This window comes from Cricetulus griseus, chromosome 3, assembly GCF_003668045.3.
Source record: "Cricetulus griseus strain 17A/GY chromosome 3, alternate assembly CriGri-PICRH-1.0, whole genome shotgun sequence".
Classification (NCBI taxonomy): Eukaryota; Metazoa; Chordata; class Mammalia; order Rodentia; family Cricetidae; genus Cricetulus; species Cricetulus griseus.
The window spans coordinates 258,615,348-258,687,436 of NC_048596.1; the positions used below are offsets into that span (position 1 = coordinate 258,615,348).

The window sequence follows — 72,089 nt, forward strand, 5'->3', positions numbered from 1 at the left end:
CTCTCTCTTCTTTTATTTTATTTATGTATTTTTATATTTATTTATTATTTTGAGCTAGGGTCTGTCTATGTAGTCCAGACTGTCCTGGAACTTGCTGTGAAAACCAGGCTGGCCTCCAGCCCATAAAACTCTGCCTGCCTCTGCCTCCTGAGTACTGGGATTAAAGGTGTGCAACACCATGACTGGCTCATACCAATTCTCAGTATTAGTTACCTTCATCATTACTGCGACCAAAACAACTTAAGGGAGAAGAGTTTATTTTGGCTCACAGTTCAGGGGAAACTTCACTGTGGTGGAGAAGGAGTGTGAAGCGGCTGGGCCTAGCCCATCTGCACTCAGGGAGGAGAGACAAGACTTCTGCCACTCAGCTTCTTTTAAATCAACACAAGGTTCTAGTCCACTGGATGGTGCCACTCACATTCAGGGTGTGTTTTCTTTCCGTAGCACGAATAATAAAAACCCAGAGACAGACACTGGCGTTCAAGATCAGGGAAGCAAAACAGCCAAGCTGCCAGGGAGCTCTAACCTCTACCAAGGCTGGGGAAATCCTGTTCTCAACATGGCTGGCGACTAATTGCCCAAGACTGAATGCCAGGTCTGAGACCCTGCTCCTGTCCTATAACCCTCTCTAGTGTTGGGATTAAAGGCATGAGCTCTGCTTCTCTTTTAGATTGATTCCCTGGCCTTGAAATCACAGTGATCCATTTGCCTCTGTCTCTTGAGTCCTGGGATAAAAGGTGTGTGCCACCACTGCCCAGCTTCTCTGGCTAACTAGTATGGCTGCTTTGCATTCTGATTTTCAGGCAAGCTTTGTTAGTTCATAAACAATATACCACCACATCTTTCTCCAGTCAAAACATTCTGGAACTACTGTCATAGATACACCCAAGGGTAGTTCTAAATCTAGTCAAGTCAGCAATGAAGATTGAAGATTGGCCACCACAATTGCCTACTTAATGATAGTTAAGCCAATCTAAGCTTACAAGAGAGCTTCTTGGATACTTGGACATTCCTGTGACTTCTAAGGCCATCAGGAATGATGGGTAGGGTCTCATTTAGGGCAATTCCTGACTAAGAAGGAACAGGAAAGAAAGGAAGGAAACAAGAATTAGCCATGTAGACAGAAGGGTCACAGGACACGCGCTGCCTATTCTCCCCAAGGCTTTTTTTTTTTTTTTTTTCTGATCCCTTGGGAAGCAAGTTTGAAATTCCTGGACTTGGATTCTTCTTTAGAAATCACAGTGTTATGGCAATAAATCTGTCCATCACCTCTCAAAGCCACGTAAAGCTACTTCAATGTGACTTTGGCACCACAATTCCTTTATCTGTATATTTCAGCTCAGCCAACCATTCTAGAATTTAGCCAATTTAAACATTTTAGTTGTTTTTGCTTTTTTTTTCAGCCCTCATCCCTTCATCTGCTCCCTGTCCAAAGCAAGTCTGTATAATTCACTCAAATAATTAGCAATGTGTGCTAATCTGGCTGAGTCTGCTATAGATTGAACTTTAATGAATGTCTAATCTCAGCAAATGAGCTGGCTTGATTTCCAACATGTGTGCCTGGTTAAAAAACGAAGAGCTGGTTCAGAACATGCATTTCACTGCAAATCCATCACCAGAAATCTAATTAAAATGCTGAGTGAGTACAGGCTAGTCATGTCTGTGGAGGGAGTGAATCTGTTATTTGTCACATCTGGTGAATAATTTATACCCACAAATGCCTAACCATGATTCCCAAACCTCACTGAGGACCAGGGAGGCTTCGTAAACACAGATTCCTAGGCCTATCCCAGAGCTGTACGGGATGAGGTCTGAATTTCTGAAAATAATTCTTCAGGTGATGCTGAAATCAGCTTTGAAGACCATTATTTCAGAATACATATAATACCCAGTGGAAATTTCATAATGGAAAATAGGAGTCTAACCAGTATAGGAAAAATTGTATTTCTATATACCAACAGTGCACACTGAGAAACTCAGGTTGGGAGGAAGCATAAGTTACAATAGCATCCAGAGTCCTAGTTGGGTATAAATCTAATGACATATACTGTGCATACATGATGTTAGGTGACTATTTTCCTTAAAATTTCCACTCAGTCCCAATAAAAATCATAGCAACATTTTTTTTAGGATGGAAATTGAAGAGACAATTCTATAATATACATTGAAAAACTCAAATACCCTGAGAACCTCAGGAGAAGCAGAGTGAATATACAGGATCTTCCAGATTATTTTAAGATTTACAAAGCTACACATCAGCATTGACTTACACATAGATTCATGGATGGAATAGAAACAGCACAGAGGTAGATCCATGCATAGTTGATTGGGGAGTTTAATAGAGAAAAGCGTATCTTTCTAGCAAAGGATGCTGGAACAGTTGAATATGTGTGTGAACGTCCATGATGCTTGAGGAATTATTAACTGCCCAGATATAATAGAACTAACCCTGAATCCTAAAACTAGCATAACATTCTAAATTTCACAGGAGAAATTTTGGTGACCAAAAGTGAGGCCAGTATATTTTACAACTCACCAAACCAAGTTCCACAAAAGAAAAAGAGGGTAAATTGGACTTCATAAAAATGAAGGCTGCTGTTCTTTGAAAGGCACTAAGAAAATGAAATCAGTGGCCAGATATATAACTCAATGGTGGTAGATCCCTTGCCTGGAATTTACAACACACACACACACACACACACACACACACACACACACACACACACACACACAGAGAGAGAGAGAGAGAGAGAGAGAGAGAGGAGAGAGAGAGAGAGAGAGAGAGAGAGAATATTGGCAAAATAAATATACATCTGGTAAAGAAGGAAACTACTCGATAAAACCTTAGCAAAAGATTTGAATATAGGCTGGAGAGATGGCTTAGTAGTTAAAAGAAGTAGTTGCTCTTACAGAGGGCCTGGGTTTGATTCCTGGCACCAACATGTTGGCTCACAGCCACCCTTAACTCCAGTTCCAGGGGATTTAATGCCCTCTTCTAACCTCTGCTGACTCCAGGCATGCACATGGTGCATAATATATGCAGGGAAAGCATTCATATGTATAAAAATTAAATAAATAAAAAATTAAACAAAGATTTGAACAAACACTAAGAAGATTTACAGATGGAAAATAACCTCATGAAAAGTTCCCCAATATCACAACTATTAGGGATGTGTGTATTTAAAACTGCAGTGAGATGCCTCACACACTCTTCAGAAAGGCACATTTTATGACTCTTACATTGTCTAGTGTTGGTGAGAATGCAAGGATTCAAAATGCTCACACACTGTGGCTGGAAATGGGACTTTGGAAAGCAGTTGAAAACACTACTGTAAAGTAAAAGTATATAAGAAAACCCACTAAGTATTTCAGAAAAATAAAACATGTTCACATAAAACTGTGTCCAGAGAGTTAGATCCAGAAAATTAGGTTATTAGAATAACCTAATGCATAGTTTTGAATATTAGAAACACCTCTAGTGTTTATCAACATGTGACATGAGATAACAAGCTACGGGACATCAATCTAATGGAAAGTTATGGAGCACAGAAAAGGGGCATTATTGTATACACCACAGGTATGTTAACTTCAAATGCATAGGTATGTTAACTTCAAATGCTCATTGAAAGGGTTTACATACTGTTTCACGCCATTTATATAATAATATTCTTGGAAAGATAAAACTGTAGAATCAAAATAATGTATTGGTTCCTTTGTAGGAGATGACAAGATGAAGGGGCTTAATACAAAGGACGCAGGATAATGCATGCTCCATCCCTTTATAGTTGGCAGGGACCAGCCTGGTCCAGAGTCTTTCCTGGGGTCATGCTAGATGGAGAAGTGTGTGATGAAGCTGTACATTACGCTATTGTTTGCCACAATTTATAGAATTATATACAAAAATGTTTTCCACAAAAATCTTTCTAAAAAGAGAATTACAATGTCTTAGTTACTCTTCTTTTGCTGTGAAGAGGCACCACGACCAAGGCAACTTTTATAAAGAATTTAATTGGTGGCTTGCTTACCGTTATAGAGGGTCAGTTCATGGTTATCATGGAAGGAAGCAGATAGGCATGGCATGGGGGCAGAAGCTGAGAACTTTACATTCTGATCTTCAGGGAACAGGCAGATAGATAGACAGATAGATAGATAGATAGATAGATAGATAGATAGATAGATAGATAAACAGACAGAGACACAGAGAGAGATGGAGAGAGACACACAGAGAAAGAGAGAAAGATACACAGACAGGCAGATAGATACTGAGCCAGGTGTGGGCTTTTGAAACCTGACAGCTGACCCCCAGTGACACACCCCCTCCAATCATTCCCAAATAGTTCTATTAACTAGAGACCAAATATTGCAATATATGAGCCTAGGGAAGCCATTATCACTCAAACCATCGCAATAAGTATCTCCACATACATATATGCATAAAGAGGTCCAGGATTGGAAAGAGAGATGGGATAGGATATATGGGAGGGCTCTGAGGGAGGAAAGGGAAAGGTAATTATAGTATAACCTCAAGAAATAAAAGGAGTAATAAAAATGATTAGGGAGAGAAAGATAATAATCTTTCTTATCAAACATTGAGAGATACATTTTGCCGATTTCTGGACAATATATAAAATTAGATTATATCATTGCATATGGTATACATGTTTCAAGTCTTTAAATTATTTATACATGCTATAAACTCATATATTTAGTAATAAAGGAGGGGAGATCATAATAACAATTTTACATTTAAATTAAATTTAAGGCCTATAAGCACCTTCTAGAAGTTGTTCTGATTCTCCATGAAAAATATCCAGCATACATTTAAGTCAAGTAAAACTTTAAGTTAATGAAGAAGAAGAAGAAAAATACTACATTGCATTCTAATGACTTCACTTTAAGTGGTGCTGGAAGGCCTTCTGCACATAGCTGTGTGGGGATCTTGATGAGAAAGTCTGTGTGTTGCCTGTCATCAGGTATTGGGGTAAAATATTAGCTAATCTCCTGACTATTAACAAACTTTCAAGTGTGGAGGTATCCAGTGGCTACAACACAAAAATTGAGAGTATTACTGATTTATAAACACTTATATACACTTTTTAATGCATGTTTAATTCCAGAATTTACCATCTCCCTGCAGGATGCCAGAAAAAAAAAAAAAACTAAACAAATTTTCCAAACTGGTTAGCAGCAGGGATTGTACTTAAACTCATAGCTTGTACCTCCAAGAACCTCTGCCTTGCTTAAATAAAAACAAAAACAGAGGTCATTTTCTTACAGAGTGCACTTTGCATTTTCTCTTCCCAGGAAGCCATAGTAAATCCGTCTCTGATCAAGGGATGTGTGGGCTAAAGAATGACCTTGGAAAACACATTCAAGTTCTAATAGAGGCAGAAATGCCCAGGGAAGATAGATGTCTTTTGTCAATCACCAGTTCTAAACTGGACCAATGCTGATAGTGGCTAGTGTTGTTTCCTACTGTTGGACATTATAAAATCTCCGGATGAACAAAGGAGCAGTTGCCAAAACTTTCCATGTTTTGCTGTTAGGAGTTTTCCAGTGTTTTAGACTGCAGACCCGGCATGTATGTCTTACCTTGTTTGTGATGTCACTCCTCTATTTATGTGCAATGTCACCAATACCAAGGAATTAGGTGCATATTTATCACTATTTGTTTGGAACAAATTATTGTAATATTAGTTTAATCAGGTGTCCAAGACCCAGGCAATCACAACTGTTACCATACCACAACTCACAGACCAGGAGCAGTGGCATATTGAGAACAATTGAATGGAAAAATAAACTTAAGGGGACATAGGATCGGAAGTCCATGTGGAGATATATTTAAAGTGAAAAGAGAAATTCCATTTACACTGATGAAAGTGGGATACTTTGATAGGTAACAAAAAAGGCAGGTGCCTGGGTTACAGTAAATGGTGCCAAGGGCTGTGGTCAGGGAGGGTGTGGTCAGACAAAAGCCCTTGGCTTTCTGAGACAAGTAGGCTTCATAGGATGACATTAATGCAGCTGTGTTTTAAGGTGCCGAGAATCTGTTGTTGAGAGCAACAGACCCGAGGGACTGGAAACAATGCCTTGGTGAAGATCAGGATGGCTTCTCGAAGCTTTACTACAGGCAATGATTGGAAGCCCACTCATTTTCTGAGCCACAATGAGTGAAAGGAGGATTTGTAGTTCTGGGACCAGTTCAGTCTCAGGGGAGAGGGCTTTGCACGTGAATTTTCTATAACTAAGGCTGATTCCCATTAGGGAAGAAAATCAAGTGTATGATTCATAATAAGAGACTGCTGCCGTTGAAATCACTTCCTCCCATAATACCGGCCACTTCATTACAATGGTAATTAGAAAGGAAAGAACTAGAAATGGCCATTTGAAGGGAAATTAGTGCTTAATTTCCAAGACTGTTTTGTTTCAATGGATTGCCACTCTGGCAAGATTTTACACTTAAATTGCAAACCTAGGAATGACAGGCCTGGTGCTTCCAATCTGTCTTCTAAATGGACAGCATTTAATGCAGCCTGCAATGATGCTGGAGTGTCTGATGCAGAGCACATGGGTAAAGTCACAGCCTGCAATGATGCTGGAGTATCTTATGTAGTGCATGTCGGGTAAAGCCACATAGACTGTGGAGGAGGGGCTTCTGTGAAGTTTTATAAGCAGTCACTGCTGTCATTAACCAAAGGACAACTGTTTTAGCATACACCATTCACTTCCTAAGGCCTTGCAAATTTTCTACCATGTGCTGACTGCTGCTGTAGTTTAGGTTCCTGGATTGCCAATGTTTCAACTGTCAGTGAAGACAGGACCACTCATCCCAGTGGACTTGTGTCACGGGGCTATAATAAAGCCATTTGACTTTACAGCTACTTCATCTAAATAGTCATACACATTTGAAAGATGACAAACCATAACACTGAAGTTGTTTGCCTAGAAACACAGAGAATCATGTAATTTGAGTTTTGAGTATAATTTTAAATTAATAGCACTATTGTAAGAAAATTTTATGGGAAGATATATACACATATAAAATATTTATAATTTTTAAAAATTGGTGTGTGCACACGCGTGTGTGTGCTGGTGCCACAGAGATCAGAAGGCATCAGATCCCCTGGAGATGGAGTTACAGGTGGTGGTTAAGTTGCTTTGGTGTAGGTACTGGGAACCAAACGCAGGTTTCCTGAAACAGAAGCAAGAGCCCATAACCTCTGAGCCATCTCTCCAGTCCCCGAGTTTTTAGTTTTAATCACCTCTTTTGCAACATGGTAGACACCAAATGTGGCTTGTGAATAACTCCTATTCCATTACTGACAATTCAGACTCATAATTTCCTGTGGTAACAATATTTGCAGCTTTCCGGAGAGTCACGTGATATCACTAAGAATAACTTCAAGTCTGTTTCTTTCACTCCCAATTTTTTCCAACTGTTCTTTTATTCCTGTTCTCTTGGTAGCCTTAGTCTCACTTGGGGTTCATAGCTGAGAAGATATCTTTTGTCTTGGAGCTCTCAGTTTGCAAGCCAGATTCCCTCATCTCTCTCTCCTTTCTGACTGTGGGGCCTCTATTTTCTGTTTGTGATCATGCGTCTGCCTGTTTATTTCCAGTGCTGTCTCCTGTCTTGACATCTACCAAGGTAAAATGCTCAGTGCCTTTGACATAGAGAGATTCAGATATAGACTGGTCCTCTGACTACTCCTTCTTCCAGTATCCTTAAGCACCTCTGCCTGCTTGAGCTGCCAGTATGCTTCTCAAGGTGCCTGTTTGAAACACAGGCCACCCCCTTCTCACACAGGTGGATCTGGCTGTTTGAAGATAGATGGGAGGAAGTTATCCCTCTGTTAGTGCTGTGTCTATCTTACAGTGTGTGCCAAGGAGACCAGTTCTTTTGATTGGGCATTTTCTATAAGTCCCTGGAAAGAGTCTTGCCCAGTTTAAGTTGGCCAGAGAAGACAACCTGAGTTAAGGCCTCTGAGAGAACAAACAACTTGAGAGGTATCAGTCCTACCCTGTGTATAGTGTTGGGAAAGGGCTCCTGAATAGAGGGTTGTCAGATCCAGGCTCAAAACATTCAGGCCTCACATTAGCTACTTTTCTGTTGCTGTGAAAAGTTAGCAGGGCCCAAAGAAACTTTCAGATGAAAACATTTACTTTAGCTTAAGGTTCCAGAGGGAGAAGAGTCCACCCTGGTGAGAGAGAAGGCCTGGCAGAAATGGTAGGAGCAGGAAGTTGAGTGGTCACTTATCTCAACCACAGGCAAGGAGCAATGGGAACCGGAAGTGGAGTGAGACCTTGAACCTTCAATGCTGGCCCCTGAGTGACATACTTCTTTCTGCAAGGCTCCACCTCCTAAAGGTTCCATAGCCTCTCCAAACACCAGCTGGGGACCAAATTTTCAAATCCATGAACCTATGGGAGACATTTTTCACTTAGAATACCTCAGGTCTCTTCTACCATTTACCTTATGTGTGTCTTATGTATTTCTCTGCCTGAGGCCCATTACTAATACCTAAAAAGCGCAAGTGATTTCTCTGCTGCCGGTTTCACTAGACCTTGTTCCAACATTTTACACTAGATGACAGCAGATTTGGGAACTCTCACAAGGTGTATGAATTTTGTCATCTGAAACTATCAGAGCTTTATGATAAAGAAACATTTTCTAAACTCTACCAATTAGGGATCTAGATGAAAACCATCTTCCCTGTGACTATCAACTTCTGTTTGTTAGGAGAGAATAGCTTATATTTCTGTAACTCAATTTTTCTGTTTTGAAATCCTTATTTAAATCAAAAACATTAAAAATCCTGTTTGCGTTAAATTCTACCAAGTTACACTGGCAAATGAAACATCTCTGAAATGAACTGAACCAAGATAGCAGCCAAGTAGCTCTCTTCTTTTTGTGTATCGGAAGGGGAAACCCGAAAATCCTGAGTGTAAATAAATACTTTAGAAGAAGATTCAGGAGAAGTTCTAATTCCAGAAACAACACGGAGAAACAAGACGGAGGGAGAGAGGAGAGAAGGAGGCCCAGCAAGAGGGACAGTGGAAGAGGAGGAGGAGTGTGAGAAATGGAGACAGCAGAAAGGAGCCAGAGTGGTGAGAGGGAAGGGGTTTGAGTTCAATTTCTGTAGCTGTGATAAAGCACTAAGAGCAACTTGAGGTGGACAGCCTTGACCTGGCTTACATGTCCTGATCACAGTCCATCACTGAGGGACACTAAGGAAGGGACTCAAGCAGTGCAGGAAGCTGGAGGCAGGAACTGAAGCCGAGCCCATGGGGCAATTATGCTTCCTGATTTGTTGCTCGTGGCTTGCTCATCTTGCTTTCTTATACAGCCTAGGACCACCTCACCTGCCCAGGGGTGGCAGCACCACTGTGGGCTGGGCATGCTCACATACATCATCCATCAAGAACATGTGCCCCCACCTGCCCACGGGGTAATCTGACGGAGCCACCTCCTCAGTTGATGTGCCCTCACTCAGGTCACTCTACAATTTGTGTCAAGTTGACAAAGATCAACCAGCACAGAGGGAAACAGGGGAAAGGAGAGTGTAGGAGGTAGGCTGGTCATACTCAAAGGAGGACATGTTTGTTTGTTCCAGGACCAATTCACACAATACTGCTGAGAGGTCCCGAAGAGACTGAGGCTGACCTGTGTGATCTGCCAGAGACACGGAGAAGAAAGGTTGGCGGGATGCTGTCAATGGTTAAGGGAAAACGTATAATTACTAGGGAACACAACTAGTTGGGAAAAACAAATCTGTCATTGGAAGCAGAACAATTAGAAAAGCAGACCCAGGAATTTAAAATAACCCTAAACTCAAGGACATAGGTAAAAATGCTGGTGACATGAAACATGTTAAGGCAATCAATTAAAAAGTCCACGTGGAAATATGAGGTCTGAATGTGTAGCAGTGGTGGTGTCAGAAGCACGCGCATGGGGAACACGTGCACAGCGGGCAGCACAGACGAAGGACAAAACAGGCTGACAGAGTAGACTAAAGAAATTTCCCCATATCAGCAATGAGTATCAAGGGCAGGGGGAGCGGACAACAAGAGCAGAGAGATAAAACTGTTAAACACCCTTAGAAACTTTGTAAATAGACAAGTCCTTGGTCTCATAATAAATATACAAAAAACTAACAGCTACGGGCACTTCTGAGTGGCAAGCTACTAAGAAATGGGTGTGTAATTCATGGGCGATGGGAAGGCTAGAAGGCAGAATTTCTGGGTGTGGCTTTTACTGCTCTCCCTCCCTCACTGAAGCAGACCTAGCTGGGTCTCATCTATGCTCACTAGTACAGCACTATTCCCATCATGCTCTTCTTGAACCCATCAATAACTTCTACTACACAAGACAGACATCTCTATGGCACTGGCTTGTCTTCGATGGTTACCTGACAGGGTAACCAAACACTCAAAGAGTGCTGAGACTTTATAGGCTGGCACTACTCAGCACAGATATTGCAGGCCAGTATGATCAGTGAAAATACAATTAGAAGCCAGAGATGATTACTTGCCTTTATGAACGTCTCTCATCCATCACACACAAAAATAAATTTCACACTTAGGATATAGATCAACAGTTTTTCCTGAAAACATGAAAAATTTATTTGCAAAGTGCTCAAGTGAAAGTGTCTAACCACTTAATGTACTTTGAGACTGAAGGCAATGGTCTTGATAGCTGCTAATCTTTCACTGTAACTGTATTAGGACAGGAAGAAGAATCCAGACTGTGATCCATGACAGTCAGAAAGAACTCCAAAGTCTCATGGTTATTATCCACATTTGTTTCTTTGCATCTTAAGTTAAAACTAATTAAAACAACCTATGTTATCATAGACAGGAGGTATTATGGGATTGAGATGTTCAATAAAGCAAATTTTGTGACTGACATTCAGAAGACCTCTTCCCTTGTCCCTGTAACGCACAGTGCACTCTGCAAGAGCAGAGTACCATTGAAATGAGAATTTTCTTCATGTCGCTCCAACAAAAACTTACTTTAACTGCCTGTCACTAAAGTAAAGCAATACACATGCCTGGGAGGGGATTAGGGATTTATCTTCCTCTGATAAAGACTGGAAAACAGTCATCCTTATGGAGATGTAATAAATATTAACCCCTGAAACATCTATCGTGATCAAAGAACCTTTTACCCCCACCAGAAGCTAACTTTTATTTTTACTTTCAACAGATTCTGACAGCACTTGAATAGAATTGGGCCGTGTGGAAGTTTGGAAAGCAAATGGAGAAAGGTCAGGTGAGAATTGTTCAAATAATTTAAGGTATTCAGACACTGGAAACTGTTTGCGGCATGGGCCTGCAACCTCAGGTGGTCTGTGGTCCAGGAGCAACAATGTTGCCTAGTTTGTTGGGGCAGAATCTCAGGCTTAAACCCAAACCTACTGATGCAGGTCCGCAGACAAGGATCTGGGTAAGAAGATCCTCAGGTCAGGCCTGTGCCTCAGGTCAGCAGTCCCAGCTACTGGGGTGGCTAAAGTAAGAGAACCACAAATTAAAATCTTTTTTAGGGCATAAAGTATGTTCATAGTCATTTCTAAACAACTTAGTGAGACTGTCTCAAAATACAAAGTTCCAAAGCAGAGTTGGGGAGACAGCTGAATTAGTAAGATGCTTGTTGGGGAAATATAAGGACCAGTGTGCATCCCTAGCACTCATATAAAAGAATGTGCCCACTGGTAATCCAGCACCAAGGAGATGGAGACGGGATGCCTGGGGCTTCGTGGCCAGACAACCCTAGCCAATTGGTGAGCTCCAGGTTCAGTGAGAGATCCTGTCTCAAAATACAAGATGGAGAGTGGTAGAAAACCAAACCAACCAACCAACCAAACCAACAACTGACACTGACCTCTGGACCACACATACACACACACACACACAAATGTAACACACATACATATATACCACGCATACACAAAAACACAACAAGAAAAAAAAAAAGGTTATAATACAGTTCAATGGTGGAACACTTGCCTAACACACACACAAAACCTTGTCTTCAATCCTCAGGATTGTAAATGAGTAAAAACAAAACAAAGCTGACAAGATCCTCATATTCAGATACATATTTAAGTTTTAGAGAAATAACCATAGTGATGGCAATGCATTATTAAAAGTCAAGACTTAGACAGGCGGTGGTGGCTTTAATCCCAGTCTGGTGTACAGAGTGAGTTTCAGGATAGCTAGGGCTACACAGAGAAACCCTGTCTCAATAACCAAAAGAACAAAACACCACCTACTGCAAAGACAACTGGCAAGACTGGGGTTCTCCAAAATAGGGGTGCTCTCCTGCCACCCCTTTACTCTGAATCTTGAAAATCTAGCAGAACCAACGCCTGGCTCATCTTTTCCCAGTCCAAAAAAAAAAAAAAGGTGAACAAATAATATCATGAAATAAAGCAGTTATGCCAGAGAAATTACAATGGTGTTAACACAGGTGAAGAGATGGCTGGTGCAAGGCTAAGTGTCTTTAATCTAAAAATAAACCGCACAAATTAAAAACATTAGATCACTGCCCAAAGGATGCTAATGGTGTTTCATAGCTGTTAACAAGCATGGAGTCTGCAGCTCAAATCTGAACCTCACTACCCCAAGGCAGTGCAGTGTCATGAGAGCAGTCTCCATGGACCTGGCATGCCTTGGCATTCCCAGGCCCCCTCACACAGTTCAGGAGTTCTCATGTTCAAATCACCAAACAATTCTCAAAACTCCAGAGAGCATGGCACTTCCCATCAATTTTCTTATTAAAGGCACACATTCAGACCAGCCAAAATAAGCCTAGAGGTAGGCTTGGGAGAGGAGGGTTGTGAGACACCCCTATGATTTAGGAAATTTTAAGGATTTAAAGGCTCCCTGCCAGGCACTGAGGATAATGGCCAATCCAATTCCTTAATACACAAGGTCTTAATGAGAATTCTGCCCTGCCTGGCTTACCTACAGGTTAAATCTTACTAACACGATTTACAGTTCTTGGGAAGATTCTGCTGTTATTTTTCTGTATGAAGCCAAAAGGACATAAGAGCGAAAGTTTCAATTTTCCAGTATGTCTTTGGTTACTCTGACACATATTTATTGACTGCCTATTTAAGACAAAGACATAATGTGAACACAGTTAAAGAAATAATCAGCATCCACATCCAGCTTAAAACAAATAGATCTACAAGTAAATGCCAAAATGATCCTGGAATATTTGTTGTATAAATTCTTTACTCAACACATAATCAGTTACTGTCTTTATCAGATTGGGTTTATCAGAAACCTTCCCTGCCAATTCTGGAGGTTGAAGCACAAGTGCTTACCATCGCAGCAGCTCAAGACAGCACAATGAAGTGTAGACTCCCATTAGGGTAAGGGAACTATGAAATAGCCACCGCAGTATGTGATGAATAAGATCCAAGCACAACTCCTTACCGGAAACACTTCCATGATCGAAGGCTCTGCTGGATCCACACAGCAAAGAACAGGTGAAGTATCCATTAGGATATAATAACCACAACAAAATACGACATCACCAAAGGCATAAACCACAGGATTTTAATAATATTGATTATGCTGAAAATGAAGAGAAACAGCTTTTACACACATATGCACTCATGTGTGAATGTGGATCCACACACACACACACAGAGAGAGAGAGACAGACAGAGTGAGTAGATGAATATAGCAATTACAAAAGTCAATGCTGGAAGGCATTAAACCTGACTCAAAACTACCCAAGTAATATGGCTATGATCTGAATGTTTATGTATCCTATATTCACTTGACTTGTAAAGATCTGAAGTCACAAGGGTAGAGACCTCTTGATGGGATTAGAACTGAACACCTCAGGACACAGCAAGCAGATGCCATCTAGAAAGTAGGGGGCAGCTGTTACAGGTTTGCTAGCACCATGAGTGTGGACTTAGTAGTAACCAGAACTACCAGAAAGAAATCTCAGTATATCTAAGCTACCGAGACTATCAAGATTTTATTAGAGTCTGAGAAAAAACCCTGTCCAGGTCTGCCAAATCTACCCAGGCTTTAAGTGCATCTCGTACCCCACTTTCATCTCAAACCTTCAAATCACATTTCACTCTGTTTTTTTTTTTTTTTTTTTTTTTTTTGGTGTTTTTTTGAGACAGGGTTTCTCTGTAGCTTTGGAGGCTGTCCTGGAACTAGCTCTTTTAGACCCAGGCTGGTCTCTTGAACTCACAGAGATCTGACTGCCTCTGCCTCCTAAGTGCTGGGATTAAAGGTGTGTGCCACCACTGCCCGGCTCATTTCATCCTTATATGAAGAGTTAGGATAATTTTATATAACTTAAGATGTTATCTTCTGCCCTTCGTTTAAAATCCAAATTAAAGCCAAACATGGTGGCACACTGTGACCCTAGCACATTTCCTTTAAGCCCTTCACCCTGTGTACACAGACAAGGATGCTTTCAGAATATTTTCACATTATGAGTGAAAAGCCCAGGTTTTAAAGTGCACGTTAAGCCATCCCATCTCCATTTTCTTCAATAACAAATTTTATTAAAACATCATTAAAAAAAATCACAGGATAATTTTATTTATAAATGAATGCTATTTTCTCTAGACTTTAAATCATTGGTCCACTCTTATAACAGAGAAGCAATTTAAATAACACCACCAAAACGGAATGGAAACAAAATAGTGCCCTACTACACAGCCCGAGCTGCATGTTGGAGGGATTCCCAATCAGTCTTGCAACACGGTCATTTCCAGTGAAATGTTCAGGACACTGCTAGGAAGTGCTTTCCTTCATACTGCCTTTATTGAAACATGTCCTGGGTGTGGCTTTCGACTGTTTCGGAGCTGGTCAAGTGTATGTTCTGTAGAGGCTGACATCACAAACAGCTGCTCACACAACAGCAGCCTTCAGATCCTTTGGTTTTCATCACAATCCTTTGGAAAGTCAATTGATGAATGATTATTCCCTTAGAATTCTATTTTAAATAGACTGCCTCAGTGCCTACACAGTCTGTGCCAACGTCCTTGCCTTTTTCACATCCATGGCTTTGTTTATCAGATTGTACACCGATGGCAATCTTATTTTATCCATATTTTTGCTGTAAACATTGAGAAATATGCCAAGCACAACTAACAAACCAGACCATACATACCTAAAAGAAATGAAAAAGTAGGTATTAAAATTAACAAGTTAAAATTTCACTGTTAATTATGACATGTGGTAGTCAGTTCATAATAACTTCAAATAAAAACTTGCTATTAGCTGGGCAGTGGTGGTGCACAGCTTTAATCCTAGCACTTGGGAGGCAGAGGCAGGCAGATCTCTCTGTTTGAGGCCAGTCTGCCCTGTCTCAAAAACAAAACAAAACAACAACAAGAACCAAAAACGAAAACAAAAACCCCAACCAACCAAACCCACAAAACTTGCTATTAGAGATCTAAAATAGTAGTACTAGAATCATGTGTTAAATGGAGCAGACAGTGGCTCACAAAGCTGGTTCCAGTTTGCTTTCCATTACTACTGTACCGACCATGACCAAAAGCAACTTGAGGAAGAATGGTTTTCTTTGGCTTGCACATCCTGAGTCCCATTTCACAGAGGGAAGCCAAGGCAGGAATATTCAAGGCAGGAGCAAAGCAGAGACCATCGGAGACACTGCTTACCTCTTGCTCCTCCTGGCTTGCAGTTTGCTTTATCATATACACCCCACGACCTTCTGTCCAGGGATGGCAATTCCCAGTGAGGTGAACCCTCACACATCAATCATCAGTCAAGAAGATGCCCCCAGGCTTGCCTACAGACTCGGGTGGAGGTATTTTCTCAATTTAAATTCACTCTTATAAGCTGACCCCAGATTGTGTCCAGTTGAAAAAATATATATAAGCAGCCAAATGCCCCACCCCAGCTAAGGTATTGGCAATTAAAGGATGCTGAGGGAGTGTCAATATTCTTCAGGGATGTAGTCCCTGGTAGGTTGCTTATGCTTCCCCATGGATGGCCCCATACTCATGTACATACTAGCAGAACCAAGTAAACTCAGTAGTTAACAAAACAGAGTACGTGAAGTTGGGATAGAAATGGGGGGGTGTGCAGTAGATAGATTTGATCAAAACACATTGTATACATGTATAAAGCCTCACAAACATTTATGCTGAACATATTCAGAAAAAGTTACACAAAGTGAGAGTAATTTAAACTTCAGGGCTACTAGCACATTCAAAGTCTAACCCATACCAAAAGACTTAAGATTATACTTAAAATGCCAGATTCCTATCTATCAAAGGCTATTTCATACATTCAACCCAGCACTCCACCCACCTAGTTGTCCCAGATAAGTAGAACACAGATGATAAGAAAGGACACATTTTTCAGGAAGCAGAGGACCATCATAATTCTATTACTATAATATACAATCACAAGTATAAAGAAATCTATAGACAACAACCTGTAATATAGTGATGGAAATTTACAATTTTATTTAAAATTATGTACCTGTAAACTAGGTTTGAAATTCCAATTCCTGACCTACAATGTTTAAACAAACAGCTTTCAAACACATGACAAACAGCAAAAAGACTGTTGAACACTTTCATAAGAAGCCACAAACTAAGCTGGCGGTGGTGGCGGTGCGTGCCTTTAATCCCAGCACTCAGGAGACAGAGGTTCCAGGCCAGCCTCCAAAGCCAGAGAAAATCTGTCTCAAAACAAAACAAAACAAAAAAACAAAAAAAACAAAGCAAAGCCCCCACAAAAAACCAAAAAACAAACAAAAAAAGAAGCCACAAACTAAATCACTAGGATACATTTACAAAATACTTTAATATTGTTTATCATCATGGAAAGAGGCCATAAAGGTTTTACAAGAAGGAATTTTAAACATAAAATTTATATATTTGAAAGAAAGTAAAATCCTTTACTCAACAAATGCACACCACTTGTACTCACTCCCATCAGAAACATGCACCAACAGTCCTCTATACTGCACTCACCTCCCTCCATCACAGGGCACACACTCCACTAGCAGTCACTCACACTGGCACATACATTTAACTCAGTCAGTGATTCTGCATCACATGTCCTTTCTTATTATTTTTTTTGATTTTATTTATTTATTATATATACAACATTCTGCTTTCATGTATGTCTGCACACCAGAAGAGGGCACCAGATCTTGTAACGGATGGTTGTGAGCCACCATGTGGTTGCTGGAAATTGAACTCAGGATCTCTGGAAGAGCAGTCAGTACTCTTAACCTCTGAGCCATCTCTCCAGCCCCCATATGTTCCTTTCTTACACAATCACATTGCAGTAAGACCACATTTCCACTGGGCTTAACTGGGCAATTTAAGTATACAAAATGACATTCAAAGTAACAAATTATAAAATTCTTAAAATAGCAGAAGACACTTAATAGATAGGATGAAAAGGATCCTGTGTAGAGGACTATAGGTTAACAAACATTAACATATAAGTTAGCACAAAGTAAAAGTTAGAAAATAATTCTGTTTAAGACAAAATATGAAATACAGTATCTAAATTTTGAGAAACTAGAATTAAAAAGTACTTACTGAAATGTGAATGGTTTAGCAAAGAATATAAACGAAAGGACTATGGTCATTGCTTTTCTTCCTGTTGTCACTGCAGGGGGAAAAAGATTTAGATGCACCTTACTATCTTGGCAATATCTGTAAATCATTTATTCTACAAATATGTATATGCCAGAACCTCTGAGGTGCCAGAGACAATGCCACTGACCAACCAACAGCCAACCACATTCATGCTGCTGATGGTTCTGTAGAGAAGGCGCATGGTCCAGCAGCGTGTCTAAGTACAGCTGTAGTAAGTATTCATCAGCGGTCACGGCACGCTGGAGCCACAAAGAAAGGCAGAGCAAGGATTATCCCTTAAAAACAGTGAGAGGTTCACTAGTGTCTGGGATTTCTGTTTGTTTTTGAGACAGGTCTTGCCGTGTCTTTCTCATCCTGCTCCAGCCTCCAATGCACTGAGATTCCAGGCATGCGCCCCACACTGGCTTACAGTGTTTCCTCATGGTGACCTCTGGGAATGGACAGTGAAAGTCCTGCTCTTCAACATCTGTCCTCACACTTCCTCCTCCTCTGGGTATCACACTTGGAACTCTGCTGTAAGGCCCAAGCAGAGGAGCAGCCACACGGCTCCATTCAGGTCTCTCCCCTCACACAGCTTCACTCAGTTCCATCCCTGCTCTCCTGCATCTCACTAGACTACTGCTCCGGGCACTTAACATCAAGTGTGAATGAGTAACTGAGGAACTTGCTCTGGAAACACAAGTCATGGCCTGATCTGCAATGATGGTTTTTAGGATACCTATTTGAGCTGGGCATATGTTCCTGCCTCCCCTGCATTTAGGTGTGGTCATATGTCTCAGGATCTGGCCAGAAAAATGTGTTGTTTTGAATAGTACAGCATCACAGGAGGTTTCCACCAGAGGAGGTCATGTCTTTCCTCTTCCTGGACTCTATCCTGCTGCCCAGCACAGCAGGAGGATGCAATGGTAGGGAGGGTACTGAGGACCATGCAGTCTCTCACCATGCCAACCAAGGAAGCATAGTGAAGACAGCTGGTGTGGACCCAGACAGCTTTGCTGAGAATCCTGATTCTAGCTGCTTGTCACCCAAGCCACTTAACCTTTCCACACTCATGTCTTTCTGAGTGTAACTTAGGAAACCAATGGTGTCAGCTAGTTAGGATTGAGATGAGACTTATATCTGGAAGGGTGACTAGTACACAGGAAGGGCTCTGTGTGAGCTCCTATAATGCCTACCTCTGCCTTTTATTTGACAGTGAAAAAATTTCTGCCTATGTCATGGAGGCAAGCGCGCATTTACAGCTCTGGAAAGCGATGCAGTTCACACAGTCATTGGCTCCCCTCACTCTGCTGTGCATTTCTTCAAACACATCAAATGCAGCCTGCAGTCCTCTACAGTGCCAGGCACAGGCACAGACACACCACCACTGGGCAAGAGAGAAACTGATCTGGGGCTGCTGTTAACAAACATTCAAGTGAAAGGCTTGCAAACTATAAAATGCACCTGCCATATTTTAAGTACAAGGAGACTGGAATTTCAGTAATCAATTAAAAGTATATGAAGGTAGTGTTTTCCCTGAAGGGGTTTCATTCCATCATAGTTTCACAGCAAATTTTTCTAATGTATTTAATGTTTTCAATGAAAATGTATATGTTTGACACAAAAATGAAGCCTTCAGGGCTGGGATGCAGCTCAGTGGTAGAGTGCGTGCCCAGCATGCTGAGGGCCAAGGGTCTATCCTCAGCACTGCACAAAGGGAAAAACAAAAATGAAATCTCCAAAACAAGAAAGTAAGTCCAAACACTGTTTCCTTCAGAACAAAACAAGTTACCAAAGCATAAGATGGAGAGCAGTACTCATTCTAGGGAAGAGGTCAGACTCTTGTGTTTGTGAAACAGCATCAGAAACACAGCTAGTGCTTACTTCCCAATCTTCAGCACTTTTCCTCCTACCTGTTACAGCAAGAAGAGCACCAAAGATTTTAATCAGGGCCAGAACAAATGAGATTCCAAAGTATCCAGTGAGGGAAAAGAGGAAGGCGTAGCCATAGGTTCGAACAGGGTTCTGCAAGAGTGAATGGCCCGTTACAGAGATACAAAGCTACCCCTCTACCCTCCCCAGGAGCCCACCTGTTAGACACAAAGCCAGCCCTGAGGGAGCCCATGGAATCAAGCCACAGATGTGAGTTGGCCTCTTGAGCAATAGTAAGTTATTCCACAATGCTGTCAAGCAGGCAATATTTAGCTTTTTTTTTAATGGGAAAATATTGATGAAATGAAAAACCCTTGATTTGTACATTATAAACTTCTCAAAAATTAACTCATAGGGTAGAGAATGGACAAAAAACTAAATATCAATTATTTCTGAGATCTTTCATTTCTGATATGCAATGTTGTGTTCTGAAAGTTACCAAATTATATCAACAATAGCTTTTTTTTTGAACTAGGCAAAAATAGTACAGAGAAAATTATTAAATGTAAGGTGTTTATTTTTAAAAATGTGATAGTGCTTACCTTTGAACAAAATGCCACTGCAGGGCCTAGTCCACTAGTGCACGACAATCCCAACAAAATGTATACAAAACCGATCGAGTATGAATACAAAACCTATGGGAGGCAGAAGTAAAGCAGAAAAATGACTGTCACACCAAAAGGGGAAACAGAAGGGACTGGATACAAAGAACAATTAATCTACTCAATCAATGCTGCAAAAGGAAACATTTTTAAAGCAACATTATCATTGTCCTACGGCTGAATTTTCTAGAAATAATGGCTGATTCTAGTGACCTATGACCTATGACTTAACACATACATACAGACACACACACACACACACACACACACACACACACACACACACACGCGCGCGCGCGCGAGTATACATACAGCATTATGTAACAAATATTCATGGTCATATGGAACCTTCCATATATGTTTACATTTTACTCATTTCTGGATTAATTGCTAAATTTAAGTAGATTTTAATTTTGTTACTCTAAAAGCATAAATATGAAAAAATCATTAGAGCTACTTATAAGACATAAAAAATGTCCTGAACCCTGGAGTTTGCAGAGGATATGAAAATCTCCACTGCTTAATTTCCCCACTCCCTTTTTACTCCAGTTTATTAGTTCTTCATCCAGGGTTCCTCCAGGTTCTAAGTGAAAAGCCTGCTACAGGTTAGCTACACTGCCCCGTATGTGTAGTCTCACAGATAACCTAATTTTAATCCCATACTTATCACCCAGCTGAAGCCAGAGGTTGTAATTTGTCCTAAAGGAGGACTACAGAGTAACCTAGGATTTGCATCGAGGCTTCAGTTTAAAGCCTGCCACCCTGTGTGCTACCCTGAGTTTCCAGGTGACTTGCATACTCTCAGTTGTGAGGCCACCCTTAACCCAGCCATGAAGAGTAGTGACAACGATCAAGCAAAGATCTGCCAAGGTTCAAGTTTCTGCTACTGAGATGTCACTTAAGATGCCCCATGCTGTGCCCAGACAGCAACAGGAAACACATCCCTTTATGTATTCAATGCAGTGTCTATCTGAACAGCAAAGCAAGTGCATTCTCAATGTCTGTCTGTCTGTATCTCATCTCTCTCTCCTCTCTCTCTCTCTCTCTCTCTCTCTCTCTCTCTCTCTCTCTCTCACACACACACTCACAACTATACAATTAAAAATAAAATTAAAATATTTTAAAGAGACACTTGAATAAAAGACACTTGAATAAAAGGAAAGCCGTATCTTGGTCTTAGACTGAAAGAATCAAGTGTACAGATGCCATGCTCTCAAATGAACATATAATTCAATGCTACATCAGTCACAATCCTGAGGGTGGTTCTAGTTTATGTGAGGGTATGAGCACCCAGTAACTGCTGGTAGTGAAACTCTCTTGAAAAGGAACAAACATGGCTCGTGGCTAGTCCTAACGACGAGGAATGAATGAAGCTGTTCAAGGTCCTATGGGCTGAGGCAGAAATTGATTCTAGAGAACTCAATTCTGACCCCTGTGTGAAGATGTGAGATAAAGAAGGCTTCTAAAATAAGTGGGAAGGGTGGGGTGTTCAGTAAACAGAATTGGGTTGTAGCATGATTTATTTAACAAGAAAAGGGAAATAATAAAACTACTAGGCAACATGGGTGAAAATCTTGAGTTGGAAAAGCCTTTAGACACATAGCCAGAAGCCATCAATAAAAAGAGAAGTTGGACCAATAAGAATTATAAATTTCCACACTGAGAGTAACACAAAGAGAAATACAAACAGAAGGAAAACAATGTCACAAAGAGGTTTCTTTTAACTGATAAAAGATTACAGAAACCAACGAGAAAAACATTGACCAGTTATACAAGCTGTTAGCAGTGACAGGCTCTCTTCCAACTTTCCCCAGTACTGTTAGCATTACATCCTGAAAATGATAGAGTGGACTGAAATGCACATAAAGTCTTGACACTGCAGCTATTTCATAAAATCAGCCATGCATCCTACAGACACACAGGAAACACTGGGGTGCTCACCATCTCAGAGTTGGAAGCACTGTGTAGTTTCATAGCTTTCTCCTGAACGTTCCCAATGACAGCATCTGCACACAGAGCCAGGGAGATGAGCATCACACCTTCAAGGAATAAATAAGAGAATGATCCTCTTTAAGCCAATGAACTGTAAAAGCAAGTCTGACTAGAAGTTTACCTGGGCTAAAAATCAAAAGCAGATTGTCAATCCCATTTGGCTGGAATGCAGAATATTCTGATCTATAACTTGTTTTGTAAGCACGTAGGTGATGATACTAACATAAAAAGACAGACACTAATAAACTAATGCTACCATCAGAATCATACTTCACCATCATGTCAAATCAAGTTCTACTTTTAACTTGGATCATATGATGGAAGGAACACATGCAGAAACTCCAAGAAGATCTATTGGGATTGGTAGCCACACAAAACATTTGAGAGGAAATACAAACATTGAGAGGAAAATCATACACATAAAATGTCTTCTAAGAGATTCAATTTAAAAGGAACACATGGGACATTGCCAAGGTCATTTCTGTGGCATGGCTCCTGACTGGAAAAATACACAGTCTCCTCTATAAACCACACTTTGCAGGTTGTGTCTGTTGAAAAGTGCAGCTTAGGATCTTGGGAAACTGGAATGCCCAACCCTTTTGTAGTTTTACAACCCTTCATTTTCATACTGTCCTAGATGCACCTAAAATAATAGTGCCTTTGTTAGCTTGCCAGCCAAACTGTCTCAGTGACTCTTCACATAAGCAGCCTCCCTTTCATGTCCATGAGGATAGCGTGAACAGTATTACGTTGTCACACACTGCAGTGATAGGTCCAGTGACATAGTCTGAGTGACAGTACTCACTCCTAGGAAGCGGCATGCAGGTGTGCATAAGAACAGGTTGCTTCCGAGTTTCACATACAGAGGAAAAGTTGTCACAGTTCCATCTGTGGGTTTCATGGGGCTCGAAGGCTTTCTTGTCTCAACCTTCTAAATGCTGTAACCTTTCATACAGTTCCTTATGTGGCTACTCCAAACCATTAAACCATTTCCTTACTACTTTATAACTATAATTTTGCTACTGTTATGAATTATATGTAAATATCCAAATGTAGGCTACCTGATATGTGACCCCTGTGGTAGGAAGGGTCGGTAGATACCCTAAGGGGTCATGACCCAGGTTGAGAACTACTGCTCTAAAAACAAAGTGGGGACCAGTGTTCACTAGTTTCTCTCGAGGAGTGTCTGGGTTCTAATTCTTTCAAAATGTGCCCACTGAACTCAGGAAACAAGAAGGTCCAGGTGTCTGTCCTTGGGCACTCCTTCCCTGGCGTGTCCCTGTTGCCCTCCCTGTCTGCATGTTCTCAGCCCTTCTTCCTCAGGTGATGTCACACAAAGTAAGGCAAAAGCGACTAACCCTTGGTTCCCTTTACCCAAGAGTGGGTGGAATTTGTTCTGGAGAATTCTGATCTCTTCTTTCAGACAAAGGCCATCTTTCCTACTTATTAAACAGCATTGCAAAGGAGTGAGGAAGGTCTGTCTTGATCTTTTACAGGAGTTTCACAAGTGGAGAAACTGCTTTTCTGAACCTAATGATTTGGAGCAGCACCCATAGCCACTCTCCGTGTTATCTTTCTACACCTGAGTGCTGCTTTCAACACCTTGCTATTTCCAGAGAATCTTCTTAGGTCTAGCTACATGCAAATATGCACACATACACACTGTTAAGTCAGGGGCATGAATGGGTCACCAAGGAGAAACAGAAACATTGTACATCTGGGACTCTAAAACAGAATGGTTGACTCCATTGTTTTCCTTACAGGTTAATTTTAAACAGGAGGAGGATACAGTGTGTAAACAGAATGAAATACATAGCTGTAAATCATATCAAAGCACACTGCTAGCCTGGCCACAGGTTAGGTAAAGACAAGCTTCAACAGCATGGAAAATTGTTCCCACATCCTCCACCATCTCCTCTCAGCAGCTCTGTATGAGGCAAAGTGTTCTCTCCATCCTCCGGGAGAGCGTACAGGGCCTACAATTCACTCATTCTTAGTTATATTTTTTACCAAATTTAAATTCACTGCAAATCTGTGTCTTCTCTAACTTGGTTTTTATAACTACTTCAAAGAGCCAATGATGTCTGTTTTCAGTATGTCCTTGATGTGAAAGTCTGTGATGTAAAAAAATGAAGATTTCCTGAAAATTCTTGACCCTGATGGCAACAGCTGCTACTATACACATTCTCTGAAATTTAGCAGCCAGGTTTCGGGGAAGCTGAGGCAGCGAGTTCCCTCAGGGCTGTAGCTGTGAGAGGGCTGCCCCAAGAGGCCCATCTGATTCTACTTAAACACACTAGCTCAGGCTGGTTAACTAGGGCCATTAAGACTGACTGAAAACTGGTCTGATTCTTAAGAACAATTGTGAAGCTAATGTCACCAATACGTTCATTATAGAAATGACTATTTTATACATTGTGCTTGCTGGTATTCCAATATTGCCTTTCCCCTGTCCCTCTTAGATATTTTCTTAGTTTTGTTTTCCTGATCTAGAAATTTTAAATGATATTTCAGTCAAGATAAATGATGGGATTACACTGAGTTCTTAGTAAAATTATTTTAGTAAGTCAGGGAAAACATACATACATACATACATACATACATACATACATACATACATATAGTAAATGCCTCAAAACAATTTATCTCAGTGGTTTTCATCCTTCCTAATGCAGTGACTCTTTAAAAATACAGTTCCTCATGTTGTGGTGTCCCCCAAGCATAAAATTATTTTCACTGCTACTATATAACTGTAATTTTGCTACTGTTATGTGTCAGAATGTAAGTTTCTGATATGAGATCTATGTGTAAGGGTCAGAAGACCCCACAAAGTAACCAAAGTAACGAGTTGAGAACCTCTGATTCATCTGCATGATCATGAAAATAAAAACAGGGTTGTAATGTTTATTCTTATTCCTGGACATACTGTGGTACTTCCTTGGCTTTTGAAAAATCTAAATTGAATTGACAAAAGGCACAGAACACGGTGGAGGAAACTGGAAGTCACAGAGTTACAGCTCTATTCATATTACCACTGTGACTTCCCCCCAACCCCTGTGCGCATGGCACCGGTCAGAGCCTACATCCTAACTCTTTTGTCTTTGACAGTTAATGTTTTGACTGGGAGCTTCTTGTCATGCACCACAACAGTGTTACATCTCTACAGCACTGACACTTTTACTACAGTTTGAAAAGTCTGAAAGCCTTGTTAGGTATGAGACTCACCGACATCACAGTACCAGCTAAAATCCTTGTGAAGGCTTACAAATTCTTATTCAAAATAAAATGCTTACGTAAGTTAGGATACATTCCTCACCTGTCAGATTAAAATTTGGTGCAATCGTGCTGTCAGCCAGGGTAAACCAGATCAGGCCAAGGCTCATGCATACTGCAGCAGACACATCTGCAAGGTTGTAACGCTTTCCTATGTAAGACAAAAGGAAGCCTGCCTCATTATGCAAATATTCACCCAGCCTGCTGTCAGATCATAGTGCCTCACCAAGCAGTAGAAGGATATGGTATTCATGTCTAATGCCCCAAACATAAGGGACACTCACATCAAGGCACACCAGCAATGCCAGGAGGGTTAAGATTAAAGCAGGCACCACGTGTTCTTTTAAGATAGAAATGAGATCTTATTTTATCTATTATGACAGGAAAACAAGACAAAAAACAAAACCACACACATGCACCACTTAATGGAGGGGGGGTACACCCTGAAAGTGCACCTGAGGGGGATCTTCTTCTTGTCTGATGTCATCAGGACACCTACTCAGACTGAGATGGCTATGATGTCACTGGGCAATGTGATCTCATGGAAGCATATACATACATAGTCTACTGGTGACCAAGGCTTCCTTATACAGTGCATGACTGCAATTTTGTGAAAGCTGACAAAAGTAAAAGGTATACTCCACAATTTTCACTATTTGTAGAAATGAGTACGTCTTTTATCTAATGTGTAATAAAAGGCTACAGATTTTCCTGTAGTTTGTAAGTTTACCAAGGGAAGAGACTAATGGTTCTGGCTATATTAAATACCATTTCAGTTTATAAATACTGTGTGAAGACTGTTAGGCAGGGGAGAATTCACTCATTTTCCTCTATCTAATGTATTCTAACTTCTGGTAAAAAAAAGTCTAAGGAAATCTATGTGCCTAGTTAGAATTTTTAATAAAGACCTCGTGGTTTTTTTTGTTTTTGTTTTTTTTCCATATGAACAACTATCCTCAAGTGTTCAGTGAGTGGGCTGACACACTGCCACTGTAAAAGGTCAACCCCAGGAAGGCATCTTGATGCACACACTGAGAGCAGGCTGCTCTAGCCCTAGTGACGGGAAGAACCCCAAGACAGAGACCAGGCAACAACTTCCTCCCACGCTTGCTGCTCCAACTGCCTCTTCTTTCTAACCAGCTCTACCCAGATGGAGTCTAAATCATCATAGCTGGAGCAGTCAGAGAAGAAGTGGATGTACTCAGACAGGCTTCACTGTATGGGTGTGGCACTGTGGGATGCATTAGCTTCCAAGATAAGATAATAAAGCAAGACACTGGCTTTTCTCTCTTACGTCCAAATTATGAACCTCAAATACTACAGTATGTTAGAGGAATACAAATGTTGTTTATGACCTCCTATGTTTACCAGATGCTGTATTATCACAATGTCTAGAGTGCTCAATAACAGTATTGTGGACATTTGCTTTTTTTCCTAATGCCAGATGCCACAACACAGCTGCACGCTTCAAACAGTATAAAACATGTCATTACTGTACCTTGAATAAAAACTCCTCCTAGCATAACAGGAATCAGTTTGCAGCACTTGAAGATGACTTGGGTGGGGTAATTCAGGTAGCCCAAGGAAGTGTTTGATAAGCCCATAGTACCCACAGTTAGAAAAGCTATTATCATGTAGGTTTTTCCTGGTATTCTGGAAGAGACAATTTGTAAAACCTTCATTGTGGGACTTGGTTTCATAGAACTTTAGATGGCTTACAACGTGCTTCCCTATTTCTGGTTAATGTTTCTGGAAATATACATTTAAAAAAATCATTCTTTTCAAGTTATAACACCGTTTACTTGTACACTGACAAAAATCACAATATACTTTCACTAAATCATCAACGAGGAATCTCAACTGTATAACAGTAACAGACTTACTGAGATTCTAGCTGATGTATAAATGCTGATCAAAGATTTTCTTACAGTAGCTCTAGGTATAGATAAAATCTATCTTGATTTAATTTGCAAAAAAGAAAGGATTAAAAAACTATGGGCCTCTACAAAGGTAAAAAGGCCCCAATCACTAATTATAAACTAACTTTTACATTGCTTTTGCTTCCTAACTTCTCCATCCAGCATTAGGAAAAAAATGTAACCACCAGAACAAAGAACTTCTCTAGAGAAAGCTACGGCTTCACAACTTCAGGCATGATTGTTAGCACAGTATTTTATAAACCACCTCTTCTTTTTCCATGTTATAATTATCAGCTTCAGGTAAAGTTTCTGATGCTGTCTTTGTAACCTTTAAATTTTTAACTTTGACTCTACCAGGGTTTCCTGAAGGAGATTCTGAATTTGGTATCTTTACAAAGTATGGGCATATACTCACTCTGAGTAGTTACTAATGGCTTATCGTAATAATCTGGCACACTGTCTAATGGACACAAACAGACAAAAGTCATGTAATTTGATTATGCTGTGTACTTAGATGTAACCTACCTACATTTAGGCATTTGTATCAGCATTTAAATCTGGCACAAAGGCACACAATTCCCAATTCCTCCAAGTTTTTTCTTTCTTTCTTTCTTTCTTTCTTTCTTTCTTTCTTTCTTTCTTTCCTTCCTTCCTTCCTTCCTTCCTTCCTTCCTTCCTTCCTTCCCTCCCTCCCTCCCTCCTTCTCTCTCTCCCCTCTTTCTTCTTTTTTTTTTGTGGGACAGGACCTTTAGCTCAGGCTAGCCTCAAATTCCATATATAACTGAGGAAAATCTTGAGCTTTCTGATCTACTACCCAAGTGCTGGGTTGACAAGCATGTGCCACCAAGCCTGGTTATGTGTGATGTTGATAGAACCCATGGCCTTATATATGCTAGGCAAAGACCCTACCAACTGAGCTACATCCCCAACTCTCTACATCTTTTATATGGGTATATATACACTAAAATAACTTGATGGAAAAATTCTATTGAAATGCATTATTTACCCTTTCTTTTTTTTTTTTTTTTTGTTTTTCGAGACAGGGTTTCTCTGTGTAGCTTTGGAGCCTATCCTGGCACTCGTTCTGGAGACCAGGCTGGCCTGGAACTCACAGAGATCCGCCTGCTTCTGCCTCCCAAGTGCTGGGATTAAAGGCATGGGCCACCAAAGCCCGGCGACTTATTACCCTTTCAAGTTTGAGGTTTTTCCTACCTCAGTACTAATGTAGGAGGCAACTCTTAAAATCCACTGCCAATAACTGGCCTGCCCATAGGGTGTCCTTCAATTACTATAACTCAGTGTCCCAGAATCTGACCAATCACTGTCCTTACCAATGAATGGGGAAACATCACTTTCCTAGCCTTGGATAAAAGCTAGTCATCAAATTTCCTCAAAGATAAACTGTAAACAGTGGTAGCCAGAAAGCCAAAATTCCAGTCAGCAAACTTATAAGGAATGGCTATGAAAGCAGGATACAGGCAGAGAGGAGTTGTCCTGACTCTCAGGGCCTCAGGGGGCCAACCCCCAGAGGAACTTGTTACATGACCTTATAAAAATGTCAGTTCTCCCCCAGGTCCTGTTTCCTCATGGGTGATGAGGAAGCTTCATTTCATCAGCCTGTCTCCTGGATTCTGGAGTTTATATTTTATTTAGTTCCTCAATACTTCTTCAAAAAATGGTGGGGAAAAATGCAATTTAAAATAAAGTCCTTCCACTTAAGCTCATATATTTCCTGAATCCCAAACACAGGCAATGGCTAAAAAGGTGTTACTTGGTGAAGGATAGCACATGTTCTGAGCTTTGGAGCTGCCATGTTACTCCCAAATCACACTCTCAAGCAAGCCCAGAGTTCAGAGACTCTCCAGGTCTTGACAGAGCCAATGAGAGGCAGCGCCCAAACCCATGACCTTTAAATTCTAAATCTTGTGCTGATGCTAACATATCACCACTTACACAGACCCAGGCAGAGAAAACAACTAAGCAGAGTGTAGGTCAGAGGCTAAAGGGAGTAACAACAGTCAGGGAAATTTGAAGTCAAGTACATTAAAGACAAGGAACTCGGTGGCTGGATGAAGCTCTAAACACTTCAAGACAATGTACCTTGTAAAGAAATGGCTTCAGTTCACAACTACTGATTTTAAGTCTATAGAGATTCATCTTTCAAAATCTTTCTATGTTTAAATCAAATGCAATTTATTTATTTTTTCAAATATTTTATGGTCACATAGCTAGGAAGCTGAGATAACCTAGCCCCGCAGCACACTTCGTCTGGCTGGCTGATACTGAGATGTTTCCTCCTCAAACTCAACTTCAGGAGCTATACCCTGATATGACTTGCACTCTGAAGCAGCCGTTTCCAAGAAAATGGATCATTGGCCCTCACTATTAGTCTTAGCAATGATATTTACTTACTTTCTAGTCCATCACCCATGTTTTATCTTGTAGTTTTAGAGCACAAAAAAGTAATAGAGATGATATTCTCACACTTGAGTAACTGTAACAGCTGTAAAAATTTACCAACAATAGAATTTGGGAAACAAAATTAAATCTATAAAGAAATTTGTTACATTCTTCTAGTAAGCGGATTTAAATATTTGAAGTTGAATAGTTACCTATGTATATATTTCAAAAACAATTCTGTAGAAAAATAACAAGCTATGATTTTTGAGGCATTAAACGTTTATACAAAAGATGGAGTGTCAGTATTGTCTTTATTATCCTTTAACTGCCCCAGATACATGACTATATGCATCCTACACTCAATGAAAGGATGAACATGCTTCATGTACTCCCAAACTGCAAGCCCACATTCCTAACTACCTTCTGTTTATGGTCACAGTATAACTGTATTTTGTTTTATATGCCATTAAAGATAACCAAAGTATTTTTTCCAAATCTATATGGTTACTAATTTAAAAGATTTTCAAATTAACAAAAAGAAATTCGTTCCTCCAGTACTTAGGAACACAGATCCCCAAACTAAGACAAGAATGTAGTAAATGGACTTGTAGTCTAAAGGGAAGCTGACAGGTTGGGAGAGAGATGAGGGTGGGCAGGGTGAGATTATGTATGCTTGTGGGAAACTGCCAAAGAACAAATTGTATCAATTAAAAGAACAGACACCTTGGACTTTCAGGTAAGGCAGCCGCCTCCACACGACTTAGTGAAGAAACAGCTATATAAAAGATTGTATTTCAAGACAGTGGATACACCAACAGGAGCAGAGCTAAGACTAACAGCTCTGGCTGCTGTCTGGTGGGGGTAGGGTGGGGTGCAAAGGGAAGTCAGTCCTGGTGAAGACACAGTTTTACCCCTGGGACAAGGCACAAAGAGCCTCCAATTCAGTGGTGGGTTTTGGTGAGACTTATGTCTCAGGCAGATGGGTCGGTGCTGGAGAGGAACCTACTCTGAGGGCAGTGCCTGGGCACCAATCTGAGGGAACCCGACTGTTTAAAACTTATCTACTTGGGGTGGCAAAAAACAAACAACAACAACAACAAAAAAAACAAAAACAAAAAAAAAAACAAAAAAACGAGACAAGCCAGAGAGCCTGTGTAGGACCTGAGAACTCTGAAGGCCCAGGAGGCTGCCTGGGGGCCACAGCTGCACCCCTCCATGAGGGTGATGATCACTCAAGTGGTGCTTTGTCCGAATGGGTATCAGTGCTGTTTGTGCCACACTCCCTGAGCCCCCTCCAAACAGAGTTTCCGTGACACCAGGGGTACCTATGTAAGGGGTCACAGGAGGAAAGTGTCTGCCCAGCCCATAATTGCAGAGATTCTGCTATACAGACGAGACTGCAAACTGTACTCTGAGACTTGTTCAATACCACACAAACCACAGCAAAGACAGGGCCACAAGGCCACTAGCCTCTCTGCCAGCAAAAACTGGCAGGACCCACATGGCTGCATCCTTTGTTCCCCAAGCTTCTCTTTCTTGGGTATAATTAGTAGTAGTTTTTACTTTATTGTATTAAAAACAGATCTATGTTTTCACTTTTCTCTTTCATACATTCATCTAATTCTGTCTACCCTTTTTATTTTCTTTGCTAGGCAAGCGTTTTTTTCTTTTTTTTTTTCTCTTTATGCCTCTTACATTTTCCCTCCATTCCTTTTAGTAACACTCTAACCTTAGTTTGTTTGTTTATTTATTTATTTATTTATTTGTGTTCTTGAGACATGGTTTTCTCTAACAGTCCTGGCTGCTCTGAAAGTCGCTTTGTAGATGATGGTGGCCTAGAATTTACAGAGATCCACCTGCCTCTGCGTCTGAGTGCTGGGATTAAAGGTGTGTTGCCACCACACCTGGCTTGACCTTATTTTAGAAAACAAACAAACCCGTTTATTTATTTTTTTTTCTGTTTCCTAAAATAGGTCTAATTTTGTTTTTGAACTTTCTCATTATAGGAAAATTTTGTTTATTGGCTTTTAATTTTTTGTTTTTCTCTTTCCTTTTTTAATACTCATCTATTCTTTTTCCTTCATTTATTTACCTGTTTCTTCTCTATTGTTCCTCCTCCTCATGCCTCTTCCATCGCACTCATTCACTATTTCCAAATGTATTACCATCACTTTTAACATTACAGCACATTCTACATTAGTTTTGGTCATTTTTTGTTTATGTTATTAATATTATTATTATTTTACCTTTTTCAATTGTACTGGGGATTGAGCCTTCAAGAAAAGGAATTGGAAGGGATACCCCAACCAAGAGATGTGTAAACAGCTACAAAGAACACACACACACACACACACACACACACACACATACTCAGAGAGAGAGAGAGGCATGTGACTTCAAAAGATTCTACTCAATTATTGAACTCAGTAATACTACTGAAATGGTGAAATGTTGAAAAGACACCTAGAGTGTATTAGTAAAAAAGATAAGTGACCTTAAAGAACCCACACACAGGCAGCAGGATAAAACCCAGGACTTGAAGTCAGCAATGCAGAAAGAGTTAAAAAAAAAAAAATAAGGGGGGTGGGGGGATGAGAAACTGTAATGTGGATGAAAAGCTGGGCAAAGGGGAAAATTAAGGAAATTGAGATTTTGAAAAAAAAGTTGGAAACAAAAAATTTCAACGAATCAAAAGCACAATTGGAAGCATCACGAAGAGACTTGATCAAGTAGAAAAAAAAGTTTCAGGGATGCTACATTCAAATATTGTTAAAGAAAACAATAAAGGGGTATAACCCCAAAGTCAAAGCACTCTGGAACCTAAGAAAGGGACCAAACAAAGAACCTTGGGTAGAAGCTGAGTTAAGAATGACAGGCAAGAAGCCTGTAAAATCATAGCAGAAAATCTCATAGGTCTAGAGAAAGAAATGGGCATCCAAACACGGAAGGTCAGAGTTCCAAATAGACATGACCAGAGAAGAATGTCTCCATGGCATATAAAAATACAATGAACAAAGAGGAAAACTTTAGTTCACATACAGAAATCCAAACATCGGAGTAACATCAGATCTCTCTCATCAGCAACTTCAGCCCAGGAAACCATGGAATGACACAGTTTAAGCCTGCTGACCAAGTTGCTATATTCGACAGCATTATCATTGCAAACTGATAAAAACTGTAAATATTTGAAGGTCGGCACAAATTAAGGCACTTCATGACCACCAGTTTAGTATTCCAGAAGACACTTAAAGGAGTACTCAACACAGAGGAAGATGAAAAAACAGTCTCAAACAGGAGACAATAATAAAGCATGACTTTCATGAGAGGAACAGACAATAAGGAGAGCTCAGAAGCAATCCACCATGCCCAATGCAGTAAACCTAACCGCAGGGAGAAAGAATAAACAACAATGTAAGCACAGAATTACAGTAATTAGTAAACAATTTCCAAAGATAAATGACCTCAAGTGTAGATGACTTCAACTCAACAATGAAGAGATGCAAACTAGCTGATAATATTAAAATCTAAATCTAGCTGATGTTTCCAAGAAACATCTCTCTGGAAGATACCCAACAGAGAGTCAAAGGATAGAAGTAGACCTACCAAGCAAATGGAAACTGAATATAAGCTGGCGTAGCTTTTTGGTAGTTGATAACTTCAAATCCAATTAAGATATAAGTAATAAAGGGCAGCATATAGTAATAAAACAGTTATAAATATTGTAAATAAGAATGCCCCAAACACTGTGTTTCATGATTTCATATAAATATTAACAGACATGAAAGTCACTTAAGTGTGAATACAATATAGTGGGAGGTTTTATAGCCAATTCTCATCTTTAGAAAAGTCATTCAAACTAAAAATCTACAAGGAAACTTTAAACTATAACATTGGTGAATGGATTTAACAGACATAGTAGCTTCATATCCCAGATGAAGGGCTGGCTCAATATACACAAATCAATGCAATTCATCACATAAATAATCTTAAGGACAGAAATCACAAGATAGTCTCAATATATGGAGAAACCATCACAGACAAAGTTCAATACCCCTTTGTGATTGAAACGCTTAAGAAACTAGGAATAGAAAATGTCTACATCAAGAAATTCAAGTCTCCAGATGGTAAACCTATATACTCAAAGTGCTCAAAATCTTAGCTAAAGGGCCAGCAAGTGGCTGAGTGTGTAAACTGGCCTACTGTAAAGACTGAAAACCAGGACTCAGAGAGCAGTCAAAGAACTGACTCCTGAAAGGTGTCTTCAGACCTATTCTCACACATGCCCACATACATGCAGTGACACTCAAGCTTTCTCTTCCTTCCTCACCCCACAATGTCACATGCACTGCATTTTGAAAAACTAAAACAGCATATTCTTTATGTTAGAAAATAAAGAGAAAAAATAAAAAGTATACAAAGAGGAAAGAAAAAAGCCAAATCATAGTTGTGTACAGCATGATCCTATATTTAAGGAACTTAGAGGCACTACCAGATGATTTTTCTGATTGATTTTACATACTAAAACCAAGTTTACTAAGGAAGAAATGAAGAAAATCCACTTACAATAGTTTAAAACCAAAATAAAAACATGGAAATAACCAAGGAATAAACTTAACCAAGAGTTCATGAAAGACTGCTCTAATGATACTTGCAGACAATAAAGAAACGGAGGACACCAGACTGAGACAATCCTAAAAATCATTCACAAGCACAAAGGACCTCAAAGCACACCTAATAGAAAGTACAATGCACTATAGAGCCATATTGATAAAAAAGTATGATGGTGGACCCCCAGCAGATATAGACCAACAGAATAGAAGATCTACAGAGAAACTCACACAGCTACATACAACATAAAATAGGAAAAGACAGCTGCTATCAACACACAGTGCTGGGAAAGTGGACACTCATGTAGAGCCAGAGCCATTACTCACACTGCATAAAAATGAATTAAAAAACAGGCCAAAGATCTTAATATAAGACTTAATGCCCCGGCTGTGGCGATGCATGCCTTTATAGTCCCAGCACTTGGGAGGCAGAGACAGGTGGATCTCTGTGAGTTTGATTGAGGCCAGCCTGGTCTACTGAGTGAGTTCCAGGACAGACTACAAAGAAACCTTGTCTCAGAAGGAAAAAAGAAAGAAAGAAAAGAAAAGAAAGAAAGAAAGAAAGAAAGAAAGAAAGAAAGAAAGATAGACTAATGCTCTTAAATTATTAGGGGGAAAGCACTTCAAGATACAGGCATGGCCAGAGACATAACTAAAAGTACTCCAGAAGTGAAGGAGAATCCCAAGAACATACCAACTATATCATAGAAAATTGAAAACCTTCTGCTCAGCAAAGAAAACACCAAATGAAGATGCAAAAGTCTTTGCTAACTATACACTAGACAGGTGATTAATATTGAAAATATATTACCCCCTCCCAAATTAAAAACCATAACAAAAATCATGCAGTCAAGAAATGGGCTAAGAGACTGAATACAAAATTTTCAAGAGTAAAGGTCAATGGCCAGGAGATATTTGGAAACATGGGCAACATCCCTAGCCATCAAGGAAATGCAAATTCAATCTGCATTGAGATTCTACTTCAATCCAGTCAGAATGGTTATCACAAAGAAAACACAACACATGGCAATACATTTCTGGAGGGGATGAGGGGAAAGAGGAATGTTTATACCCTGCTGGTGGGAATAAAAACTGGTGCCACCACTATGGAAATTAGGAAGGGGTTTTCTAAAAAACTAAAGAATAGTATCATAGCACATGGCCCAGTTATGCCATTCCTCATGTACTGAACAGATGACACACCACAGACAGATTTGCATATCCAAGGCTACTGCTTTACTATTCTCCACAGCCAGGGGAGCGAGTTAGCCCAGATGTCTAACAACCTAGGAATAGATGAGGAAACAAGGTGTGTCTACATAATGGAGCTTTATTTAGCCATGAAGAGAAACACAATCCTGACATCTGCAAGGAAATGAACAGAGCTGGAATTCATGATGTTAAATGAACTAAAATCATAAAGAGATAGTCATATGCCCCCTCCCACACACACAGGGTACCCAAATTTATGTATATTAAACTTATGAGGAAGTACTTGAAATTAGAAAGTGGACGATAGGGAAGAAGGAAGAGAGGAGAGGGTAATCAAACACCTGTGACGTCATGAAACCAGGTATGGGGACTACCTATGGGAAGGGAACAGCAAGAGTGGGACAGGTAAGATGTGGGCTGCAGTGTAGGAGGGTATGATCCAGAACACCATACGATGACACATGTACATGAGAATGCCATACTGGATCCCTACTACTAACTCATTAAAACAAAACAAAACAAAACAAAACAAAAAAGCCAGATCTCAACTACTAGACATTTTGTGACAATGTCAGGAGATATGGCCCATGAAACATTAACTTGACACTTCAAAAACTATTAGAAAACTTGACACTGGCCTTTCGCTTACCTACTGTGATGTTGGTACATTTTAAATCTTTCATTAGTCCTGCCTTGGTCACTTCGTGATAATGTGTTATCTGAGCTCTGGGGGAATGTGCCCAACCATGAATTGAACCAATGTTCTCTTTAACGTTGTGACATGGCATTTAAAGGGGGAATTTACTTTTTTACAGGCCATAAAGGAAATAGATTTATTATCTTAAGCGAGTAGTTTACACTGATAAAAACTCATGGTCAGATGCTAGCAGGAAATGTAGAATCTTGCACAGTCGCATGCTGACCCCTCCTCCCCCAGCCCCAGATCCAACTGATGCAGATAAGCACATCACATACCTTCTCCTTTTGTCCTGAATGAGCTGAAGTTCTATTAGGCCAAATATTGAGTAGAATGCAAATTGCACTAAGGTAAGGTACCAGCCATAGGGCTTAAAGCCTTCCATTGAAAATATCAACTCCTGTAAGAAGACAATGAACGCTGTTAAATTCAAGGTGGAGACTGACTTTCAGTCCATGGCTATGTGTCCATTTTACAAGTAAGCAAGCCATACTACATTCAACCCCAACACACTCACATCAAATCACTAGACTTCATAAGACGACTTAGGCATGAAAATCAACAGAGCAGTAACTAAACTGCAATGTCTTCTGCTTCTTTGTTAAAAACATAAAAAAAAAAGACCAAAATTAAAGCTGCCCCTAACAAAATAGGTGGTCAATTCAAGAACTCACACAAAAAGCTTATTTCACTAAGAGCCAGGCATCTACAAGCTGGTTTTTTATAGGGATAGTTCCTATTACAGCATTTTCAAAAACTATGTATCACAGATTGTATAATAATCTTCCTTGTATAGGGGATACTTTATTTCCCTAAACACAGAGTGTGTACATTTCTCTCTTTTTTTGAGACAGAGTTTCATGTAATCCAGGCTAACTTCACACTCACTCTTAACCTACAGTGACACTGAACTTCTGTTCTTCCTGTCTGTGTCCACAGTGCTAAAATCCTAAGCACATGTCGCCATCCTGCTTATGCAGTGTTGGGAAATGAACCCAGGGCTTAGTGCCTGCTAGGCAAACATTACTGAAAGAGCTAAATTCCCAGCTCCTAAACATAATAGTATGAAGAAACATGTACATTTAATTACTAATCAGCCATTTTAACAAGTCATTAAAAAGTATTCTACAAGTGTTATATGGTTTACTTTTAATTGAATGAACTGAACTTTCCACCCTGTATGGGTGGGGATGGATAAAGTAGGTCCTATCCACTTTTTATTAACTACTTTGATGTACAATTACAAAGAGTTAGAAACCACATTAAGTGCTCACAAAGTCAAAGTAGAAAAGCTAGTTTGAAGGACTTATGCAACTAAAAACTTTACATATCTGCTTTGGATGGAAATCTGTTAATTATTCAAATAGTAAAACTGCAGCCAATAACAGTTATAGACTACACAGGGAGAGAGTGAATTCCTAAGTAAATGTATATTGCTGAGATGGGCATGGCCTTGTCAAAGACCCAGATGCCTCAACCTCACAGGAGTGCCAAAGCCTTCCCCAGGTGATAGCTCAGGGGAGTGGTAAAGCCTTCCTTTGCTCCAACTACAAATGTTGACAGTATATACAGAAATGTTCACCTTAGCTCTCTCCCTAAGCCCAACATGACCACTGCCTGAAGATAGCTCCCCTACAGAGAATGCTTCTACCAGGACTTGGCTGAACCTGTGTTCAGCTGTGTATCTTAGACCCAGCCTCCTTGTCCAAGCTGCATGTAATACCCCACCTCCCTGTTCAATCCTGTATAACATGCTGAGCTTCCAGGGTGCTGTGGCTTCTTCTTCAGAGACCCCAGTACACCCAATCCCAGATTTTCTGTGTCCATGTGTTTGTCACGTCTTCATCCCCTCACTATCTCAGTCAGGTAAGGCCCTGCAGCCTTGCAAAGCCTGGCAACGTAGCTTCATTATTTTCCTTTGCAATGGCTACCTGTGCCTCCAAGTTATTTGTAATAGAGGCATTTTGAAGGGAAGAAAATGCTTAACAAGAAAAATTCCAATCCCTATTTATAACTGCTGATATGTTGCTTTTTTTATTTTAATGATCCTCTATCTGGGACTCAAGTTACAAATCATACTCTACAGTATTCTTTTTTAATTTATTTACTTATTTTTATTACATATACAGTGTTCTGTCTGCATATTTGCCTGCACACCAGAAAAGGGCACCAGATCTTATGATAGGTGGTTGTGAGCCACCATGTGGTTGCTGGGAATTGAACTCAGGACCTCTGGAAGAGCAGTCCAGTGCTCTTAAACTCTGAGCCATCTCTCCAGCCCCCATACTCTACAGTATTTTTACATAATGTTCTTCATGACATTCTTGTAGGATAGCTAAAAAGAAAGTCAAAATTTTCCTTGTCTTTATCTATGTAAAGCATCTCTGTAAGATAAATGGACAGAAAGATGTTTTATGAGAATTTCATGAAGGAGTAAGGTCAAATGAACACTAACAGTTTGTGTCCCCTCTTGAATTACTGAGGTTCTCAGATATGATGTAGTTGAATTAACAACTAAGGTGCTGATGGTTAAAAATATGTATCAAGTCAATGCACATTAATAACACTGGGTGTCAATCAAGCACAAATGTTCACAATGGACTGAACCTTCACCCATCCAGTCATGGTTTTGAAAGTCAGGAATTTGCTGGTGGCCAAAGGTATACAACCACCTCCAGCTACAGAGCAAACACAGGCTATTGCAATGTTACAGTGAAAAAAACTCACAGAAAAGTAAGATTATTGCAATAATGGATAAGAGAAACAAAACAAGAATGATTACAGTGTAGGCACCAGAAAAGGAGGGAAAAGAAAAGAATGACTCAGGCATCACAGGATTAGAAAGCTATATTTAAAAGAAATTAAAACGCCTTATAGTAGAGAGGGGAAAGGTAGAAAACATGTCATTTTCTTTCTTTTTTTTTTTTTTTTGCCAGATTTATTTTGTAAAAATGGTCTTTTGCACTAGGTGTGGTGATGAATTTCAATAATCCCAAGAACTGGAGGGATGAGGAAAGATTTTGAATATGAGGTTGGTCTGGGCTACAAAGAAAGACCCGTTCACAAGAAAACAAAACACAAGAAAACAAAATTAACCTTTTATCAGTGAAATCCAAGAATGAAGAGTAAACTGTGCTGTTTCCAACTTTATTGTAAAATGATCTTCCCAGACATGGACCGATGCTCGGCTCATTCTCTTTAAAAATCAGCCATGTGTGAATATGCTAGGTGGCTCGCTCAGAGATTAAAGGCACTCGCTGCTGCTCTTGCAGATGGCCCAGGTCCATTTCCTAGCATCTACACAGAAGCTCCCAACCTCTGCTAGCCCCAATTCCAGGGGATCCAATGCCCTACCTCCTCCAATTCCAGGGGATCCAATGCCCTACCTCCTCTGGCTTCCTGGGGCAACAAGCACACATGTGGTACACTTCCATATATGCAAGCAAAACACTCATACAAATAAAAAATAAGTGAATTAAGTCTTTAAAGATATGAACACACAGCTGCAATCACCTGTTTTATTAAATATTTATAAGTTTACTTTCATAACTTGAATTTTACAAGATAGCCTTCCTTTCCAACTTAAAATATTTAACTTCGTTGGTCTGACCTTTACTCTTAGTAGTCTTTTTAAGAGACTATTGTTCTACAAAAATCTCAAGCTTTGAGTCAACCGTTAGCCTGTAAATAAAAATATCATGGTGAAAACAAGTAGTCAAAACCAACATGGACATTAAGTGCTAAGATAACTAATACTATGATAAACAAAGGACTACTTTTTACCTGTAAGTATCCATAAATTAGGTAAAATACAAAAACTCCAGCAACACATATGAAAAACTGTGTGAGCTTGTTAAACTTGCTGAGGTTTATGCCCAGCACCACAATGTCGTCAACTGACTTGATGTGTGGTGACATTGTCTGGGTTTTGGAGGGCACAGTGATGGAGACATACTTCCTGGAATTGTTGAACTTGAGGTCCATTGTTTTTGCTTTGCCACATTCAAGGTCTGCAACCTTGTTTTTGCTGGTTTCCACTATTGGGTCCTGTCTTTCCTTTGGTGGCTGGGCCTAGGGAAGGGAATAAGCAGTTATGGCAAATTGCATAGTCTATGAAGTATCATATTCAAACAACCCAAAGTACACTATAAAATGTACAGATGCAGCTGAGTCACTCTATCAGTGTTACCTCCTACAACCCCACACAAGCAAATACAAGATCCCCACGCCCCAACCCATCCATCACTGAATAGCATCATATTCATCTCCATAGCAAACAAAACTAGGACTACACATGGTAGTATGTTTTTGTCATCTAGTACATATTTAATTCTACTAAAATAAAATGTAACATATTTTCAAATTATAACCAATCTTGTAGGAGAATAAAGAAAAGGTGATGCTTAAGGCTTGACAACCATACAATCTACTTGCTAGTTAAGCTATAAAACTAAAGCCAAACAGGTGTGAGATTTAGCAACAATACTGCTTAGGTTGAAAGAAAAAACTGCACGTAGCCCAGGCTTGCTAGGAAGGGAGAAGCCTCCTGCCTTGGTGTCTTAAGCACTACAGTTACAAAGCCTGAGCCACCAACCATGACTAAGAAGACTTTCTTTCCCTATGGAGAAAATGATTCAAATTTAAAGTCTTTGGAATGTAAAAGTCAGAAAAATGTCTTTTTTTTTACAGTAAAAAAAATTGTGAAGGCACCAGTGATGACTGTCAAGTCTCTCTTTGCATTTACTTAAGCTGACAATAATGAATTCCATGTAAACACTAAGGGAAGTGCAGAAATCATGGTAGCACACAGGAAGGAAGGAGGAAGGAAGGAAGGAAGGAAGGAAGGCAGGCAGGCAGGCAGGCAGGGAGGGAAGAAAGGAAGGAAGGAAGGAAGGACTGCTTTCTAGACAGTCTCACAGCTGGTACTCCAGCAAGCATAAATCCTGACTACAAGGGCAGGAGAGAACAATTTTCACTGTGGACTTCAGTCAAAAAATATCATAAAAGAAACTGTCATTTGAGTGTCCGAAATGACAAGAACTAGAGTCACCTCTCGGTGATTGTTTCTAGCTAGACATTAAGGAGACCTCATTAGTCACAGCAATGGGAGCAAGGCGCTATGGACAATCACCACTATTGATATGCAGGCACGAAAACATTTATTCTGTGGGACACTTGCCCTATGTCTAAACTTTTATAAGTACTTTTATTGTTTGTGTTCCTTTTTCTTCTTTATTCTGGCTTTCCTTGGTGTGTCTCAATCACTGTTATCTCCTTACAGTTTTCAGGATAAGCCATGTTTTAAATTGCCCTTCTCCCATTGTTCTGTGTTTCAGTGTCGAGAAAAAAATGCTCTCGCTTTCTATGCTAGGCACAGCAACAGCACACGGGGCATTAAATAAATGTAGGTTCTGAACTCCTTTTTCTTGATTTCTTTCAATGAAATGCCTAACCACTCAGTCATTCCTGAGGACAGGAGACTTCTAAATATCCCGTGTACTGTTGGTGTCCTTTCCGCTTGATGCTTTCTTTCTTTGGGTCATGTTTAAGTTCAGGGTTGACATTCCTTTGTGACACTGTTGGGGAATATTATTTTAAGGTGTGTCACATTTGTTTATGCTCCAGAAACATTTGTTTAAAGATATGTGACTTTTGTTAATGCTGCATTTGTTTAACTCTGTGAAGCTGTGATTCTTTGCCTGTCCTAATAAAGAGCTGACTGTCAATAGTGAGACAGGAGAGAGAAATAGGTGGGGCTGGCAGGCAGAGAGTATAAACAGAAAGAGAAAGGAGGAAGAGGCAAGCAACAGGAGGACAAGGGGAGGAGGACATCAGGAACCAGTCACCCAGCCAGCCTCGGAGCAGGAGTCAAAGTAAGATATACAGAAGTAAGAAAAGGAAAAACCCAGAGGCAAAAGGAAGAGTGGTTAAGCTAAGAAAAGCTGGGAAGAAACAAGCCATGCTAAAGGTGGACATTCATAACTAAGAATAAGTCTGTGTGTGTGATTTATTTGGGAGCTGGGTGCTGGGTCCCCTAAAAATTCAAGAAAGAAAGAAGAAAACAACAGTCAAGAATGTAGTTCGATGTTTTACTGTTTGGGCTTTTTGGGGGGCACACCACCCGGATCTCAAGTTAATCACACACTGGCAACATATTCTTAGCTATGAATGCCCAGCCTTATCTTGGCTTGTTTCTTGTCAGCTTTTCTTAACTTCAATTATCCCATCTATCCTTGGCCTCAGGGCTTTTATCTTTATTCTTGTAGACCTTTTCTTTCCTTCTTATTCCATGTCTGCTGGTGGCTGTGTGACTGGCCCCTGAAGTGGTCCTTCCTCTCTCATTCCCAATCCTTTTTTCCCCCTCAGATTTCTTCTCATATTTATCCTCTCTGCCTGCCAGCCCCACCTATTCCTCTCTCCTGACCTGCTACTGGCCGTTCAGCTCTTTATTAGACCATCAGGTGTTTTAGACAGGCACAGTAACCTAGCTTCAGAGAGTTAAACAAATGCAACATAAACAAAAGTAACACACCTTAAAATAATATGCCCCAATATGACACCTTTCATTAATCCCTGTAAAAGATAAGGGCAAGACCCAAATGTTACCAATCTCTGCATCTTGGTATCTGGCATGGACTTTTTATCCATACCAGAAAACAAATTAATTGGCATGTGTAGGGAGACACTGTACATGGTCAGGCATACCTGAAGCCGGCTCGAGGCGGGGCTACAGTGTCTCCCTACAGGCATGTCTACTAGACAGGCCTCAAACTCCAGCTCACATCTGCCTCACTTGGATACATTTTTGAAAGAACCATGGTGCTGGCAAACTTGATCAGCAAAACTGAAAATCTGCAGTAGATAAGAACTGGGAGGAATGGAGATACTATAATGATACTATACTGAGGCCGACACGCATACACAGAGAATGAGTCTTGTAAAATCAATTCCCTACTTGTATTGACATCAGAATATTTCTCCAGAAGGCAATTCTTTCCCAGCATTGCCCTCTTCTGAAATGCTTCTAGTTAAATGCCAAGCACACAGTACCAATTCAACTACAGAGGACAGTACAAGAAAGTAGCCCCGTGGTTTGCAACTTTGAGGCCTGAACTATGATGCTACCTGAGGAGTCTTGGGCAGAGTATTCTCTCTGAGCTTTGGGTCCTGTATCTGTACTGGGAAAAGCTGAGTGTGCTGAGGAAAGAATTTTGCAGAATCTAAGAGATAAAGGTAGAAGTGCACAGCACACAGTATGTCAACCTGAGTGTATTAGCTTACATTATTCAGTTTTTCAGAAACGTCACTGGCATGGCCTGGTGTGCTGAAGCTGATTCAGCCTCCTGACCCGAAGGAAGAAACAGGGATCTGGATTTCCCACCTAGCTTGTTCTACAAATGGCACTTCCATCACCCGCTATGTGATGCCACAGCACGAGACAAAAACCTAAGACACTGAACTGAACGTCTATTGAGGGCTTCGACACACACGATCAACAACATTATTCCATTCCATTCTCTTCCAGCACTTTTTCACTCGTACACACTCCCCAGCAGCCTTATAGCTGCACATCTAGGATGTATGTGCAGATAAATACCTTCAGCAATACCTTTTTTTTAACGTGTGCAACACACTACTCATCTCTTCTGAATTTCCCATCAAGCACTTACGATGAACAAGGAAATGGATTCACTGTCATTGCTTAAGTGATGCCTGGGTATCACAAAACCTGCGCTTTAAAAGCCTGGCATTTAGTGTGCAGTTTTACAGGACCGACCAGCACATCACTAGTCAGACAGCATGACTGACAGCATGTTACTCTCAAACTGCAATCGCCTATGTTTGCGCTTCACGGGTTCCTAATATTAATAATTGATATTGTCATCTAAAGAATCAGAGCCAATGCTGGAGAGATGGCTCAGTGGTTAAGAATGCTTATTGTTCTTGCAGAGGGTTCCCAGCACCCATGTTAGGAAGCTTGCGATTGTCTTTATACCCACTCATGCATAGATGTACGTACACACACACACACACACACACACACACACACACACACACACACACTCACACTCATATAAATCTAAAAAAAGAAAAAAAAAGAAAGAAAGAAAGAACCTGGGACAAAGTCCTTATGTTTTAGGGGAAATGCCCAAACTTCATAGGGAATTTAATATCATCCTGGACTATGGAGATCTTGTCTCAAAAAAAAAAAAAATACCAAAAATACTACAACAAAAGCCCAAACCAAAGCTCAAGAATAGGATTAAAAGTAATGAAATAATCAATACCTTGCTTTGCTTTAGAAACTGAAATAACCTCTGAAACTAAGACAGGAAGAAATCATTAAAGTGGGTATCTGCCTTAAGAGGTCTGCCTTCTTAAACTCAACAACTTTAGCACACTGAAGGCAGAAATAACCGCTAAAATGGAATTAAAGGAAGTCCTTCCAGTCCTAAACAAAGATCAGAAACAGGTGATGTTGACTTACAATGACATAGAAATTATCTGAGCTTATTTCTTTAAAATCTGTGGGCAGATGCCACAGATCACAGGTGGAGGTCTGATGACAACTTGTGGGAAACTGGTTCTGTCCTTTCACTTTGTGGGTTCTGGGGACCACACTAGGTGGCAAGTGCTCTCAGGTGGTGAGCCTGAGACTTGCCTCAGCTTAGTCTCCATCTAGTTCTTTTTCAAACCTGAACGATGAAAGCTTTCTACTATAAAAAGGTGGAATGTGAAGAAAGCCTATCGTGTGCACAGCCTGGAAGAGACTCAACTCCACCCAGAACTTGCCACACTCGGGTGACACACCTGTCTTCATGTCTCCTTTGCACTCTGAATAAATTACAGGGTGTGGAATAGGATCATAAAGCAGAAAACAAGATTTTGATATCGTCTATACCTCATCTCACAAAGTGTAAGAGACTGGTGATTTCTGAAACTTTCCTCCTCAAGTGCTAAAATTAGGATTTAATTTATACATTAAGTAGAAGTAATGCCAACTAAAAGATTTTCGAACGCTGGCAGAGTCTTCCCCCCACCCCCAAGTCCCAAACTATTTCAACTCACTTCTAAGAAAAACATTAACTAAAATTCCGGGCTCTGATAATCTACTGTACAAGAAATGTAGATGTCGTTTTTAAAAATGCAGAAAAAAAAACAAAACAAAAAGCCTAACTCTTGTTAGCATACCAACAAAATCTTTCAGTGTTTTTTTTTTTTTTCCTTGGGGGGGGTGATATGAGGAAGAGAATTCAGCTGCAAAGCCGGAAAGCACACACAGGGCTTTCAGGGATATAAAACTTAACAGCTCTGCAAGAACAGTCAGTCACTTCGTGGCAAGGCAAACAGGCGCCGAGCACCAGAGGTCCGGACACAGACCCGGAAGTGGCTCTGAACTGCAAAAACAGTCTGGGAAACGCGGGAGACCATCCAAACCCTAACAGCAGGCTAGGGGAGTCCTGCTGGTGGTTCTCACCTCCCGAGGGGAGGATGCTCGTCCCGGAAGCGCTCGCACCCGCTACCCCAACAGGTCCGCGTGCGCCCCGGCCACCCCGACAGCGGCGTCCACCGTCTTTGCCGACACGGTGTGGGGGTCCCACCCACCCCAGTCCCGCCAGACGGCACCTGGCCGCACGGCGAGGCCCCCTCCCAGCTCCGCCGCTGTCACCTCCTCCGCCTCCGCTCCTGCTCCGGCGCCGGCCACCGCGGCCGCCACCTCCCCGGAAGGTCTTCACACAGCCAGACCCCCGCGCACCACTTCCGCCTATGCGTCTTTGTGCGCATGCACAGGCGTGCGGCCCCGCCCCTCCGCCAGCCCTCCGGGGCCCCTACCTCTGGCGCATGCTCCTTGCTCTGTGGCTGGGCGAGCGAGCTGCTTCTGTCCATCTTGTGGGGGTCCACGACCCAGGTGACTTCACATCCGTGGCCGTGATGTGAAGGAGGCCACATTCAGAATGTTCGAACCGGAAGCAGCCTGTTTCCTCTCCCCAGCCCGCGACTTTTGATCCAAAGAAATGAGGTCGCTTCTCAACTCCTTCCCTGTCCCAGTCTCAGGACCCGTTCCTGCTCTTCTGGCCAAGATGGACCGAAGAAACAAACGCCTAGGGATCTTAACATCCCATGCCCTTTCAGTGATGATGGTTTGTAATTGGCCAGAAGTGTTACCGGGATTGTATTGAAGGGGCCACTCACTGCTTGAAACGTAAATCTCTACTTTGGAGTCTGACAAATATCATAACACTTACGATATTTGGAAAGCAAATATCATAAATTACCCCTCATTGAGAGCTACACCTACACTTACTGAGATACAATGAAAATACTAAGATGGTTTTGGTGACGAGGGTAATTATGTTTGCCATAACCGATCCAGTATTTGAGAGCCTGCTTTGGTAAAGAAAGGGGTGAATAGTTTCAACAGAAACGTTAGAATCCAATTAGTTATGACTGACTTACGTTTTAAAATTTCACCAGAATTATGCAGAAAGAGAAGCATTTGTGGCTTACGTGTTTTGGATGGGAGAATCCAGTTAAGACATTTTTAAAATGCCAGCCTTTTTAGGCCAGTGTTTTATGAATGTTGAAACTTAAAAAAATCCTAACGAGAGTAACAAAGCCCATCAAGTGATGTCATTTTGTTACTCAACAATAGCACATGGTACCAGTAAAACCCTATTACTGTTAGCTACTGAAGCAGCATATTTATCAAGCACCTGTTGAATGGGCATATGTGTAGGTTATATGCATAATTTATAAGTAGAGCTTCCCACTCTCAAGGAGTTACAGGTGAAAAGGTAAATGGTAATATAAATCTAGACTACGAGAGGTGTCAGTGTCCACCCACTTTGCCTGGGCAGTCATAGCAGCCTAACAGGGTTTTTTACTTCCTTTTTATTTCTAACTGCCACTGCTGAGCAGCCTAATTCTGCTCAGCAGTGGGAGTTAGTCTTTTAGGGTCTGATGCTGTTGTGCTGATGGTCCTTTAATGGCTTACCATCTCATTGAAATCCAACACCCTTCCCCATGGCTTGCAGCTTGTTCTTGATGGGTCATAGCCAAAAACCATTTCAGAGTTCATCTAGTCCCTGTCAAGCATTCACTGTTCCCTTGGTATGGTACACTGCCTTCAGATACTTCCACTGGGAACGAAAGTGAAGCATTGCCAGATGTTACCGTGGGAGTTTGGGGATGATGTTAATGAGAGGTTTGCAGCCCTGTTCACCAGTAGGAGCAAGGTGAATGCAGTTATGGCCAGCCACAAAGCTAGAGCAGAAACCCGGTTACCATTGCCTGTGGACTCATGAAAAATGCATATTCTTAATGTGAAGACAGATGTGCAGTCTCAGCATGTTGATTGCTTTGATTAACCACAAAACAAACAAAAGAACCAAGGAACGATCCCCCCAACCTCATGTGCCAAGGCGTCCCTTGGGGGAGAAGCAGGTCCCTTGACTCTTGATGAAGAACACTGTAATACCACTAACCAGGTACTTTCAGTAAGTGTTCAGCTCCCTAGGCACTTGGAGCTTTTTGCACAAGGACTTAATCTGTGGAAAGCAAATTACCAAGTCATGAGGGCAGTTTGGCACAGATTCTGAGTTGACACTGATGTTGAAGACTCAGAGTGGAGGCCAAGTGGTGAAAGGCATGCTGGCCATAGTCTGTCTCGCAGGATGTGCATGAGGTCTGTGGAATCCTTCAGGAATGAGTGGTATTCATCTATTTAACAACAGCATCTCTGATCTGTGCTGACTGATGATGATTGGAATGGGCAGGCAGAAGCTCTTGAAGTTATCTACTTCTTAGGGGCCAAGGTAGGAAATCAGATACTAATTGCACCTACAGGGAATTTGAGAAATTTCATTACTAGCCAAGCTTGAAAAATGTACAGAAGGTGTTCTCTTCTTCAGGGTGAGGGTCTGAAATCATATGCTAATTCTACTTAGGAATTTTTGAAGTGGCATTACCAACAAAGACTTTCAGAATGTAGGGATGTTGGCTTGCATTGTTTTGTCCTTTGCAGAAGTTAGGTAAAGCCACGAGGTATATTTGGTGGGCTCTGGTAAACAGTAGCTCTGATAGCAGCTGCTGTGAAATGTGTGAGGTTTTACTAGAATGCAAGTTTTATGTAGTTATTGAGCTGGCAGATGCCCCATTAGTAAAGTAGAACAAGATCAATTGGCTCCTTCATGAAAATAACTGGAGTACCATGCACCGACTGTCTCTAGGCTTGTATAAACTATCCTGCCTCCAGTTATGATTCAGTCCTGTGGGAATCGTGATTGACATGAAGGGTTACCTTCTTGTTTTTCTCTAGTGTCAGCATGCTAATTGGATCTAGAGAGGAGGCAAGAGCTAAGTGTCTGAGGAAGATGTATTTGTGAAATAGGATGGGAGAGAAAAACCTGTTTGAAGTCTGCCAATATTGTGGAAGTATGATTTGGAGCACGTTTTTGGTTTCTTTCTTTGGTTTCTTCTCAACCACTGATTTGAGACGGAACTGTGCAGGTAGCAGAGGTAGATTAAAAAAAAAAAAAGAGCCCAATACAAAGAAGCATGGAATTCCAGAGCTCATTAGGGAGGTTTTTACCCTTTGAAATGGATGTCATGTCATTAGGACTGAAATTTCAAAGAATGGACTTCCTGTAAAGATCAGTAGTTTGACTTAAAGGAATTGATACCACTCTTCAGATGAATTTCCTCCATTCACAGATCCTCTGCCTTCACTCCAAATACAATTTGCTGACAGATTGCCACTGACTGCAGAAAATTCTCATGGCCTCATGGCAAGAAGATGGCACAATGGGGCCTATGACTAAGGGATGCACTGGTCCTGTCATATATTACCACCCAGACGTCATTGGTCTAGCAGAGCCTTATAAGCACCAGCAACTTGCCTTCCCCAGGCCCAAAGACCTCAACAGGATGGAGATGCTTTTGTCTGAGATAGTTATAGAACCCATAGCTTGTACTCTCTAATAGCTAGAATAGTTGGAACCTGAGATCCAAAACTCAGAAAAGGTATTGGTCCTTCTCATTGTTCGTCCCAGTGACTCAGTGATAGAAGTTATGTTTCCTATTTTTCTGCTAGAGTAGTTCTGGTCTCCATGGAAACAGAAACAAACCATGCTGCCTCACAAGCACCTGGCCTGTATAGGTTAGAGGTCTGCAGACCAACTTACTCCCAACCACACTTTTCTCCCTGTGAGTGTCCCACCCGGATAAGTCAGACATCTCTGCTCTGCATTCTGCTGACCTCTGCTCACCCCAGGTCAGGATTCTTTATTTTTCCTTTACACAGTTCCACTGCTTTCTACCTATACCAGGCAAACAGGCTAAAGGACCGTGGACCTTGCATCCGCTGCCCCAATACACACTCTATCACTCTGCTTGCCCTGACTGGATAGGTTAGAGTCTCCCAACCCTATTGTCTTGTGTGCATTTCTGCCTCTCAGCATACTCATCCTGGTTACCCACATTAAAGATTTCAGGGCCTTCAGCCCAACCACAGTTTCCTCCATTGACACTTCCTCTCTTTCCAGTGCACACCTTTGCCACTGAGGGTGTGCCCCAACTGAGTGAGTAGACATAAAGCCCACCCATAACTGGCTAATGAGTACCACACCCTTTGAGCACCCTGGATCATAAAGTTAGAGGAAGCATGATCCCCAGTCCCTATACACGTTCCTACAACAACTTATGAAGCACACACCTTGAGGTCAGGATGCAACTCTCCCTGCACTGTTGTTTTTAATCTAGATTGTTCTGATTACCATTAAAGACTCTGGAGTCAGATGTTGGGGTGGAAACCTGCTGGATTGGAGAAGCCAAGAAGCAACCAGCTGATCTTCCTTTTTGTCTGGAGACCCACCAAGAGGTTGTCTCTCCATCTGTCCCAAACCCCAAAAGCCAGTGAATCTCTAAGTCCCTCTCTACTCTTTACTGTGCATCTCTCTATCCATCTTCCTGGGTCCTCTGAACTCTCTATGGCTAATTCTTGGCAACTAGTTGTGGGCTCCACCCCCTGATCCAAGGTTAATTTTTTAACCTAGTCTCAGAGTTTCACAGTGCAATCAAATATCCCACAACACTCCACATGCATTCACTGTGGTGATTGTGGCTTATGAATTCACAGGCCATGTCTCCCTAAGTAAGCCAAGATCACCCACAGCTGCTCCCATCCATGGTTCAACCCCAGGTCTCTCCATTTGTCCTGACCCACAGGACATCAGCCTGGGGCAAGAAAGTTAGGAATAGGGAATGGGGACAAGAGACACAGAAAGAACGACCACAAGACAGGATTCTGATCAAGTGGCAAACTTTATTTTTCTCAGGCTAGCTTATATAGTCAGCAGAGCAGAATATAGGGAGAGGTAGAATGGGTTGTTTGTGCACCAGGTAGGCAGGATATTAGTCACTGTGTGACTATAGGCCCAGAGTGACAGGGCAAGCAACTATGTACTAAAACCTTTGAAAACGTGCGAGAAAAACCTTTTATCTTTTTTCATTTTTTATTTGAATTAGAAACAAGATTGTTTTACATGTCAATCCCAGTTCCCACTCCCTCCCCTCCTCCCCTATCAGCCCCCAACTAACACCCTACCTATCACATATCCTTTCTGCTCCCCAGGGAGGGTGAGGCCTTCCATAGGGGGTCATAAGAATCTAACATATACTTTGGGATAGTGCCTAGACCCACCCCCGTATGTCTTGGCTCAGAGTGTATCCCTCTATGTGAATTGGTCTCCCAAGGTCCATGCCTATGCTAGGGATAAGTACTAACTACTACAGGAGGTCCTGTAGATTTCCAAGGTTTCCTCACTGAAACCCATGTTCCTGGGGTCTGGATCAGTCCCATGCTAGTATCTCAGCTATCAATCTGGGGACCAAGAGCTCCCCGCTATTTCTGTGGGTTTAACCAGCTTGGTCTGGACCCCTTTGCTCATTACTTATTCTTCTCTGCAACTGGATTCCAGTTCAGTTCAGTGATTAGTTGTGGGTGTCGGCTTCTACTTCCACCAGATGCTGGATGAAGGCTATCAGGTAGCATATAAATCAGTCAACACTCTCATTATCAGGGGAGGGAATTTACTGTAGCCTCTCCACTGTTGCTTAGATTGTTAGCTCATGCCATCTGTGTATATCTCCAGACATTTCCCTAGTGCCTGATTTCTCTGTAAACCTAAATTGTCTCCCTCTATTATGGTATCTCCATTCTTGTTATCTTCTGTTCTTCCCCTGACTCAAACTTTCTGCTCCCTCATGTCCTCTGCATCCCTCCTCTTCTTCCCTTCTCGTTCTCCTCCCTCCCTCCACCCTCTTCCCATGCTCTCAATTTGCTCAAGGGATCTTGACCCTTTCCCCTTCTCCAGGGGACAATGTTTGTCTCTTTTAGGGTCCTCCTTGTTTACAAGTTTCTCTGGGAGTGTGGATTGTAGGTTGATAATCATTTACTCCATGTCTAAAATCCACATATGAGTGAGTACATATCATGTTTGTCTTTTTGTTACTGGGTTACCTCGCTCAGAATGATTTCTTCTAGTTCCATCCATTGTCCTGAAAATGTCAAGATCCCATTTTTTTCCACTGAGTAGTACTCCATTGTGTAAATGAACCACATTTTCTCTATCCATTCTTTGGTAGAGGGGCATTTAGGCTGCTTCCAGGTGCTGTCTATTACAAATAGTGCTGCTATGAACATCGTTGAACAGATGTCCTTGTTGTATGAATATGCTTCTTTTGGGTATATGCCTAGGAGTGGAATTGCTGGATCTTGTGGTAGACCGATTTCCATTTTCTTGAGGAGTCGCCATACTGATTTCCAAAGTGGCTGTACAAGTTGGCAATTCCACCAGCAGTGGAGGAGTGTTCCCCTTTCTCCACATCCTCCCCAGCATAAATTGTCATTAGTGTTTATAATTTTGGCCATTCTGACAGGAGTAAGATGGTATCTCAGAGTTGTTTTGATTTGCATTTCCCTGATGGCTAAGGATGTTGAACACTTTCTAATGTGTCTTTCAGCCATTTTAGATTCCTCTATTGAGAATTGTCTATTTAGTTCTGTACCCCACTTTTCAACTGGATTGTTAGGTGTTTTGGAGGCTGGCTTCTTGAGTTCTTTGTATATTTGGAGATCAGCCCTCTGTCAGATGTGGGGTTGGTGGACATCTTTTCCCAGTCTGTGGGCTGTCGTTTTGTCTTGCTGACTGTGTCCTTTGCCTTACAGAAGCGTCACAGCTTCAAGAGGTCCTGAATTGATCAACATTTATCAATTGTTGATCTCAATGTCTGTGCTACTGGTGTTATGTTCATGAAGTGGTCTTCTGTACCAATTAATTCATGGGTATTTCTCACTTTATCTTCTAATAGGTTCAGTGTGGCTGGGTTTATGTTGAGGTCTTTGATCCATTTTGACTTAAGTTTTGTGCAGGGTGAAAGGCTTGGGTCTATCTGTAGTCTTCTGCATGTCCGCATCCAGTTATGCCAGCAGCATTTATTGAAGATGTTCTCTTTGTTCCATCGTATGAATTTGGATTGTTTGTCAAAAATCAGGGTTTGTAGGTGTGTAGGTTAATGTCAGGGTTTTCAACTCTACTCCATTGGTCTACTTGTTTATTTTTGTGCCAATACCAAGCTGTTTTCAGGACTATAGCTCTGTAATAGAGCTTGAAGTCAGGGATGGTGATGCCTTTCCAGAAGTCCCTCTATTGTACAGGGTTGTTTTGGCTATCCTGGGTCTTTTCTTTCTCCATATCAAGTTGAGAATTGTTCTTTCAAGGTCTGTGAAGAATTGTGTTGGGATTTTTATGGGGGATTGCATTGAATCTGTAGATTGCTTTTGTCAAGATTGCCATTTTTACTATGTTGATCCTACCTATCCAAGAGCATGGGAGATCTTTCCATTTTCTGGTATCTTCTTTCATTTCTTTCTTTAGAGACTCAAAATTCTTATGGAACATGTCTTTCACATTTTTGGTTAGTGTTACCCCAAGGTATTTTATGTTTTTTTGTGGCAATTGTAAAGGGTGGTGTTTCTCTGATTTCTTTCTCCACCAATGTGTCATCCATATATAGTAGGGCTACAGAATTTTTTGAGTTAATCTTGTATCCTGCCACTTTGCTGAAGGTGTTTATCAGCTGTAGGAGAGTTCCCTTTGTAGAGTTTTTCAGGTCACTTATATAGACTATCATATCATCTGCAAATAGTGAGAGTTTGACTTCTTCCTTTCTGATTTGTATTCCCTTAATCTCCTTTTGTTGTCTTATTTATCTAGCTAGAACTTCATGGACAATATTGAAGAGGTATGGAGAGAGTGAACAGCCTTGTTTTGTCCATGATTTTAGAGGAATTGCATTGAGTTTCTCTCCATTTAATTTGATGTTGATTGTTGGCTTGCTGTATATTGCTTTTATTATGTTGAGATATGTTCCTGTTATCCCTGATTTCTCCAAGACCTTTATCATGAGGAGGTGTTGGATTTTGTCAAAGGCTTTTTCAGCATCTAGTGAGATGATCATGTGGGTTTTTTTCCCTCAGTCTGTTTATATGGTGGATTACATTGATGGATTTTCATAAGTTGAATCATGTTTGCATCCCTGGGATGAAGACTACTTGATCATGGTGGATGATTTCTCTGATGTGTTCTTGGATTTAATTTGCCAGTATTTTATTGAGAATTTTTGCATCAATGTTCATGAGGGATATTGATCTGTAGTTCTCTTTCTTAGTTGTGTCTTTGTGTGGCTTGTGGTTATTGAAGCCTTGTAAAAAGAGTTTGACAATGACCCTTCTGCTTCTATTGTGTGGAATACTTTGAGGAGAATTGGTATTAGCTGTACCTTGAATTTCTGGTAAAATTCTGCACTGAAGCCATCTGGCCCTGGGCTTTTTTTGGTTGGGAGACTTCTGATGACTGCTTCTATTTCATTAGGGGTTATTGGTCTATTTAAGTTGTTTATCTGTTCTTGATTTAATTTTGTAAATCTTTTATCTTTAGAAGGTGATTTTCTCAGATATTTTGTGACAACAATTGAAATCTGTTAGTAGACCATTGAATACAATATTACTGCACATGCTATATGATGAGGTTTGCATTAGTTCTTAATGGTTTTTGACTGTATTTTGATTCATTTGGTGTGATAGAAACAGAATTATTTTTAAATATATTTTAAATCTGGCTTTTGCCAGATTAGAAATTCCTGGCATGCCTGGGTTTGCTGAGGTAACTCCATCAGTTTGTGGCTTATTGAAACACTTGATAGCTATTATGTGTTGTCATAGTCTGATCATAAACAATGGAGGAAATTGTAAAAATCTAAGTACTCATGAAACAGACATTAATGGTGCAGTCGAGTTTGTTACACTATTAACTCATTCCTGATTAGTAATCTCACCAAACTATTAGACAACTTCACTACTGTTATTGCTTAAATGACCAATGATTCCATAGTTTTACATTTTCTTGAAATCTCCAGTTAGGACATAGCATAGAGTGTTATTGTGGATGAAATATGCACAAAATGAAAATTTAAAGACAATGATATTAAATATAGATGATCAGGAGGCTTATTTGACTTCTGTGTCATATGTAGAAATGTGTCCTGGTCTGGCTCTCATGGAAGAGATCAATTTCCGGACTGAATTAAACTCAAATTATTTCATCTTCTTTGTGGTCAACAAAAAGGCTGTGAATTACACTAAAGGCCAAAGAGGATGCCACAGCCATGCTCTATCAACTTGTGAGATTTTTTTAATTGAATTTATATTTTATTATCTTCTTAGCTTATCATGCTATTTATAATTATTAAAATACAGTCTCATAATTAAAAATTAAGTTACCTAAGCATAAGTGGTAAAATTTAATCACACACTTAATTCTTTTAATTCTTCTGTCCTATGGAATCTGATGGCACTTGGAGCTTAATATTCTTCTAGCAATAGCATGTGCATAAGAGATGCCCTCACCCCATTTTTTACTTTTTAAAGCTCAAGATGGTCGTGTAATACATTAAACTTCTGCATCTACTCTTATCTAATGTTATATCTAATGTTAAATTGGTTTCAGGATAAAGGTAAAAAAACTTTAGACTCTGTATCATGTGATAAGTTAAAATTTTGGTCTATTTATATGCATTTATATACTAGAGTTGTTCTGACATTTTTGTTTCATGTGTATTTACATTAGGTGTAGTGTTTTGATTGAATTGGTCATTATGCACTTAGTTGTGACATTCAGTTTTATCAGCTATTCCTTTGAAACTGGTGGTAGAAAAAGAGTTAAAGGACAAATGTGTTCAGCCTTGTATGAGTGTAATAAAGAACAGAATTGTGTTAAGCCAGGGCCTGAGAAATAGAAAGAAGCATCATGGAAAGAAAGGAGTGTGCAGCTATTGTCCTCAAGTAATTAAGTTGGCATCACACACAAAATAGATTTATGTGGCTCCAAAGGCAGAGCTGTCACTGAGATGAAATTGTTCTTCTGGGTGTCCAGTAGCTTTCCAAAGTCAAATGGGCTGTCTTGTGAGGTTCACAGCCAAGTGTCGAGTGGGCATTCTCTAGAGTGCTGCTCTATGTGGGACCCTGGACTGTAGATACCAACTGGAGATCCCCCCAGGGTTTCTGACCCTAACTAAGATGCTCCTGTCCAGCCAAGGCTGTTTATAAGGCCATGCCAAGTCTTGGGGGCACCTGATTGCTACAAATCACTTGGATACTCCATTCTCTGTGGAAAATAATACTTTTACAGGCCCACATCAGCCTGTGACTGTGGCCAGTGTGTGTGGTTATACAAGGTGTTTTGTTACAATAGCAGAAAGTAGGATGATGTATATTTCTTTATGATTATTATATTCATCATTGGTAGTAGGAAGGAAGTCTATATTAGTATCTATTCTCTTGAGTCTTCATTCATTTTGCTTCATTTATGATCTTCAATTCTCCAAGTTCTGCAGTTCTGCAAATTTGGAATCTAGTCTCTTATACTTTATTATTAATTCTCTCTTTTTGATTCAAATACATAAACACTTGCTTCAAACAGCTTACATGTAAGTATCACAGTCTTTTAATATGTGTACTGCATAAAGTATGTGTGGCTCTCCAAAAGCTGAGCAGACAATAAAGCTTAGACATGACCTATCCCTGCTGATTTCCCTTGTTCTTAGCACCTTCCATTAGCATGCTGCCGATGTTATGACTGTTGAGCCAGTGTGATTAATCGATGCTGGTTCAAATCTACAGTTTACATTAAGGGAATGCACTTGATGCTGTGCATTATGGGTCTGGAGAAATGCACAACAATGTGTGTCCACAAGAGAATGTTGTGCTGAATAATTCCCTTGCTCTACTTCTTGTCTGCCCTCCTCTCCTCTAGCCCTCTGCCTGTGAGCTGTGGGCAGTAACTGAATTTTTAACTATCTGTACAGTTTAACATTTCCTAGATGATAATGTCATTAGACTCATGCAGTCTGGGTGTTGGGTGGTTCCCCCCACCCTAGAAATACTCATTTAAACTTTCCATACTTTCTGACTTGTTCTGCAGATTTAAGCATAAAGTTTCACACATGCTTACAAACAATACCACTGAACCATCTCTCAGCTCTCATTCTTATTTTTGCTTTGAGATAAGGCATCACTAAGTTGCCCAGGCTGGCCTTGAACTACTCTAAATGAGGCTGGACTTAAACTTGTGATTAATACTCGGGAGCAACTGAGGTTACAAGTCTGCTGCCAGCCCTGTGTCTTATATTTGCAGTTGTGTAATAGTCTAGTGTGTAGATGTACCCTGGTTTGTCTATTCACCCATTGAAGAGCACTCTTACTATTTTTTAAGGAATAATTTTCCCTTACTTAATTTTAGAAGATTGATTCAATGCCTGGGTAGAAACCAAAAATTAGGCAGTCTGTTTATGTCTCAAAAGATTTTAAAATGTGCTTCCTCAAGGCATTCAGTCAAAGACTCTTGAGCTTCCAGTTTTGGTCCTTACATTGTATCAACCTATGAGGCATTTAGATCCTAAAATAAATATAGTTTTTATAATAACAACAAACAATTTTCTAGAATTATCCACACAATTAAAGCATATGAACAAATAAGAATTTTTCTCATCGATTTGAATTTTCTCTGTATCTCACTATATCAAATATTAGATATTTTAAGTACACATTTTGTTAAGGCCTCTCTTTTGTAGCAATTTCCTCCCAGACTCAAACCTTTCATCTTATATAGAAACTTATTATGACATAAGATGTAACTGTAAGGTGAAACAACAGGGTCTTTTAGGGTAGGTTGTTTACAGGGAGGTGAAACACTCCATCCTATGGAATAGTTTTTTAAGACAGGAAGTAAACAGCTCAAGATAGCTTCAGGAAGTCCCTGAAACTAACCAGAATCTCTAGGACCCTCCCTCAAGAATATATAACAATAAAGACTGCTGGCAGTCACTCTGTGATGAGCCAAGCAGCTTGGAAAAAGCAGAGACCAGGTGAACTACCCAGAAGAAACAAAGACTAGCTGAGCTTCCTGGAAGAGGCCAAACCAATCGAGTCAACCAGAAAGGACACTCCAATTTGTTGAAGTATGAACTTTCCAGCTTGTCGGGATGTGCACAGGCTGTGCAGTGTGCTCCAGGTTTCCAGCTTTCGTTTACTGTTGCCCATGCCTGGGGTGCGCTTTGGTGATGCAGTCATCTCTGTGTCATAACCCCTTACCTATATTCCTATAAAGTAATCCTAAAACTCATTGGCTTATCAAATTGGACTTTAGTTGTGTCTGTGCTTCTGTCTATTGTGGGCTCCCTATCTGGGGTAAGTAGACTCTCTGTGTGTGTGTGTGTGTGTATGTGTGTGTTCTGTCTCCCCAGGAAAAGTAACAGTCTCAGAGCAGTAGTTCTCAACCTTCCAATGCAGTTCCTCATGTTATGGTGACCACCAATCATAAAATTATTTTCATTGCTAGTTCACAACTGTAATTTCACTAGTGTTATGAATTGTAATGCAAATATCTGAAACGAAACATATGTCTTATGTGACTCACCTGAAAGGGTCATTTAATCCCCAAGGGGGTCACAATGCACAGGTTGAGAACCACCGGTCTTAAGAGTATAAAAGTATGTCTAATCCAGCCAGTCTCTGGATCTGAAATATTTTCTCTTATATTGCAGGCAGGCTGGTGATAGCTTACTTAGGTTTAAACATTTTGAATGGCAGGAAGATTGCTCTGGGAAGTGAACTGGTTTCTTTTTCAGCTAACTATAGTCATTACAAAGCTCTGTCTTTTATTCAGCTAAGCTCTGTTTTCCCATAATTTTTACTCATCCATTCTAATTCAGTCCCATGAATTATAAAGTATAACTTAATCTTTTCCCTCACAGTAGTCCCTTAAATATTTTAAAGAGAACTGTAATGTCACTTTGCACATTAAACTTATTAACTACCTCATCATCTTAGACATCTTCCTCTGAGTAGCTTTGCTTCGTAGCTCTTTAAAAACATTTTGTGAATGCATACCTCATGCCTTTCACCACTCATTCACAAACTTTGTGTGTGTGTGTGTGTATGTGTGTGCATGCCCACTCTCTAAAAGCCACCTAGGAATGGGGATGTGATCATAAACCAGCCACAGTGGGTCCTCCACAAGAAATATACTAGAGAAATGAATGAATCAGTATGGTGGGGGGAGCCACCTCAGAAAGGTGTTCAGGTCTGTCAGCCAGAGAATTCCTCCAGACAGGCATGCACATAAGTAAAGGCACTTGGAGACTCCATGATTAGTAAACTTTAGGAAGTAAAAGAAGGTCCTAGTGACTAAAAGGCAGTCAAAAAGGGCATGCGTGGTTTAAAATGTCTGCAAACTCCCACCTTAATGGGGATCTAATTCTTAAGCCTGGCTGAGAATTTGTGACTCCTCTAAATGAATAGAACATGTAGAAGTGAGGCTGTGTGACTGGTGAGGTTAGGTCCTAAAGGAAACAGCTCAGCCTTAGTTCTCTCACCCTTGGAAGGCGGCTCAGAGCAGTCTCCTGGCATAGTGTGGGGGGCAGCTAAGGTCAGGAACTAAGGCCTTTGCCAAAGCAGAAAACAAACTGTAAGTTAGGAGAGATACTTAGTTTCTTGTCTATGTCCCCGAGTTTGAGGTAATTTGTTATGCAGATAAATGAAGGGGATGTTGAAGAGATACTGTGACTCTGACAGTTCTTACCCTTCTCTTCCATTCCCTCTGCCTTGCTAAAAACCATTAGATTGGATTTCTAAAGCTAGCCACCAAGGTCTATACCCTTATTTGGTCCCTTCTTCCTCCTGAGGCTGATTGTCCAGGTCCAGCTACCAAAAGTATTAAAATACAGCAATCAGAAGCCCCCTTTGACTCCCCTAGTTAACATGCCCAATTAACCTAATTAACATGCCTAATTAAAATTAAACACCTTATCCTAACACAGAGTTTTCCATTTTACCTTTATAAGCCATCATTTATCTATGGGCCTCATCTGTCTCCTCCCTATCCAGAGGCAGTCCTTTGTCCCTCTGGGGCAAATACCCCTGCCCACTTCCCTTTTCTCCCTTCCGCTTTTCCCGCATCATCTATTTAGCACCACATCCTAGCCCATTCTAACACAGACCTCCCCCTTTTCTCTTCTTAAAAATTATACCCGCAAGATCATTTGCTGCTGTCTCACCGCCCCCCATCAGAAAGCAACCATTTTAACTTTTCTTCTACACTCAAAAAGGATCTCTCTGTGAAAACCCATATTTGGGATTAGTTTGTTCCTAATCCGGGGTCTGAGAGGGAGCCCCGGATGTGTGTGGGGGTGTCTCCTTCAGAGGTGGTGTGACAGAAGACATTTAACTCCAAGAACATGAGAACCCATGTGGGACGATCTTTTTGTATACTGTGAAGATGTGTCTGTGACAAGTCATCTTGTGATTGGTTTAATAAGGTGCTGAATGGTCAATAGTTAGGCAGGAGAGGATGGACAGGACTTCTGAGGAGAGCGAGGAACTGGGGGAAAAGAATCTTGCACAAGAGATTTGCCAGCCACACGTGGAGAAAGTGGGACACACAGTACTAAACAGAGGTAAACAGCCATGTGGCAGAATGTGAGTTAATTTAAATTTGAAGAACTAGTTAGAAACAAGCCTAAGCTAAGGTCAAGCTTCTATACTTCATAAAAATCTCTATGCCATTATTTGGGAGCTGTCGGTCCAAAGAAAGTCTGAGTATAATTGGTACCCAACATGTGGCATGTATGAAAAAAAGAAAAATTCTGAACACAGAGCCTGACATGGATGGCTTCCTAGGTCTTTCAGGTAGTCCTGGTGCTTATGGCATACAGAGAAACAGCTTGATTAAGAGGCCTTGTTTTGCATCCTAACACTGGAGCAGCTGGTGGGATACATGGCATTACGCAGAAACACTTGCCACAGCACTGGCTCAACAACTTCCCAGAGGTAGGGCAGATAAATGCAACTCCTGGTTAGTGCCTGTGGGCATGAGGCTCAGGTTTCATGGAAAGGCAACCAGTGGCTGCATCCCAGAACCAGTGGGGAAGCCTTCTGAACCAACTCTAGGGGGAGAGAGTCAGCCACCAATGCCATGTATTAAGTGGAGCCACTCAGTGAGTAGCCTGGCCCTTTAAGACTTGGCTCACTTGGTCAGAAAAAAAACTGCAGGCATGCAAAAAGGCAGACTGAGAAAACCTCTGAATGGGTAAGTATGCTTGAAAATGTGCTTAGATGCTGAGGAAAGTAAAGAAAATGGGTATAGACAGTCATAGAAAAATAAATAGTTTAAAAATGATAAAGTCTTTAAAGAGATAGTAAAGAAATATAAAAAGAATAAGCCACATAAGGATGGGAAATGCCATAACACAGGGAGTCTGGACCCTATATAGTGCTTTATTAACTTTATTTAAAACAGCAGCTACTGAGAAATATTGGATTGTGCAAAAAATGACTAAATTAAATCAGCCTATATATTTTAAGGATGTTTTAAATTCAAAATGGGAGTCAGGAAATGTGTTGCATTGGGGGAGAGGTCATGCCTTAGGTATCCATAGGAAACAAAATCTACTGATTCCTTCAAAATAAATAAAGATCAGATTTGACCAGGGAAGACCTCCTGAAAAGCTTGGCTGTAGACATGAAGGAAGAAATAAAGAAAATCTACAAGACAGGTGAAGTATAAGCTGATCTCTTGATATAGGAACAGCTCTGAGACTGGATGAGATGTGATAAATTTTGTTGTCTACAGAGTCCTCATGATTTATTATTACATGCCATCCTTTTATATGGCATGTATGGAAATTTATATTATAGTTTTGTTATGCAGTCCAAATGGGCTTAAAAAGTTGACAGATGTCTTTTACCTGCTAAAACATAGAGCAGAAAATCAGTTTTAGCTGATTTATGCACACCACATAATCCATACTTGTATTAATGCAGATACACATGTTACCTTTAAAAGTTTATATGTTTTCAGAACAAAAAGACCAGACAGAAATGAAGACAAGTAACCCAGGTGACCCAGCCTCACAGAATGCCTCTGTTGCAGTTTCCTCAAAAACCTGCATCCAGAACAACTTCAAAGCTGCTAGCTGAGATGTTCCAGCCTCACAGACTACTCCAGCTAGGACTTCAGTTAAGCCCTGCACTTTACCATCACTTGGAGACTGGGCAACAAATGATAACAGCTAGGTAATGTGGGAAATTACCAATATAGAGCCTGGTAAAAATACAAGGGAATTTAATAGGGAAAAGCCTATTTACAGAGCAACCTAGCCAGCCAGCAGGGCAGCAGTAAGTACAGCAAGCCAAAGATGAAGCATGGTCAGGCTCACCTGTAGCCAGCCCCTAAGCAGGCATGGCTACAGCATCCCCTACAATTCCCCTTTTAGTCTAAAAGAGGATTAAAACTTAGTGTAAAGTATCCAAAATTAACAATCACAAAGGTGAAATATAAGAAGATACAACAATCTGCTTATGTCACATCCTAACTATTTTAACTAAACCTAAAGTCATCTGAAAGAAGTGTCCAAGCCTGAACACCTCCTTCCAATCCCAACTATAAACAATAGGAAGCTATCCCTAACTAGCTATATACACTAACCTAAGTGACAACAATGTGGGGAAGGGAGCGTAGTATCCTCCAAGTTACTCCCTGCTGAAATGGGACAGCCATAGCCTCGTGGGGTCCTGTAGGAAGAAAATGTTAGTACAGTGAAAGTCTTGAATGTATTGTATCCAGTCCATGTTAGATGGGATTCGCTTGATTGAAGGTCTTGCTTGAAATCCTCAACTTGATTGAGGACAGTGCCCAAAGCTGTGGCCGGAGTGTCAGTTGAAATGGAGCAAGTTGGATCTAGTGCAGTCAAGGAGGTGTGGCCCATTTTCTTTCCAGGGTGTCCAAGGATTGCTGTCAGACAGGTCTTCATTAGCTGTGTGGGACTCAAACATAAATGTTAGCAGAGAAATGTTTGTTTGTGTAAGTATGTATACTGGAAAAGGCAACCAGGGATAATAACAATTATGAGAGGGTGCACACCTTGAAGGAAAGAGCCAAGAAAAGACAGAGACAGTCCCCAAATTCTTCTCTTATTCTGTATTACATCAATTGGCTTCTTGATACAATACAGAAACTCTAAAGTTTAGTTAAACAACATGCTTGGATTTTAGAGGAGGAAAGCCAAATCTACCTCTAAATCCAGCATTGGTTTAATTGAATAGGAAATAAAGAGAAATAGAGTTCTCTGAGAGACAGCTGCAAAGTTTACCATATGGCATGTTCCTTTTGTTTGTTGGTTATAGCTACCTTCTTTTCTTAAGTATCTACCCATGCAGTGTCCTTTGACTTCTGGAGATGAGTTTTCCCCATGAAGATAAAAGCAAAACACTTCCCTTTCCTTTGGGAAGTTTCTATTTAGTTTATGAGATATACTTTAGTAGAATACCTGTCATTTGTCCTTGTTGAGAAGTTTTTCCTTTTCAAGTTGAATCATGATCAACTTTGATGGTATCCAAAGTTTTTCTTCTCCTTTGGAAACCAATGCAAAACCCTACCCCATCATAACACATGTCCTGGTTTCCGTACAGAGGTTAGTACACCTTTGAAGTATACTGGTTGATTGAGTTCAGCAGTTCTTTCCATAGTCCAGTGTCTTTCTGCAGCTGTTTGTCCTTTCTCATTGACATTAAGAAAGTTTAGTGTTAATAAAGCGTTATGCAACCTATGTTTGGGAGGTTTTGTCTTCCAAGCCTGTCTACTGAGCATTTCCTTAAGTGTTCTATTAGATCTCTCAACCACTGCTTGTCCTGTAGGATTGTGTGGTATACCGGTGACATGCTTTATGTTATAGTATTTGAAAAACTGTTCCAATTTTGTGAAGACATATGATAGAGCATTGTCAGTTTTTATTTGTGCAGGTATACCCATAACTATAATGTGAAGTTACACGTTAAGATATCTTTATTTAAGTAACATCAGCCAAGCATAAGCCAGAGCGTGCCCAGAGGCAGCAAGCTAGGGATGCCAGAGAGAAGGGGCTCCCCACATGTCTGCCACCCCTTAAAAATTCCTCACGTGTCATCCTGAACCTCCCCTGACCATGCCCTCATGGGCATAGCCAGGCATACCTGTAATGGCTCCTTGGAGGCGGGGCTACAATGTCTCCCTACACATAACTGCCATCACCTCTAGCAGTTGTGTAATAACAGCTATTTCAGAGTTAAGAGCAGTAGCCCATTGGAACCCTGAGAATGTGTCTATAGTATGATGCACATATTTTGAATTTACAAGTTCTGCAAAGTGAAAGACATCGATCTGCCAAACTTCATTTCTCCAAATGCCCTTAGGATTACATCCTGCTGGCAATGGAGTTTGATTATAGAAGGAACAGGTAGGACAGTTTCTCACTATCTCCTTGGCTTGTTGACAAGTAATGGAGAAGTCCTTTTTCAAACCTTTGCTATTTACATGCTGTTTCTTATGAAATTCTGAGGCTTCTAGCACATTTCCAATTAATAAACGATCAATCTCATCATTGCCTTGTGCTAGTGGGCCAGGCAGACCCGTATGGGATCTGATATGTGTAATGCATAGAGGATTACTTCTGTTTCTGATTGTTTCCTGTAATTGTAGAAACAGTGAAGTTAATTATGTATTATCAGGCATAAGTTCTGCAGTCTCAATGTGTAAAATGACTCTTTCTGCATAAATACTATAAAAATTGCATATAGTTCTGCCTTCTGTACAGATGTATATGGACTTTGAATTACTTTACGTACCTCACCTGCTTTATATCCTGCCTTACCTGATTTGTTGGCATCAGTGTAGAAGGTAAGAACTCCAGAAATGTGAGTTTGTCTTACAATATATGGAAGAATCCAGACTGCTTTTTTTTTATATGAATTTAATGCTGTCAGTTTGGGGATAATTGTTGCTAATCATTCCCAAAAAGTCAGTAAGAGCTATTTGCCAATATTCATTATCCTTCTAAAGGAGGAAATTTCCTCATTAGTTAAAGGTACTATAATTTCTGCTGGATCTTTTCCAGTCAGTTGACATAGTCTTAATTTGCCCTTTAGAATCAAATCAGAAATATTTTCTATATATGTCTTTAACTTTTTATTCTGTTTATGTGGCAGAAATATCCACTCCAATATGGTTTCTTCCCTCTGCATCAGAATCCCAGAAGGGTATTCTCTGGATGGCAAGATAACCAGAATACAGTCTAAATTAAGGTTTATCCAATCTACATAGGATTCCAATATTCTGTTTTCTATGCATTGTAATTCTTTTTCTGCCTCAGAGGATAATATTTTGGGAATGTTTAAGTCCTTATCACCTTTAAGGGTGATTTTTAAATGTTTTAAGTCATGTCCTTCTACCCCAATAATCGTCCGTAATTGAGAAATTTCTCCTAATAATTTCTAAAGAGAATTATGCGTTGGATAACGATCTCTCCTAATTTGTACTTTCTGTGGCCTGACTCTTTGTAAGTTTATCTTGTAACCTAAATAGTTAATAGAATCTCCTCTTTGTATCTTTTCTGGGGCAATCTGTAAACCCCAACGAGGCAGAACTTCCTTCACCATTTCAAACATATGTAGAGATAGTGAAAATTTCTTATGAATTATTTCCAAAGGTTTCTGTACAAAGTGCTGACACAGAGTAGGACTATTTAGCATTCCTTGTGGCAAAACCATCCACTGATATCTCCTAACTGGGTGTGAATTATTAAGAGTTGGTACCTAGTTTCTGTACAGCCTGGATGGTTGGTAACCATTTTCCATAGCGTCTTACCAGATCTTTTCAACTACCTAAAGATTGTACATAATTTGTATCTTACACTGGGGGAATATTAATGAGTGTATTCCATTGCTGTAAGAGATCCCAACTCTAGAGATTTATAGCTATATCTGCCACATATGGTCTCAGTCTCCCTTTCTGTCCTTCCAGTCCAATGCAGACCACTGAGTAAACACTCTGTCGAACCCTAGATAGAGTTACAATTCCTAAAAATTGTACATTTACCACTCTAAGAGGCCATTTCTGAGGCCAAGACTTTTGGGTAATAATAGTCACATTTGCCCCAGTGTCTACCAAGCCAGTAATTTTATTATTAATTCTCACTTTCAACTGAGGCCTTTTATCATTAATAGAAGCTTGCCAAAATATGCGTTTCTCATTTTGTCCATTCACATTTGGTTCTTCATCACTATCCAAACTACCATCAAGAGTAGTATTATTTCTTACAATAGGCAAAGAACTATCTATTTGTCCTGTGAGAGATTTGTCTTCCACTGCTACTGGGAACGACTGAACCTTTCTTAATGTGGGGGACTTCTTGAGACCTCCCTCAGGGTTTCCTGGCCTTAACAGGTTTCCTTGCATGTCCCTGGTCGATCTACATATATTGGTCGAGTGTCTGCCCTCACCACATCTTCTACACAATCCAGAAGGCAGTGGCCGTCCGTATGAGGCATTGTTAGAATTCCTTTGTCTACAATTTCTCTTAATATGTCCCATTCTACCACAGCTGAAACATCTAGGTTCCTGGAGCCTATGTGGTCTCCTGGGGAAGGCTCTTCCTACCTGAGGTTCTGGTTCATAGAAGTGATAAACTCTGGCCTCTTGGGACCTATGCTGTCCTCTGTAAGGTGCTTCTCCTTCCCAAGCCCTTGCGTCCACACCTGTAGAACTTTTAATCTCCTGTTGCCTTTTTAAACCTTTTGAGATGGCTTTTACTACCCAAGCTCCAGTATCTTGCACATTATAGTCAATGTTGGCTGCATGTGAAACCCATTCTTCTAGCAGAGCTGATCTGATCTTTAAAGGCAAAAGTATTCTTTTGCATATTGGGTTTGCATTTTCATAAACTATTGTATATATAATTGATTGTCTTGTTTCCAGATCTGTTACCCATAATTTTACTGCCCTTGTTAACCTTTGTAAGAAGTCCTGGAACTGTTCAGTAGGTCCCTGTTCTATTCTGGTATAAGCTTCTAGGTGTTCTCCTGGCTCATGAACCTTATCCCAGGCGTTTAATGCTGCTTTCCTGCATAGGGACAGTACATGGTCATCATATTCAGCCTGACCCTGTGAACTGAACACTGGCATGCATTCATTGCTCTAATTGTTTCTAATATGGATGTAATGTGGCCAGATGGCTTAAGTTCCTGCCTCTGACTTCCTTGCTACAATGGGGCTGTCACCTGGAGTTGTAAGCTAAATAAGCCCTTGATAATAGAAGTTGCTTTTGTCATGGTATTTTATGATAGCAAAAGGAAATGGAAAAACATCACAGCATCCTTACCAAGTTGCCTTTACAGACCCATACAACTGTCATAAGTTTCAGTCCTCCCCAGCATAGAAGGTGATTTTTTTCCTGTGTGTGTTTTCATAGATAAAGAAAAATCTCTCCAGTCACAATAGCATAGCTAGATGAAACATCTTTCCTCTTAGCAGTCGCTGACAGGTGAGATGGACAGAGCAGTGGCTGGGAAGATAGACCAATGGGCTGCAGATGAGTGTGAGAGAGAAGCATAACCGAGGCAAACAGAGTTTGGGATGAAGCAGTTGGATGGAAGGTCATGGATAGAAGTGGTTTGTTTTGTGTGTGTGTACACACACACACACACACACACACACACACACACACACACACTTACCTGCATGTGAAGAGAGGGGAAGAGCAGGAGTCATGTGGGGAAACCAAGAGTTCCATTTGTATTATTCAATCTGAGAAGACTTCCAAATTGGCATACCACAGGGATCAGGCAGTCACATGTGGACTGACAAGAGATAAAAATGTGAGCACTGGCTGGGAGGCAGCTCATTTTGGGAAGTGCTTGCCTCACATGGGTAAAGCCCAGAATTTGATCCTGTATGCACAGTGCAATGGTGCATGCCTGTATTCCAGGACTCAGATGATCTTCAGCTATACAAAGATCTTGAGGCCAATCAGGTATACATGAAATCCTCTTTTGTTTGTTATTGTAGTATGCAGGATCAGAAAAATATGTTTTTTTGAATCTGTTAAATTGATGACTTAACCATGAGAGTGGATGACAGCAACGGAGGGAAGCCCACAGCAGGACCTAAAGAGGTCCAGTAACTGACAGCTGGAGAGAGGATGAGAAAGAATGGGGAGGAAAACCAGAGGAGGTGGAGGGTAGGAGGAACAGGTCACCAGGAAGTCACTTCCAGGAAGCAGGAGTGGTAATTGTGTCCTGTTTGCCATAAGTTGAACAAAATGAAGATATAAAAGTGACCTTTGGATTTAGCACAGCAGTTCCTGGGTGGTGACATGAAAGAGCAGGTTCCTCCTGGGGTGGAGTCGGAGGTGGGGGCGGGGGAAGTGGAGCCAGCTAGTGAGAACAACTCAGAATAGTCGCCTGAAGGGGTGAGCAGGACTGAAGGGAGAGGGAGGCTCATGGGGAGGGTGGGGGGTGGGCACTAGTGGACTAGTGGCAATGCTCCCACAGAAAAGAATGACTGATCATACAGAGGAGAAAGGGACAGCTGAGAGAGTTCAACATCTCCAAGAAAAATGCACAGGCATCATTTCATACACAATTTTGAGTGAGTTTTAGTGTAGAGATAAAGTCACTGGGAGTTATTTAAGTTAGTGAGTCTGTTCTTTCACGTGTGTATGTGTTCATGAACGCATGTTCATGTGTGTGAGTGCAGGTGTATGCACGTCAAGGCACTACTGTTGCAGTCATAGAGCAGCCTCAGGTGCCAGTCCTTCTCCCTTGCCTCCTTTGAGACAGACAGGGCGTCTAGTTCACCATAGGCAACAGGCTCCCTAGCCTGGGAACTTACAGGAAGTCTCCTGCCTCGGCCTCACATCTTCCTGTGCTCTAGGTAGGCCTACCTGCTGTACTGCATCAACCTCAAGCTTGTTCTTTCTCTTTGTTTTTAAGACAATTTTTACATTTAAATATATTTTGTTATTGTTCCTCTCCCCCAGGTCCTTCCAGATGTCCCCATCCTTACCCACTCAACTTTAAGTTCTTTCTCAAAAAACAAACAAAAGCCCAACACAACAACCCTCAACCAAGGAAACAATAATACCACAGCCCAAAAGAAGAAAAAGATAAAATCCACCAAACTGTCACCAAATAAACACACACACACACACACACACACACACACACACACCAAACAAACAAACTAAAAATCTGTGGGGTTCATTATATGTTGGTCAACTACTCTTGAACATGAGGCCTGTCCTAGAGTTGTCTGTGTACCCATTGTCACTCTGTTGGAGAAAAATTGATTTTTTCTTTTTTCAGCAGGTATAAAGGACAGTTCAGTTATTAACCTGTATCCTAGTGGCTATGTTTTCATTCATGCTTTCATTTATTTATTCACGAATCCATTCATTTTTTAAAAAACATGCCAAAGTAAAACATAATAAAACAAGAACTGCCACATAGAAGTTGGACAGTACAAGGAAACAGAAGGAAAATATTTGACTTAAGACCCACTCCATGTAATGGAGCTCATACCTGACATTGCTTAAGTGACTAAGAACCTGGAACTAGACAGACAGCCCATGGAACCTAGGATAAAACCAAATAATAATGTTCTTAAAAAAGAAAGAAAGGAAACATATTGATAAAACGATTCCTAATAATATTCTGCGGTTCCCATATATCAATGCCGTGCTCAGCCATCATCAGAGAAGCTTGCTTCTGCAGCAGATGGGAACACAGAGAGATACACGCCAGCTTTCCTGGACTCCTCAAGCTCCTGCAGCTAACCTTTTACCCAGTGAGCACCTCCCAAGTCCATCCTGATTAACTACTGCTTCATGTGGAAAGTTTGCAAAGTGGCTAAGGACCCACATCCCCTCAGACATATTTTGGGGGCTTTCAGATTAGCTGTGTGGCTTGAGGAATTTGCTTAACCTTTCTGTGCTGCAGTTCCCTAATTCATAAGTAGCACCTACCTTCACAGGATCTTCATCTAAGGTGACCGGCTCCATCTGTGTGACTTGGTCACAGTGGTGGTTGGTAGGTGGTGGAGACTGTGTGTACCAAGCACCTATTTGTTAGTAGTTGCTGGGTTTGATTTTCTTAAAAACTTAGGCTAAAGGTTCTGCCTTCAGAAAAACACTATTGATTTAAGCGTTATTCGGGTTTCTACATTCTTTTTGGATTGCTATGTGTAAGACTTTATTAGGAGTGTCGTAGGGAGGTCTAACCCCAAGAGAGAAAATGAAGAGGACCTGGGCATTAGTAGTTCGGCATGGTCAATATTTGATATTTACTGTTCTCTGCTTGCTAGAAACTCTCCCTCTGAAATAAAAACGTATGAAAATATGGTAGGCAAACAGCCATCAGGGATGTGCGGCCAGCGCAGCCCAGCTGCTAAAAAGAATAACGCAGAGGAGGAGGGCAGATGAGGCTGGCGCACATCCTCTGGGTGTCTGTTTCCCCCAAAAGACCATCTCTGCTGCTGGAGCCTGTGAAGACACGGTGTCTACAGGAGTCAGTGCTCTCTGGGCATACAACAGGGAGCTGGAGGAAGTCAAACCGCATCCACACGTGCACTCCAGTCGCAGGTGCAAGCAGGCAATGGTGGTGTAATGTTAGAGGGAGGGCGGAGTCCATTCCCTGACGGGGGCACACAGACATCAGGGGCGCCCCTCGGTGTTCCAGCAAGGTCGCATTATGGGGTGATTTTTCCTTTACTGCCGCTTCCAGATCATCCCCTTCCGTTCACACACAAGGTTAATTCACTTCTTGATCACATTATTTCCTCGCCGCTCTTTGACAATATAAAAATTCTGAGTGGACAGCTCAATCCCTCTTCCATCTCAGATTTGATTGTTATGGTATTGCCTGGCGTCCCTCAGAGGCCTCCAGCAGCCTTTGCCGCTCTTTATGACACTTAAATGGCTCGGCTACAATTTCTCCATCTATTCACGAAACGCTGTTAATAACTCATTTCCAAAGAGGCCCTTCTTTATGTCCTGGCATTAAGGAATTTTTATTAGGTGCCAGGGTAGGTGATACACAGCCCCAGTAACCAAAGAGTTAATTAATCTGTTGAAATTTATTACCTTTTACACTGCACTCAGTGTGACAGTCCCTAAGAGAAACAGACACTGTATTTACAGCCTGGGCTGAAATATTCAGTAATATAGTCTGCATACTGACCTCTCCATCAGCGCTGCCTTCTGCTGGAACTTCCATTAATCACAGAAGACGAATTTGTGTAATCCATCTCCTTCCTTATTCTGAGATTCCAATAAATATTGAAATAATAATTTATTGATTACCTTGCAATATAAATGTGTGGTAAAAAAGCACCCAAGACGTTTGCATGGTAATGCATTTTGAAAGTTCTGCACATTCTGTGGGAATGTAGGGACGAACCGGGATGGGATGGGTTTCTCGGAGCCTGAAACAGAATTCTCACTGTGTGATCGAGGAGGCAGCCACGATCGGTGTGTCTTCCATCACGCACATGCGCCGTTGTGGTCCTTTTTGGTCTCTGTCTTTACAATATTTTAGAGCGCTAACAATTTTCTTGTGCCACAGTTTCACCAGCAAAGCCACCTCCTGCCTGAACTTAGCGTCAGCAGAAACAATAAGGGTGTTCCCGGGCCTTCCCGTGAACACCAGTGAAACCTGCTGGGACCGATTTGTACACTCTTCAGGCTGAGATGTGTGTTTCCTAGGGCCATGCTTTGGAGTGCTTTGGGCTGTTGGTCCAAGAGGAAATTCCCTTACTAATTTTCATGAGTTCTTATCCTCACCCATGATGATGCTAGCTTCAGCCCCTTTTCCAGGATCCTAGTAATGCCTGCATCAAATCTGACTTGATTGAAAATGTTGGAGCTGAGAGTGGGTGAGGAGTATGAAGAACTGCAGACACTCCTGCAGATCCGGCACTCTTCTTGCTTGATAAAAACTCCGAAAGTCTAGATGTGTTTGTAGCTGGGCAGTTTTCGGCGTGCTTCTTCAGGGCTGTGTCAGGGTTAGCTGAGTGACAGTCACTTTCGAGTCGGCACTTGTTCTGTGTTCCAGCGTCCCCAGGCCTGTGGCTTGACACCCTCTCAGCTCTCCCCATCCAATTCAATCACACACAGTTAATGTAGCCCATTTCTGGTCTCCATCATAATTTATCTCACTTTATGGCCAGGATAACTCAGAGAATGGATGAATTCTAATGTGTGGGCTTGGTTTTCTTGTGCTCTTCTGATAAGGTTAGCCAGACAGGGAGATGGAATAGCTTGGGAGACCTAGCTTTGATATACGATGGCTGGTCACCCCCAGAATGATAACAGAAACGCAGAAGGAAAAAGCTTCTGAAAACAACAAAACAAAAATACTTTTCTTA

General features: G+C 40.9%; 1 protein-coding gene across 7 annotated transcripts; it reads right to left on the minus strand.

Moving 5' to 3' along the window:
• Positions 1 to 14,514: 14,514 nt before the first annotated feature.
• On the minus strand, positions 14,515 to 46,021 carry Slc35b3 (solute carrier family 35 member B3). 7 transcript variants are annotated; one of them, XM_027410393.2, is made up of 10 exons: positions 45,911 to 46,021; positions 40,196 to 40,311; positions 36,519 to 36,640; positions 26,904 to 27,058; positions 25,449 to 25,556; positions 22,082 to 22,179; positions 20,081 to 20,173; positions 19,520 to 19,631; positions 17,568 to 17,637; positions 14,515 to 15,151 (listed from the first exon to the last, which is right to left on the minus strand). In XM_027410393.2, the coding sequence occupies exons 2-10, from the start codon at positions 40,241 to 40,243 to the stop codon at positions 15,001 to 15,003; spliced, it is 957 nt and encodes a 318-aa protein (XP_027266194.1). In that variant the 5' UTR covers positions 40,244 to 40,311; positions 45,911 to 46,021; the 3' UTR covers positions 14,515 to 15,000. The 7 variants fall into 7 exon arrangements, with proteins under 7 accessions (XP_027266194.1, XP_027266190.1, XP_027266195.1 ...); XM_027410389.2 differs by having other exon boundaries at positions 40,024 to 40,311; XM_027410394.2 differs by having other exon boundaries at positions 45,868 to 46,009.
• Between the last annotated feature and the right edge of the window lie 26,068 nt (positions 46,022 to 72,089).

Bases quoted from the DNA above. Each gene is read 5' to 3' on its own strand.
- Slc35b3 (XM_027410389.2), bottom strand. From the start codon at position 40,224: ATGGACCTCAAGTTCAACAATTCCAGGAAGTATGTCTCCATCACTGTG. The intron at 36,641-40,023 runs GTAAAAAGTAGT...GTCTTCTTACAG, and splicing joins TAATTTATGGATACTTACAG to GAGTTGATATTTTCAATGGA. The intron at 25,557-26,903 runs GTACAGTAATGA...TGTCTTACATAG, and splicing joins AGGAGGAGTTTTTATTCAAG to GAAAGCGTTACAACCTTGCA.